At 40.6% G+C, this 71,436-nt stretch overlaps 2 protein-coding genes across 5 annotated transcripts in view; one reads left to right on the forward strand and one right to left on the reverse strand.

Annotated features, from left to right (window-relative positions):
• The first annotated feature begins 8,157 nt into the window (after positions 1–8,157).
• On the forward strand, positions 8,158–55,226 carry POU2F1 (POU class 2 homeobox 1). Of its 4 annotated transcripts, none has more exons than XM_042868161.1 (15): positions 8,158–8,221; positions 15,093–15,193; positions 18,095–18,148; positions 19,750–19,869; positions 21,522–21,701; positions 29,116–29,242; positions 38,522–38,616; positions 40,904–41,077; positions 45,031–45,172; positions 47,352–47,497; positions 48,292–48,471; positions 51,109–51,214; positions 52,046–52,391; positions 53,213–53,301; positions 54,565–55,226. In XM_042868161.1, exons 1-15 carry the CDS (start codon positions 8,164–8,166, stop codon positions 54,873–54,875), a joined length of 2,229 nt encoding a protein of 742 aa, XP_042724095.1. In that variant the 5' UTR covers positions 8,158–8,163; the 3' UTR covers positions 54,876–55,226. The 4 variants fall into 4 exon arrangements, with proteins under 4 accessions (XP_042724095.1, XP_042724096.1, XP_042724097.1 ...); XM_042868162.1 differs by having other exon boundaries at positions 29,125–29,242; XM_042868163.1 differs by lacking the exons at positions 18,095–18,148; positions 19,750–19,869; positions 21,522–21,701.
• Positions 55,227–67,454: 12,228 nt separating this feature from the next.
• The window catches only part of CD247 (CD247 molecule), a 47,215-nt gene continuing 43,233 nt past the window's right edge, over positions 67,455–71,436 (reverse strand). Inside the window, 4 exon segments of the mRNA XM_042868562.1 lie at positions 67,455–68,561; positions 69,000–69,041; positions 70,667–70,723; positions 71,372–71,407. Of these exon segments, the coding sequence (XP_042724496.1) occupies positions 68,496–68,561; positions 69,000–69,041; positions 70,667–70,723; positions 71,372–71,407 (201 nt within the window). The 3' untranslated portion in view covers positions 67,455–68,495.

Consider the following 71,436-nt stretch of genomic DNA (forward strand, 5'->3'; position numbering starts at 1 on the left):
TGGCGTGTTATGGTTACCATGTATTGTTCCACGTACACCAATACAAAAGTGAAATGTGGTGTTGGTTTATTGAGCAGTCTTCCATGTTGTGTCAGAAATCGTGTCAGGAGTTTTGCAAAGGTCACACTTGTCACAGAGCTGCCTAGTGGCAGAAATCTCCTAGCTGTCACTGAGGACATGTAATCAATGACGTCTTACTAATATATGGAAGTATGCCTGTATAAAAGTTAAGGTGTTTTGTCCTCTTGAAGTGTTTCAGTGAAAGAATGCTGCTAATAACTTTGTTTTATCTCATTAATTCTACATTGTCTATGTAGTTCCCTACCAACTCCCCTCCCCATCCCCCCCTTGAGTGAATTGACAGTCAGTGAATTGGCCGTAATAAATGAAAGATGCAAAAAGAATGAAAGAGAAGGTGCAGAACAAGTCTAACCAAAAGTTGCATAAGCTGCAAAGGGAAATGATATACTCTTTAAAAAAAACCCAAGGTATCGAGTTATAATCACTGGAACTCCATAAATAGCAACAAATTGGAGGGAGAGACAGCAAAGAAACGTTTAAGGATATGTGAAGAGAATAGTGGAGGAGGAGTACTTCTGCAGCACTGGACTGAAGATTCCATGTCATACCTGGCTCCATTTTAGTGGCCTTGATTCCTTCACTTTTGCAGCAAATCATGAACAGAGCTGTGTGGAAGAAAGATTCAACAACATCAGCATTGCAGAATTTCTTGAAGAGAACTTCTGAAATGTCTATAGTTGCGTGGGAAACTGAGAGAGTTTACTTCTTTTTTTCTCGTCCTGAAAATGATCTAAGGTATCTTTGGAGGAAAAATAATGATTTCTGTGAAAAACTCACAGTGGTGTTCTGCTTAAACCACAGGTGTGACTGGTTCAAGGTATTAATTAACTTTTCGTGTGAGAATCCAGAACGAGGAAGATAGCCAATGAGTTGGCAGAACCTGGATAGGAAAATAGCATTGGTTTGGAAGCAAGGCAATCTACTCAGTCACTCCCCAAACCCTTCTATTTCGATCTTCAGGCCTTCTACAGAAGCATACCCCATAAATTGTTGCAGTAGCGTGGCCTAGATGGAATAATGGTTTTTTGGCCAGAACCGTCAGAATTTACATAAAATAGAAGATAATAAAATTATCAAAAAGGGAGTGATCACTTGAAGCGCACTGTGTTTTAGTTTTTTGGGGTTTTTTTTGCTAAACTTAGTTTGAAAAGTCAGCTTAAAGTCAGCTTATTGAAAGTAGCATGTCAGTGGAAGTTCCAGTTGCAATGTATGCTTGTTGGGGGATGGTACTTCTAAGAAAGATTGGTTGGGGTACCGTGAGGAACAGGAAGAAAACTTTTCTGCCTTTTCCTTGTTAGCTGTCAGTGCAGTGTCAATAGAGCAGATGAGCAGCACAGTGGTATTGCAGAACACTTGCTGACACTGCTTCAGGCTTATCCTTCCCTGGCCTTTATTTACTGCTTTATTATTCTGTTCTTGATACAAGTCATCCATCACTACACATGCCTGCTTTAACGGTCACTTCCTGCCTTTGTGTGCTTCTGCTGCTGCACCTGTGTTCAAGCAGTTCAGTGCAAAGAGAATCTACAGGATGGCATTGTGGACCTGGCACTGTGCTGCAGGTTGCCTCAGCTCAGCCACTGTTGGGTGGCTCCTGCTTCATCAAGTGTCGCCGTCTGTCCAGGCTCAGCCAATGAAGCAAAGGGATTATCTTAATGTAGTCCAGAAACATGGGTGGAACAGCAAGGTTTTGGGAAGATCTGGGAACCGTGATGTGCCCCAGAATTCTTCATGGGATGCGTGAATGTCTAAGAAATAAGTCAGAAGCAGAGTGCTAGGAAAAGGTAATTGGTACATGTTGTCTCCGTGCAGTTGGGTGTATATTCTTTTCTTGGCATCTTCTTCAAGTAGATCACTTGTTAAATATATAGTGGGAAACATCTTGTGTTAAGTAGAGATATGAACCTGAACAGAAGAAGAGGTCAAGCGTGGAAACAAATTCCAGTTAGTGACGGACGATCGAGAAGTCCCTTCTCTTGTGCACTCTTCTGTAGAGAGGTGGTGCTTGAGTTCCTTTCAAAAATGAGGAGAAAAGCACAGCTAACTCGAGGAGGAAAAAAAAAAAAGAAAACAATCTTTAAATTCACATTAACATCGGGAAGCGAGTGGCCCAACCCTGCAGTCACTGGTGTTGATCATCACGCATTTTTTCATGATCAGAACACAGTCTAATAAATATTGCAGTGTCCAAATTCCTCTTTAATTTTTTGCATTAACATTCTTGCTGTTTTGATCAATGAGATGTGAGTGGTAATCAAGCAATCTGCAATGGTTTAATCTAGCATTGTAGTTCTTCAGTAAGCGTTGCTCTGTGGAACACGTCTGGAAGAGAGGATTGGCTCCTCCATAAAGCGTAGTGTGTTCCCCAGTCCTTTGACAGGTTACACTTTCAGCCACGACCAGGCTCTGCTTATCATTGGGTGGTTCAAAGCCACAGCCTTGGTGCTCCACAGTGAGCTTTGTTTGACTATATTGTGTGTGCTTGTGGTAGGGATTAATAATAGATTTGGGTTTTTTCCTTGGAAATCGCTGGAAAGCAAAGAAGTGAAATCTATTTTGATTTCACTTGGGATAGATTAGTGGGTGTCAAATATTACACAATACTCAACATACCCACTGCTGTTAATTTGGCTGTTGCAAAGGGATTACCAGATAATGAATCACCGGCCTCTTTAGTCATTTAGAGAGAATCGTGCTGCTTCCTTGCCCTGGTGTTCCTCTTTCTTGCCCAGGACCTTCTTGTGACAGCTCGTCTTACCGTGTGGAAAACACCACACAGATGTGCAGGCACTGGTTTGACAGCTCTGTGTTGGGCTCCTACCTTGCTAATTGTTTTCTTGGGATTATTTGGTTTGTGCAGAAAGCTTTTTCCAAATCCCCTTTATTACTGAAGTTATTGTTGCCAGCAGGAATAAGATTAAAGGTGCTTAAGTCTGTAGAGTTGTTTCTAATTTGTACGTGTCATTTCAGTGGCATTTTAACAAAACTCAGTCTCTCTCCCCTCGCTGCTCCCCTGTGGTACTGTGCTCGAGTTAGGGCTGAGAAGCCAAGCTATTGGAAGAAACTTCATTTTGTTCCCTAATTATTATGCTGGCACTCAGGAGATAATTTTTCCCTTCATGCACTGCCAATTAATATGCAAATGAGCTGATAAATATTTATACCGAGATTTAAATTATGCAGGGAGCGCTTTCGGTGTACTCTGCAAATGAATTGTTCATGGACTTCAAAGTGCTGGCTGCTGTGCTAACGAGGGGAGATTTGCATAAGGCCCTAATCAGGCGCATACTGATTAAGCTTCATTATGGAAACTGCCAGCTGCAATCTTTGTTTCTATTTTATTACAAAAAGGGGAACTTTTCACGCTTCAGTCGCCTTGACAATGTCAGACACTGCTAGTAGGAGAGACTAAAACTCCACAGAGCAACTGAAGTTTCCCTGTTCAGTTGAAGATTGCTATGGTGTAACTGAAGTTGTATTTCTTCCCCCACCTCCCCGCTCCCTTTCTTGTGTCGTTGAGAGCAGTAGTGTAGATTTGATAGAAATTGCCATTCTCCCTTTCCTTGGACTGTCTGAACCTGTAGAGGATACCACAGCAATGCTGGACTGCAGTGACTACGTTCTAGGTGGGTACCAGCTCAGCTCTTTCTTATAAGTGTTTAATATGGAAATAGAGGGTGTGAGGTTGACTATGCATAGAGGCTTAATCACATATGCAGAGGCAGAGAAGGTGCTTGTAAGGCTGAAGCTCACCAGTGCATCGGCAGTGAGGAAATGCCTTATATATATGTATTGTATGTGTCATACCGGGGAAATAAGTTATTTTCTTCTCCCCTTTCCCTCGATCCAAGAGAATTCTTTTCCTCTGCACTGAAGGGGCTTGTTGTTGGGCTTAGGAGATACTGATGCAGACCGTATGCTTTTTGGATTTCAACGTGAGAAGCATTTAGCTTCTAATAAGCATTGAGACTTAAGACTTGACTTGCATATCTGTGTGTTTCAAATTTTAAAACATGAAAATGAGTGAGAGAGTTGCAGTCTCCAAGAATTTACTGGCCGTATTGAGCCATTCCCCAACAGAGTGTATATTATGTCTGTGTATTTCTAATGTAATAGCGAGGTTCTTCGCGCGTAATAGAAAATAAGGTGGAGTCCACAGCGGTTGCCATTGATACCGTTGCAAGCTGTGCCTAAGGTTACTGGGATAATGTATTTGCTGAGCTGAGATTTCATCAGGACTGCAGAACAGGCATGCCATATTTTCTTCTAAATGTAGTTTTAAGTTACTTACAAGAAACTGATAATCTCAATTTTGCGGGAGATTTTATTTATTTTCAAGGCTCTTTCCCTGGAGCTCAATGTATTGATTTTTATTTTTATTTTTTATTTTTAAATGCATTGTATCTCTATATAAAGAACGTTTTTGGATGGTAAATTTTAAAGCAGACACCTGAATATTTGTTTCTGAACATGAAATTGGTTTTCTGAAAATGAATTTCTACTCTAAACCTTCAAGTGAGTTCTTGGTACGTTTTTACTCATGTTGAACTTTGTTTTTTTTTCCCCATATGTGTCACTGAATCATTTTTGCTGGTTCTGTCGGAGCATTAGGTACTTTCACTTTGGGTGAAAGGAAACAATGAGTGATGTACTGGTTAAGGTTTAGCTTTTTACTAGGTCTGCATAGATTCTAATGCTGCAGGCTGGTCCCTTGCCTGCTTCTTCCTTCTGCATGCCTTCTGAGACATGCTGAGGAGCTGTGGGAGCGCGGCACAGTGCTGCCAGCACGGCAGAGTGCTGCCTGGGTTCGCCTCCGAGAGCTGGATCTCAATCACACACCTGCTGCTTTCGATCCTCCTCCTGCTGAGTGTGCTGCTCGATGAGGTTGGCAGAAGTTGTAGCCCAGGGCCTTTATTTAAAACACAGCTAAAGTCTGAAGGGAGGAAAAAGGATGAGGGCGTCAGGCCTTTTTTTTTAGTTCACTTCATTTGTTTATTCCTTTAACTGAAGCAGAAGTCTTATGAGTATGTATAAACTGTGCGTGTGTGTGACATAATGAATCTGTAGGCTTAGTATCCTGCAGATATGTCTGTTTGGCTGGTGGCAGTTTTGTGCTTCAGATGTGTGTGTCATACCATTTGCAATGGAAATAGCGGCATTGTTCGTGATGCTTTACATGCAGAAGGCCCACAGATTGAGCAAGAGTAGTCAGCTGGTGTAATAATGGATGCCATCCTTCGTTCGAATTTGAGCGATGCTAAAACGACGTTTTGGTGTCCAACTTGCTGATTTTTCACAGTAATGACACTTGAGGACTCTCGGGGTCAATCCTTGTGATGAAATATTTGTCAGGTGGACTCACTTTTGCTACTTGAGTCAACTTCATTTATCTGTCTAGTATTAGTTAACACTGAAAACCTTTTTTTTTAAAAAAAAAATATATATATATTTTACAATACTTTAAAACGAAAGAAGACATCTCTTGCCATATGAAAAGAGTTCTGCTTTTGTCCTGTTAACAGTCTGCATGTTGCGCAAGAAGTTGTTGGGTAGCAGTGCTTGCGGTGCTGTGTGCAAGACAGTTGCCGCCCTGCCCCTAGGTGCAGCTTGATGCCAATGTGGGTATCGTGCCTGCTGGCTCTAATACTTCAGTTTGCAACCGAGTAGCCCAGGAGTCCCTGTTTTTTATCTTGGGAAGGGCTTTCTGAAGTCCTTGAGCAAGTGGATCCTGTGTTGTTCAGGGGTGATCTCCTAGACTGTGCATTTCAGTGATCAGTGCTATCATGAGCTCAGGCTATCCTGCTCTGGGCCTAAAAATATATCCTACATCCAAAAGCTCTGTAGATTAGCCTGCTTTCACGGCCAGATGTATGGGGTTTGGAGCCCATCTTGCTCATGGTGCTGCTGGACAAGCACTCTTCATGTTTGTCCAAATGTCCTTCATGTCCAAATAGAAGTCTCCTGCCCAGTGTTCTCAGAAGCCAAGCATATTTCAGTGGCCAGCTGCATGTGAAGGAGCAGATTAGCGATGTTTATCAAACAAACCTTGCCTGTAATTGCTTCAAACAAATGCACTGTTACCACAACAGTGTAGTCATTTAAGGTGCGTGCAACTACTAAATTAAAACAAACACAAATTGTTTTTCATGCAGACCCACCAGCAGTGAGTGGCACATCAAAATAGCCTGTTTCCTGTGTAGTCTGTGGGAGACTCTCTCAGTTAGTAGCGCGTAAATGTTGCTATCCAGATGTGGAAAATGACCAAAAAAAAAAAAAAAACAACAGAAAAAAACCCTGAGAAGTTGTAGGTTCTGTTCCTACAGCCTTAATGAAGCTCTGCTCTAGGCTGTACCTTGAAGCAGAGGTGGTGAAAGGCAGCGCAGAACCTCAGCCTTTTGTTGAAACGTGGGCCAGAAGTGTTCAGCTGGGGTGGTTCTCACTTGTTCCCTGTTTCAAAAGGCAGTTTAACATGTTTGCCTTCACGCTGAAAGGAGTGTTCATAAGGGAGCATGTCTGAAGCCAATTCAGGTATCTTTTATACTCAGCTGACCTTTACAAGGTTTAATCATAGCCATAGGAACTTACTATGAAGAGCCGATACTTTGGAGAGGTTGAAGTAACTTGACGGGCAGATTCATTTATTACCACCCTCTGGGTTTTCTAGGCCCCACTTGCTTCAACTGAAGCACTTGTTTACATGGAAAATTGCATTAGTTTTAAAAACACTGACATGTCTTAAATCGTGTTTCCTAACTGAGCATTGGAGTTTTTCCAAATGTCTTTTACTGATTCTCTCTCATAAGCTGCATTTCTAACTGGTTCCTTCCTCTTTCAACCCAGTACACCCAGACGAGTTCCATTGCAACTCCTGTTTTCTTTCAATCACTGCTCAAGTGCTCGTTCCTTCCATTTGATTCATACTTGTATTCTTCCTCTGCTGTTGCCCCTGGCTCTGTTATCCCAAGGAGCACACTGTTTTCCTCTAGGCAGCAGATGGTAGCACGTGGCAGTAGTCTGTGTTCTCACCTCCAGCGCTTTCCTGGGCTGTCGAGCAATGGAGGGGCTGGACATTCTTGGAAATACCTGGGGAAAGACACAGGAGTTAATACCATTATTGTATTCCTCTTCAGCTTGTTGGTGTTTTGGAGATCACTGCTTTGACGAAACAAGTAACCTTTTAAGCACCTTGCAAGAGAATATCCTGAAGTTTATATTCATTTCAAGCTGGTTGAGTTTGTGTTTAACTGGTTATGGGAATGAAAGAATGTACTTAAGGATTTGTTTATGCTTCGCTTTATGAGCTGGTCTATCTTGAGATTCCTTTTGTAATTTTCATTTGCATTAATGTGGCACATCAATGTGGCTGGTTGCTAGGAATGAGGAGGTAATAAGTTGTAGAGCTGATGCTGTACACACAACATCTGTATAGCTTCCTATATAAGGAAGCTATATTCTGTGTCTGCCATCTGGAAAGGCTCTGTGTTGCACAGCATTTAGCTGACACCTTTCAGATCCAGAGCAGGCTTTTCAATAGGTTCATCTATTGGGAGAAGGAGGAGGAATGTATTTCATATTTGTAAGGTTTTGCATGAATGTATAGGAAATATTAAATTTAATATTGGTGGCATTTCTGTAAAATAAAAATGTAGTTTTAGATAAATGGCATCTATTCAAACATAATGGCTGAATGTAGTCCTTGGTGGTCAGACTTAGTGTTTTTGAATCTTTTCGTAGTTGTTCCTTTTTGGTTTTTTTTCTTTGTTTCTCTATTTCAGTGTACTGAAAACTAAGTTCTGCCTATCCTTGCCTTCCAACGTGCTCTTTTTATTCCTCAGCACTATGCTTTTACAAGTCAACAATGACATACAAAATGTTGAAATTGTATTTATCTGGAAAACTCAATATTATGCTCTGCTTCTGATGATTCTTTGTGTTATAAAATAAGCTGAATTAGAGTAAATTACATATTGAATTCAAGATGTTCTGTGTATCTCTTGGACAAAAAGATATGATTAGGTTTGTGTAGCATTTTTTTTTTGTGTTCATCACTATATCTTTTTCTGTTTTAATGCAGACTCAAGAATGAACAATCCGTCAGAAACCAGTAAACCATCAATGGAGAGTGGAGATGGGAACACAGGTGAGAAATGATTAATTGATACACAGGGATTTCTATCATCAAATTAAATGAATATGAAAAGTTAATCTTATTTTTTTATTTTTTGCCAGTGTACAGGAACAACAACAATATTGTAGAAGAGGACCCCAAAAAACACATGTAGAATTTCAGGGACAGGGAGAGTTCCTACACCTGGTGTTTTTAGAGACCTGAGAACACCACATGTCTGTACGAAAAACAAGTCATTAGCCATGCTGTATGTAGGGCACTACTCGTGCACTTATCAATATGTTTATAAGATTCTCTATTCCTCCTTCTTGTTTGTAATGCTTCTGATATCATGAAAAATCTTGTGGCTCTAGCTCTCCATAAAGTCATCTCATTCTTCCCTGTCAGAATGCATCGTTGACGTACCTAACTCCGTTATTTATTTTGAGGCTGTTATTTTCCCTGGCAGATGTGGGCCATTGGCTGATATTGTTTCCATTTCAGACTTCAGTCAAGGTTACAACTGTTCTTAAGAACAAGGCAAAGGAAGAAAGCATCATCATTTCTCAATATTTAAAAACAAAAAACTGCTTGCAGACTTCACTGAAGTGTCTTCATGTGTTAGGATAGACTTGAAGTTTGACTGGGACAGATAGGCTTTGTGTCACAGCTATTGTATTGAGATGAGACCAATTTATAACCCATTGAAGTTTAAGTCACTAGAACTCAGTCATGCTATCTCATGCCTTAATTCTTTTCTGCAGATAACTTAAGGTTCGTTTTGGAAACAAGAATTAACTATTCTGAATAGGCAGTAAATACTTTAACTGAACTCGGAATGTTCTCTGAGCTCAGTGTAACATTTGGAGAGAAAAAATAAGAAAGAACTGTGTGTGTTGAGAGGAGTTTTAGTTGCCTTGGGTAAGGAAAATGGTTTTCTTCATCTTTATTCAGTAATAAGACTTTCAACTTTGGAATTGTGCTGGAATTATTACTTTACTTTATTCTACTGTTTCCTTATTCTTTGAGCAAGGCTGTAGCAGAGCTAACAGTGGCTGAATGTTCCCAATACTGACCTGAGAGTCTGAATGTTTTCTGTCATAGATTGTGTCAGTCTGAAGGAAATCTGTTCACTGAAGTGTATTTCTGGTTACTGGCATCTTTGCTTCTGTACTTTCAGTGGTATCTGTAATGGGGGAGGTATCAATAACTTCCATGTATAAAAAAATTATCTATTTAAGGCTTCTTAGCATAGCTTATAGCTTTATTTCAAAAAATGTACAAGCTGGAGAAATAATCATAGACAACATCAAGAAAATACTTTTAAATATCCTTTGTCAGTTGACTCATTGTGTCTGGAGCATGTGTGTAAACATCTGAGAAAATTCAAACTTGCTGTTTTGTATGACTGCAGTTCAGTGTACAGTTTCTCAAGTCATCCCCCAGTGCACTGCCTTAAATGCATCTTTAGCTGGCAGCTTTTACCTCAACTGAGGTCTTTCAGAGAAGGGCATAATTCATCTGGAGAGAGTCCGTTATCATAAAAGTGTAACATCTGCTTTAACAGAACTCTGCTTTTGCTGCCCTGCCATACTTCATCAGTGTGAAGATGATGGTCGTGGTATGAAGAAGGGATGGATTGTAAAGCTCCGTGTAGATGCTTTCATCACAAATGAGACTACAGCGTTTATTTTTTATATTATAATGCTGACATTACTTTATAAGAAAAGCTTGACTCTTACTGGTATTTGGACCTTTTACAAGTACCACTTCTGTAACTTAAGTGTTCGTGGTCATTCATTTCAAATTTACTTCCTGGTTTTTTCATTTTTGTATTTGTTCAGACTGAAACAATCTAGAAATTTTGAGGGCTCTTTGTTCTGTAGTCATTGGTCTGCTTTCAGACAGAGCGCTTAGAGGTAGCGACTGACACGGCGCTCATAAACTGCTGGAGGTAGCGACTGACACTTGTGACTTTCTTTGGGGGCTCAAGCATCAATTACATTAGTCAACAGACAAATGTTAAAGGAATAGTCATGGAATGTAATTTAGACTTCTGATCAGTCTGTTTAGATTGTGGTTCTGGGCTCTACATATAGTTAGTGAAAAGAAGTCGTGATGGTAAGGGACTGGAAGTGCCACTGATTGATTGTCTAGAGAGCATAGGCTCCAATATTAAATGCAAAAAGATTTTTATAGATGCTGATTCTCGTAACTTTTCATTAATTGTCTTCTTCCCAGTAACGTTTGTAAATCACTGGAGTCTCCTGTGTAAGCACTGCTTGTCTGTCTTCTGATCGAGAGTAGATGTTTGGGTCATTCCTGCTTTCAGTGCAGTAAGCTGATGCAGTTTGAAAACTTTGAGAGTAATTACTGTTGGGCATAGAGTTTGTTTGGCAGAGCAAATGTTTTCAGGAAAAGAAGCAGTTACCATTGGTAAAGATGGCTGAACGTCAGAAGTTCTGAATTAATAATTTAAGTTCCATGGAAGTTAAACTAGATTTAGCGCTTTTAACGCTATTTAAGGAACAAAGTAAAGTTTCCCTGAAACTGGTCACAAGAAAATGCCTTAAACAGATTTTAACTCTTGTGTACTAATTTGACTCCTCTTTTAAGTACCTTAAAAATTAAATCGTATTTCAGATAAGTAAAAAACAACAACAAAAGTTTCAATAAGTGCAGGAGTGGTTGGCCGGCTGTTCAAACAAGAGGATGAATTGATGAACTGTTCTTCAGTATTGTAGAATTGCACAACTCTTTTCCAGCCTTCAGTAGGGGGATGAACTGGTCGTTTAGTATCTACTGGAAAGAAGAGAGAGAAGGGTAAAATTCTACCATGTAGAAATGCCGATAGCCTTCTCTGTTTCCTTTCTGTATGTTACAGCATACAACTTTTCAGAAGAGGTTTTTTTTTCCTTGTTTAATGAGTGTTCTTAGAAGCTGTTAATGCAATAGTACGAAAGCCAAGATTAATGTCTATGAAAGCTGTAGTTTTAGGACATGCACCGATATAACAGCAAAATAGCTAGGAATTTGAAAGAAGGATTCTAAATATTCTTGTTTGCTTTGCTTCATTTTCCAAGATTGAATTTCCAATTTCCAGAAGAGAATCTATGGGAAAAGGACCATGAAATGTTTTTGATTTTAACTGCTAGAATTCTGGGCAAATATAACTGCTAAACTTTTTATTGATAACATAGACAAGGAAACACCAATTCCTGGGTATTGGCATCTGCCACAGGATAGATGGGGGGAATGTCAGTGCTGAAAGATGTTTTCTAGAGCACATTGTAGATGCGTGCTCAAGTTAGTTTTGAAATATTCCTTTTCACTGCATGTCTTCCTTTCATAAGTACTTTCTCACACCCTATTCTGCATCTCTCTAGAACTGTAGTTCTTCACTCATCTTGCTTTCTTGAACAGTTTGCAAGGCCCAGACTACGTTCTGATAATTGTGGTCTTAATATTTTGAAGCATGTTCTCCTGACTGCTGGTGCAGTATTACCTTCCTGCTCCATTTGGCTCTGTGTTTATCCTCAGGAAGTGTAATTGGAAGACAGTAAACACTAATCCGAGCTCAGGCTGATGTGGTACTTCATGTTCTGTTCCCTGGAGTGGCCCTAAATGAGACGGTTCAGAGATCTGATTTGGCTGAAAAGAGATTGCACTCATTATTAGTCTTCATCTAAACCAGTTCTCTGAAGTAACTAACCACGCTGCTGAGTTTATGCCAGAATTTGGAGATGCTTAAGTTGCACTGGATTTGGGTTATAAGGGTGAAACTACATCCTAGTGCTTGATGTGATTTAACAACTTGCTGGAAGGGGGGAGGCTTGTTTCCTTGCTGCCACCTCTCTGCCCTCCCGTGCTTTCCATCTGCTGCTTGTCAGACCCTAAGTTAGGTTTTCTGTCGGTTCAGTGGGATGAATTAACTTGGAATTCTTACAGGAAAGGGAACAGTTAATGTAAAGGGTTTTCTACTCCATTAGCAACATGAATTCACTTGCTTCTGTGTCTGTGAACTGTCAGGAGGAACAGAACGGTGATAACATGCCTGTATGTAAGAACATAGGAGAGATGGAAAACTGAGATTTCCCACTCCCACTGTTTTGATGTTGGTGAGCTATCAGAATCATTACAACAGTAAGGAAGGAGGTGTGATGGAGATGGGAATGACATGAATATCTGTGTTAAAATCTGTTATTTTGTTGTTGTTTTTATTTTTTTCCATTTAGCTCTTACTTTGAGCAAAAGCGGCACTCCGATCCTTTCACCTTCTTACTAATTTCACCTTCTTACTTCTAATTGGTGACCTCCTAATTCTGACAACCCCATTTTCCAGTCTCTGTACCAGATTTCTTGGATTCAGCAGAAGTGCTGTTGCATCCTTCTGAGCTCCTTAGGAGCAAAACTTGTGAAACCCTCAACTCAAAGTTCATTTTCCCTGCTGTTCTTCAAAAGATGTAGGCATCCTGTGATAAATGTGAGAAACATTGGCAGCATTCTTTCCAAAACTGCACCCAAAGGGGAAAGGGACTTCCAGATACCAAAGAAAGCTTAAGATGCAAGTAGAACTGAGTAAACAGGTGGACTTTAAGGGTTTTTTTTGTTTTCTTTTTGCTTGAAGTTGAGATTTGGATGGAGTGGGGAGAAGGAGTTGTAGACCTTTAAGAATTGATTTAAGGAAAATGTTATATTCACTTGATACCATTTTAAATTGCTGCTGTGAGGGTTATGAATATTTGGAATCAATGAAGATTTTAGGCTCAATCTTAAAACTTGCTTAGCTCAGTATTGTCAACTGTAGGAGGCTTGTTTCAAATCTCCGTATCAGAGTTAGCAGAAGCACTAACCAGTGTGTCTTTATACATACGCATAGCAGTGCTTTTTTAATATAGCATCATGATTTGAGGCTCTTTTTGGAAAACAGCCAACAAGAACTATTTTAGCTGTTTAAGGTGAGGTTAACAGCTAGTCCTCTCTGAGAAGGATAATTTTTTGTGACCCTTGGAAGTTTCTAATTGGAGGGAGGGATACCTGCCTTACAGTAGGTTTTTTTCTTTTTCCCTTTCTACTTGGAGGTTCCTCAGCGAGGTTGAAAATACCTGATGAAAAGCATTTGCTTGAATAAGGAGGGTTGTAGAGCTTCTTTGGACTCAGTATTTGTTTGTCAGGGTTTAATTTTATATGTTTACCCAGTCATCTTCCCACTCCCTTTAGACTTCTGTAGTGAGAGGATTCTGCATTTTACTCAAAAGAACGGGAACAGATAAGACTCCTGTAGTTCTTTCCAGCAGGTCATCTTACCAACTTCTATTTGGTGAAATGCGACCAAGTCACATTCATTCAGGATTAGTTCAGACCCATGATAGTCCTTCCATGCACTTTGTATTGGAACTTTGGACTCATTGAGCAAAATTATTCTACACAGTTTAAAATTTAAATACGTAAAGTGTCTGTGGATCTTTGGCTGCAGTAATGTCTGTAAGTATGTAAACCCTGGCTCAAACCATAGAAGTAAAAATAGAGTTGACCATTTCTTCTCTCATACCAGCTCCAGCAAAAAAAAACAACCCACATCACATGGCCACCTTCAGGTATGACTTACCTTGGTGCTGGAAAGCTTGCATCTGCGTCTAGTTGAACAGTGGCATAGTTTTTGGTAATCTTATCTATGTAAGCTTTTTTGTAGGTCAGAGCAGCAGTATAAAATTATATTAGATATTGGGTAGTGTATTTTTAATCAAATTTTTTGCCTTCTTGCTTTTGCTGATGTTTCTAAGGAATAGCATCCCCCATGATTTAACAACTGATTATTTCTTATTAGATAATGTAGATTTTTGTTGAGAAAAATAACGTAGATGATGGAAGGAGTTCAGAATTATGAATTAAACACCTGTTCATAAGCATCAACAAAATCTGTTGTGAAGATGTGAATTTGCAAGTCTAAAGCCATTTGTACTTCACTGTAGACACAACTTTTAAGATGGCGTAATCTATTCAAGACATTTCTTGCAGCCTGACAAACTCAGTGTCTTCCTTATTGTCCCTAGCCACAGTAGGTAGGTAATACGCCAGATACAGACTGGTCATCCCTAACGCTTTATCTATGCATGGAATAATTTTTCAAAGTTTATAGTTAGTTCCTCTTGGCAATAGGAAATTAGTTGACAGTTCAAGGGAAAGACAGTTGAGTTCTTTACCTCACATTCAGGTTATTTGCACATGTCCTGTGGATTTTTGTGTCTCCTAAGCTCTTTAGGAGGATGACAGCAAGGATGGAGGAAAACAATCAGGTTTTATTTGTATGAAAGTGGATGAGAGCAGCAGCAAACACAGTCAGTCATGTTGTGTCACGGAAACTCTGCAGATGTAGTCATTTAGTAGAAAATTTGGAGGGAGCACTTCTGGACTACGGTTTTAATACTCTTTTGATTAAAAACTACGTATACAGTACTTTTGTTTTCTTCAACTACTACTTTTCCCACCATTAATGAGAGACGAGTACATACAAACTTTGTTCTTGTCACTTCCTGAACTTCAAGGTTGTATTCAGTTACTGAGTGGAGTATACGCGGGGCTGAAATAAGTTTTAACTTCAGCAGCTTGTAGTCATTTGATTCTCTAACATGGTTTGAGAATGATGGGGTAGTAGTGTACGCCTCATAGGTAAGGTGATAGAATTTAACTAAATTAGCTTAGTATTTTCTTTCAGTTGACAGAAGCTAAATCAACAAAGCCCAGAACTGACAGAACCTTTTTTATCCATCTCAGTGAAAAAGAAAAAAATATCGTTACCCTTTGGAGTGTTTTTTCTATTACGTTGTATTGAGTTATGCATATTTAAATCGTCTTTTCTCTGAGTAAAAATCATAGCTAATAGCCATCATCTTTCTTCCTCTAGGCACACAAACAAATGGCCTGGACTTTCAAAAGCAGCCTGTGCCTGTTGGAGGACCAATCTCTACAGCCCAGGCCCAGGCCTTTCTTGGGCACCTTCATCAGGTAAGAGAAGACCCATTTCAGAGCAAGGGTGACTCAAACAGGTACAAACACAGCTTCTCTTGTGTGTTCTCTTTCTGTGAATGAGTAGTCATGTAAGAGAACATATTGATAAACCATATGCTCAAGGTGCTTAGGTGGGAAAGTTCTTACTGTGTCGATACACACTCCGTGATCTCCAGAGGTCCCTTCTAACACCTGCGATTCTATGATTCTTATTGTGGCACACATTTAATTGCACTGTGCTGTAGACTATGTCAGATAGAGTGAGACCTATTGGGAGGAGCTTTAAATGCCTCTTTCCTGGTACTTGTGATTGTCTAAAGTAATTAAAAATAAAGTTATTGGACATAAATGAAATGCAGTGTCAAATTTAATCTTTCTGATAAAGAACAGTGTTAGCCTAGCAGTTGCCAAGATCTTAAACCTGCCAGTATGTCGTGATGAAAAAAGAAATGATGTTGAAGGATACTCAGCACTGGGCTCTGATCTCTTGAGCTCTTACATATTGACTAGAAATATAAAATCATGGTACTTATTAAGCACATATGCTTCTGTCAGATGTGGTGGTTTTTTGTTTTTTTGTTTGTATTTTTTTCTTACAAAAAGTTGTTTCAGGTACCTGTGTGTGGGATGATATTCAGCTTTCTGCTATGATCCCTCTGTTCTGCTGCTTCTGTATTTAGGGAATCAAAGCTGATCTTCAGATGTAGTCTAAAGTAAAATGGAACATCCCTAGGAGAAGAGAAGCTTGTGCAGTATTTTTGGTAGCTTTTTTTATCTGCTAGCAGTTGAAGTGTGAAAACAAATGTCCTAATTTCTTTCACTTCCTCGGCACCGTGTTTAAACTTTAAAATTCTGTAGCTAATTGGCTGACCTTGAGTGCTTGAGGTCTGCTGTAGCACAGTTGTTGTGGTATAATTGACCTACTGAAACTTTTATACCCTATTAAAAGAGATCAGAATTGCCATTTTATTGTATGGAACATTCAACACTTGTCACGTAAATTACAATTTTCCTAGTAGACTAGCTATATGGGACCTAGGGAGGAATGCCAACATCTGGATTTGCTGAACCTGTAGGCTTCTGTAGGCTGCCTTTTTGTGTAGAGAAGCTGACTAATTTTCATCGGTTATCAGTATGTGGAGACAGATACAGCTGTCCTGAAGAATCTTGTGGGAGCTTTTTAATTTTAAATTGTTTTTTTTTTTTGTTGCTGTTGTTTGTGGGATTTAGTCTTTGCTTTGTTATATTGGTTGATCCAGGATTGCAGTTTTATTTAGCAGAGTGCCTTATCTTGCTTGGAAAATGTATTTATTTAAACAGTTCTCGGGATTGTTGTGACTTCACATTTGATAAAACAATTGATTTCTGGAAACTCTAGTTCAAAGACAGATCTCAACTATTCTTCTATGCACTTATTGGCTATGTGGGCCTCTACTTTTAAATTTCAAGCATGGCTGTTCTTTGTGGGATGTTATTCAGTCTTAGAGTGCTTTCCTCTAGATGAATGCAAAACATTGAATGCTATCAGGAGCAGTTGAATTCCTACTTAGAAAATGACTGGTAGAAGGGGAGTCCAGATTGCATTCAAAGGCATGTTCAGTTATGTTCTGGCTGTGCCTGAGTGAGATGCATTCAGTCTTCATTATATAGTTGATAAAATGATTTGAGTCTATTCTTTTTGATGGTAGGATATTATTGTGTAGTTTTTCTCTGCTTTTACTTAAGAGCTCATCAACTGTCAAACTATGCTTTCCTTATGGTAAGGATGAGTTTTCTTTAGAACGTTTGCTTACATAGAGAAAATGCTTAGTAAGTCTACTAGGACTTCATCCTGGGTGGCAGAAAATACTTCTAAAGTGACTCGTAAGGCTTGCCTGTTCAAATACTCAGTTAATAGTTTAACATACTTCAGTTTAAATTAAAACTCTTCTTCCTATGTTTACAGGTATCTTTACGCTTTTATACAGTATTTTACGTTGGCACATCTTTTTATAGAGGCCAGTACTGCATTTTGATTTGGTTTTGGTTTTTTATTCATCTGTTGCCTCGTTTTCAAATGAGCTGTGACTTTCGAACATAGTCAAAGATGGACTTTGTTACAGGCTGTTACTCTGACCTTTGAAAGTGTTGGTGATTAAGTGCATAGTGTTCCTTCTGTATAATAGGAGCAGTGGTAGAAACAAGGAGAGATTGATTAAAAGAGCCTTTATTAAACAAAAACTTAGCATTTGTTATATAGAAAAAAAGCATTATTGTAGATAAATGACACTATTTAGTGAGGTTTCTGAAACATCAGTTACTTTTCACTGGTAACACACGAGCTTATTTGGACTAGGCTGTTTATCGCTGGATCCGCACTGGATCCAAATTTTGAGCATACCTGAATCAGTACCACCATTGTAAAGTATTTCCAGTCCTCTATATTAATGTTTTTTTTTCAGTGGCTGAGGACTGCAAGCAGTTGAATGTTTAGATCTATGGAAGTGTTCTATGCTGTGGGTTTTGTGCTATGTAGGTGATCTTTTTCTGTTTTTACGGGGATGCAAGTGAGTGCAATGTGCATATTTGTGTAAGACCCATTCTGAAATATTAGCATGATGATGAGTAGGACGTAGCTCCCTCCCCTGAGGTGTGGATATTTGTACAGTAATAGGAGCAGTTAGACTGTCAACCCCAAAGTGCTCTCTTTTACCCAGTTTCGCTTTAACATTTGGATCCTGTGGCAGGAATACTTTTCCCAAGAGGTGGACAAATAAGACTGAAAGAGTTTTAGTGAGTGAAGCATTAGAATGAGAGATGTTGTTCTTGGGGTAATATTTTGTTGCAATGGGGTAGTTCCCTCTTACACTTAGTTTCCTGTAGATTCAACATCACTTCTGTTTTTGCACTGTGTTGTAGGTCCAGCTCGCTGGAACAAGTTTACAGGCTGCTGCTCAGTCCTTAAATGTACAGGTAAAAACTGTTTCCATCTGCTGCTTGCCCTCCTCTTATTCTGCTTTCCAGACAGCGTTTTGGTCCTGTTAGAGATGGTCTTGAACCTATGAGGTGTTGCTTTGTTTCCTCATTTTGATTGGTCTTGCAGGTGATAGGTATAGATGGATATAGTTCCACAAGTGTAAATGAGGATCAGCATTTGTAAGCATTCAGAAACTGAGATGGTTAAAACATCCAGCGATCATCGTTTTATTCTGACTTTCAGGTGTTGTAATTTATCATGAAGACCATTCAAATCCTAGGAATGTTTCGTGTTCTTCCACCTAACTTATTTTCAACATAGCAAATATTACTTTGCCTTTATTTCTAGTGTCTGGATATAGAGGTATAATATAAGATTGGCTATGTAATGTGGCTAGTATAGATTGCTTGTATAAATAACACATAGTAAATCTACTATAAGTCAGAGTAATTGTTCAATAATGTATGTGAAACAGCAAAGCTTACAAACTTACAATGCTAAACGCTTCAGTGTATCAGTTAATGTGCCACTTCCTCTCAGTACTATATTAAAGGGCAAGGGACATAGCATTATTGAAAACTGGTTTCAGCATTGCTTGTTATTAAAGAACGTAGGTAGTGCATTACATGAAATGCAATAGAATGTGGACCCACTTATACGTAATAACAATGTGGAAAGAAGAGGAGGTATAGTGACCTTCCTTTCTAAGAGGAAGGAGGCAGAAAATTGCCTCGGTTGCCATGGTAAACTTCCATCCCTGAGAGAGATGTTGGCAAACAGGCTGTATCTCCAGTGCAGAATGTTTACAGTCCTGCGCTGTAATTATCGCTCAATGACTGGCAGAATTAATCAGAGCCTTTATGTTAATTAGCCTGCTCTGCAGTCCCCAAAACAGGTGGTGGAAAATATGCAAATCTATGCAGAATTTTAATGTTCTGCATAACCAGCTTTAATTATCATAAAACTCTCTTCCCCCTCTTCATGCACTTGCATTTCCTCCCTCGTGTCTTTGCAATTTCTTCTGTTTAAAAAACAACAAACCATTTAAAATAAAGCAGCGTTTAATTAAATAAACACTAAACTTTGATTATTTAGAAGCATTGTATGCACTGTGCATTTTTTTTTAATCAGTGGATAAACCTATGAGGATTTTTCAAACTAGTTCTCTATCAGCCAACAATATGATGACTTTGAGGTCCAGTATGCAGGTACAGAAAATACAAACAATCTCCTTTCTCTCTTTCTATTGTTGAGGATTTTAGGCAATGAATAATTTTAACAACCTTTTCTTTATGGTGCAAAGTAGCGTCAGCTTCAGTTGCATTGCATAAAGTGAAATGAGATCTGAAAATAATGTCAGAGTCACGAATGACTCGCGAGTCTCTTTCTGTTTAAACCGCATTACCTACAGACTTGTTTGAGCAATCGTAGCTGAGATGGTGGGCACATAAAGCCATTGCTTAAACCCACTCTTAAAATAAACCCAAGGGCTTTTTGTATGCAGATGAAAGATTTTTATTGTGCAGTGTTCACATAGCAGTGTTAGACATTAACATCTGTTTTACACTATAAAGAGTTGTATTTTTTTCTGTCCTAGTCTAAATCTAATGAAGAATCTGGGGACTCTCAGCAGCCAAGCCAGCCTTCCCAGCAGCCTTCAGTGCAGGCGGCCATACCCCAGACCCAGCTCATGCTGGCCGGAGGACAGATCACTGGGGTAAGATTTACCTAAGCATACTGTAGCAAGCCTCCTGTCTGGCAGGTGATGGCAGTACTGCTGTCCCTGTAGAATTATCAGAGAAGGTTACTGTCATTTCCTTTCACATAGGAGGAAGTTTGTGTAAAGGAAGGACCAAGAGGGAGAATATTTTCTTACGGAGAGGCACCCTTTGGTCTGGTTTTGTTACAGAGTATTTGCATTAAAAAACCCATCTACAGTGGAACTTAAAGCTGGTGTGCCCAAATGAATTGCTGAGGATGTTACTGCAAGAGTGAAATGAGACATGCAAGCATGAGATTAAATTGTATTGGATACTTGAGTTATGAGGAACAAGAACGATGGAACTGCTGACATCAATTTTCTCTTCTCATACAGATTTCTTTTTAAGTAACTGTGGTGATCTGTGCCTTGAGCTTATTCAACTCCTCTGTTCTAGCCTACCAATTCTGAGTTGTTAATTGCAAGGTTTTCTGTGGAATTGTGGAAAAGCTGTTGCTTAAGGATTACTGATGTTTCTAAATTGTTCTAAACGCCTTTAGTCAAAACAGAAAAGAAAGTTCTGTGAATGGGCTGGTTAGGTTAGACATCTTGCTTCTGTGTTATCAACTTTCCATCTTTAACAGTGTAGATGTTAATAAGGAATGTAAGACAGTTGTTCTAGTGAAGTATTTAGGATTTGAATTGTTAGGTTAGGTCATCTCTGCAGATGGATGAAATTGTCTTAATTTCATGTTCAATTGTTAAATCTTGTAAGCTAGTTTGCAGCCAATGTCCTATTTAGTTCTGGTTAATTTAATTGAAGGTTTTAAAAGTAAGACTGTTTTAATAATAAGCTGGGTTTTAATAACTTATTTTTGTCGTTTTAAAAACATATCAGTTTCTTTTATTTTGAGTATTTGCAGTAGTGAAACATAGGACTCCAGGTCTATGCAGATATGGATTGTAGTAAATGTGAGCGTCAAGATTCATTTACATGTAAAGGAGAGACTGCTGCCACCTGTTTCACAGAGATAATGTGTGTTTGGAAAAGGAAAGGGATGTAAACTTGCCAATTCTATTCAATTAAAAAAAAAAAAAAAAAGCAGATGGGGAGACTTGGAGAAAAACAAATGGAGCTCATGTTCTTTACTTATATCTTAGGGCATAATGGAAATGATGGAATATGGCAGGGATTCATGCTAATGTGAAGCAGCTGGGGTGTTATCAGTTTGTTCAGTAGCCACAGCCAACATTCCTGCTTCTCATTCATCTGGCTAATCACTTGCTGTTCTTCTGGGTGTAAATTTTCTTTCAAGGCTTGGCAATACAATTCTTTTATTTTGCTTGCTACTTAATTACCTTTTTCCTGAATCTCCTGGTAGAGTTGAGGAGAAAACTTAGTAAAATTAGATTCTGTGGATTCCAGTAAGTGCAAATGTTTCCATTCATGTAGTTCGGTTTATATCAGTTCTGTGGTAGGTTGATTCATGCAATGTGTTGAGTAGCCAGCTGACCTTATTTAAGGCCAAAGTCATTGACTAGTTCATGGCTAAGCTGTATTAATAGTTCTAGGAACGTCTGGTTAATATAACTAGTAATGGGCTAGCTAATGACTTTGTAGCTAAAGTGGCTCTTTCCATTATTAATGGCTGTTTTCTAATTATTTATAGCTCACGTTGACGCCAGCCCAGCAACAGTTATTGCTACAACAGGCGCAGGCACAGTTGCTGGCAGCTGCAGTGCAGCATTCAGCCAGTCAGCAGCACAGCGCTGCTGGTGCCACCATCTCGGCCTCTGCTGCAACGCCGATGACGCAGATCCCTCTATCTCAGCCAATACAGATTGCACAGGTGAGGCTTGAGAGGGTGGAAAATGAGGTTTAACAACTTGCATCGTTGAAGTAATATTTTTATTCCTTATTCAGTTGAGTGTCCAGAGTCTTTGAGGTACTGTTAGTATTTCCTTGTTCATCCTTAGCTCTGAGATTGATAGGTGTAGCTAAGAATGTAAGCCAGCTGCTTATCAGTTCCATTGAGCTCCTGAGTTAGTTTGAGAATCTGTCCAGATGGGATATTTTCTTTATTTCCTTCCTTGTAGTTAGCTTGAAAGGGAGAAAAATGAGTGTAGAAAGATGCCCATAGAAAATACCATTGTTGAGACCTATGTATAGGGTAGAATGCTTACAGTATCACAAAAGATATTGCTTGGATCCAAACAACAGTAATTAGAGAGCTGAATAAAGGCAACCGGACAGGTTTGTTTGCTATTTTGACTTGGTGCTTAATACTGAGAGTAGAGTGACAAAGAATTAGCACTCCTGTTTTTCCAGAGAAAATCTTGCCAGAAGGAGTCTACTGTTGGAATCTGTCCAATTTTATGGACTGCTGCTAACGACCTGTTAATTCTTGGCTCTGAAGAACTGCTTGCCAAGGAAATTTTGTTTACTTTAATCTTTCAGTATTGTCTTAGTTTTGAGAATGCAACGCCAGTGACTCAAAACTTAGCATGTGTGGTGTTGAAACTCTGTAGACTTTTGGACAAAGGTAACCAAGTGTAGATCACAAACATCATGAGTACTGCCTGTAGGTGATTGTATTGCCAACATTGGAGTCCATCTCTTCGTAGGCTAAGGTTCTTGGTATGTAATACTGTAGTTTGATTGGTCTAGCTGTGCGAAGTATGTTGGGTATGTAATCTCCACAGTTACTTACAGTGAGCAGCCTTTTAAGACTGGCTGACCTCAGAATATTTTGTCTTGTATTCAACTGGGGTGAAGTGTCTAAGAAGTGAAGATGAGAGCTGATTAAGTAAAACAATGGAAACGTCACAATTATTTGTGAGGTCCACTGTTGAAATGTGCTGTTCCTTTATTGCAGTAGTCCACCAGAGGAGTAAGAGCCTGGTTCTATCATCAGTTTTGCATTGGCTGAAATGGACAGGCTCTTTGACGCTGTTCTGAAAGTTCTGACCTCTGTGGCTGTCCTTTTAGAGGCCACTGTGATGCCAAACCAAAAGCCCACTAAGCCTCTTTGTGCACTGTGACACTTGAGTCACGTGAACAAATGACTGCATTTAGCAAAGGATCCCAATTCAATGTCATGATTTGGAGGTGAATCAAAAATGTAACTTTCAAGGGAACTTAATACCCGAGACCATCTCTGTTTTATTAAGCCTTTGTTTGTAGGCAATGAAGGAGTGGAAGAGGAAGTTGATGTTTAGCATCCAGCTGCAATCTGTGCATCTGTCAGAGTTCCTATCTGATATTCTACAAATCTTTTAACGTAAACTTAAATGATCCATAGTTGTGCCTCTTGTTCTTCACATGTGCAACCTAAGGTAGTGAGGTCTGCTTTATTGAACCAGTGTTAAAATTTCACATCAAATCTGTACCTTGACATTTCTGGCTTTACACTTGTTGCAAATATGCCAGCAATGTGGTTGATACTTCTAGAGGCAGTTTTGTGTGTGTGTGAGGTGTTGCTATCCTATTCTTCCATTGTGTTGAGATGCTGTGAAAATATGTGAAGCATTTACAATTACTAGTTCAGCATTGTGGGTTTTCTTCTCCAGAATTTCAAAGTCTTCAGAGAAGGATTTGAGTAGAGTTGAAACAATCAAGCACGTGCCATCAAATAGACAACTCACTTCAGAAGATCTGATTTTGTGTGCTTGAATGAGCTAAAGGTTCTCTGGAAACAAATAGCAAGTGATCATGCAGTCGTCACCATATAAAGTGTATTTGTAGTGCAAGTGGAACAAATTAAAAGTTTCACTTACATACTGAGAGATTCCTAATTTCTTAAACATTAGGTTTAACAGTTCATTTCAGGATAGATTGTACCAGTTTATGCATAGCTTGGTTGATTATTTTGCTTCCTCTTATCATAAAAGCGCAGAGTGTAATTTGTGCAGCTGTTGGACATAATTTGTGATGTTTTATGGAAAACTTACACAGTCTAGCTTTGTAGTTGGATACCACTTTGCTTTTTGACCCATCTCAACACCTTTCTGTGAACGGTGCTCAGCTTTGTGTTGCTATTGTAAACACACAGCTGATTACACAAATAGCTGAGTGTTTATTTTATTTTATGGTTTTTGAATAATTGATTAACTGGCAGGTCTCTGCAGCAGGGGGATTACCATATTTATTTTAATTAGCTAATTGCACAAGCATGACTTCTTTAATGTGCGCTGCGGTTAATGTTAGGTATCTGCTGCAGAAATCTGGTAAGGTGTCAGTACTGCTGCTGTGAGCTGATGCTAAATCGTCACTAAGCAATTGTACCAAGTTTTGAGTTCTTTGGAAACTTCTTTGCTTGTTTTCAGAGTGCATCATCAGAGTTTATATGATGTAAACTTCAAAATGGCAGAGATACTTAAGTTTGTGGTGAAGTTCTTACTTAAGATAATGGTGTTGAATTTAGAACTTTGGATTTAAAAAAAAAAAGTCCTCATGTCAAAATATTCCACTCCTCTTGGCAGAGATAGGAATTGGATTGCTTTGATCTTTCTAACTTCATGGGAAACACCAGAAAATTTTGTTTCCTCAAAAGTCTGTCCCTCTCCTTCTACATACTTGCGAAATTACACAGATTACGATTTGGAAAACAAGGAATGGCCTAGGAAAACTGTGTCAGAAGTTGTTCACATGGTTGATGTCAGGAGACTTTTTTGTAGTGCTACAAGAAAATAATAAATTTTCCAGAAGTAGAAATAAAGTTGGATTTCAAATGAATTTGAAAGATTGGTAGGGCTATTTGAGTGAATTGCCTTGAAGGTGGTGTTTCTATTCTAAGTTACATAATTTTATTTCTATATTTAAACAAGACTCAGTCAAGATACCATTTACCTAAGCAGATTTAGAGAAAAAGATTACTTATACCAGTTCTCTTGACACTTCAGTTTTAAAAGTTTTCTCATATTGAAGTGAGATTAGAGTCTGACAATAAGAGCTACTATGTTTTGACTGGATACCCTTAAACAAAAAGTTCTTCTATTTGATCTCACAAATATTCTGTGGTGTGGTTGCCCAACCTTTTGGCTTGCCTGGTCCACACTGTGTGAAGAGTAATTGTCTTGGCCTGTATATATGTACATTGCTCCGAAAGTAATGCCTCCTACTTACTTCCATGGAAATGACAACAGATACAAAGAGCACAATGATACTGTTTGACCAAGTTATTAGCGACAACACTCTGTTTTTTCATAGTCACCACCCTTATCTCTGCATTTTTTTGCCAGTTGAACAGGAGGCTGCAAGCTACACTTGTAAAAATCTGTACTGGTGGAGGTGACTCACTGTCACTGTTGTCACTGCTGGAATGCACCTCTCACCACCTCACTGTGCTGCCATCCACTGTTTGGTCTTCACAGCCATTCTTCGGGCGTTGATGAATTTGATTGGGTGCCATTTTTCCTACATGGAAGAATTCAGTTCCATACCTTTGCTGCTTATGTGCTTCCATGTCAGACACCGTTTTGCCAGACTACCCCTTCGTCAGCCAGCTGTCATACAGCAAAAACACAGGAAGGTTCAACTCTACTGCCGTACCACACCAGCATCTGCCTCTGACATTGTGGGCCAACATAATAGTAAAATAGGAGGCATTACTTTTGGATAGCCATCATAAAATATAATGCAGTCAATGTCTATAAATTACAAAACTTGTTTTGATTTTTAATGGTTGTTATTAAAACATACAAAAAAAGAGGAACAAAGCCAAAAAAAAAAAAAAAAAAAGCCACAAAACCTATCAGTGGAATATGTGACCTACTCTCGAATTCCTTTATCAACATGGAAAGCATGGCTGCGTAATTCTTCTCTGTTCACAGGACTGTGTTTAGCTAGTGTATCAAAATGCGTAAGATGATTTGCCATCACTTGAGCTGGCACCATGCTGTGCCCCGTGCCCTGGCTTCAGCCCAGCTGGGGTTAGCAGCACACTCATGTTCTGTTGGTGCTGAGGCCCAGCTGGGCTGCTCAGTGGGAAGAGCCACTGCCATGAGGGCCTGGTGTAGCATGGGGTGGCTCACGCTGTGGGCTGTGCTGGGCTGCATGTGGGCTGTAGGCTGGACATGCCTGCACTACCATATACCCCATCCTGGTTTTTAGTACTCTTGGTGTGTTAGGATTTTTTCCATACGTACTTCTTTCTCTTGTGGTTTTTCAAATCATTTGAGATATACTGTGTTGTTTGGGAATTTCTAATTAGCTTGCTTTAGGGGAGGAGGCCCACTATCTCTGTCCATACTTTTTTCCTCAAAACTTTCTTCTTAGCTCTGCTTTTTGGATTTATATTTTTTTTGTTGTTCTTTTCATCTTTTAGCCTCTCTTAGACATAAGGAAGAACTTATTCTCTCAGAGAGCGGTCAGGCACTGGGATGGCCTGCCCAGAGAGGCGGTGGAGTCGCCGTCCCTGGCAGTGTTCAAGAGGCGTCTGGAAATGATGTGCTGTGTGATATGGTTCACTACTAGTGGTGGCAGTGGTGGTGAGGAGACTGTTGGACTAGATGATCTTGTGGTCGTTTCCAACCTTGTGATTTTATGATTCTTCATTTCTGTTTTTTTTCCCCCAAGGTTCTCAGCCATAGTCACCTTGCACCTTGTTCTGTTTCTTCTTCTACATTTAGTCCTCGCATCCAGGTCTGTGTGAGACCCACTGTTCTGGAGGGTTTGCTCAGTCTGGAAAGGTGACCAGTGGAGAGTAATGAGTATCAATAAATGAGGTTTGTGTCGCATTGGGCTCAATGTAGGAGATTTTAATAACATTTCTAGCCAGTATAGCTTTTAACATGAAGCCAGAAGAAACTTGGAACATTCCTGGAAAAAAAAGGAAGAAGCCTATCTTTTAAGGAAGGAAATTAGCCTCAGTTCTGTAGGAATGGTTGCAGTACCCAAATTTTCCAAAAGCAAACAGTACTATCAACTTAAAAACACCCTGTGCCATGAGGCCTTTTTTGTTATTTTGCCATTTTCTTCTAAAACAGAACTTTCCATTGTTTGGTCAGTGCCATCTGGTGTCTGTCTGCCATATTATTATTCAGCGTACTTTTGACTTAACTTGATGAAGTGGCTGATGGCCAGTGCCTTTATAAATGCAGGTTAAGTAGTCATTTTCTTGTAATGCGTGTCTTGAGGTCTCATGAGTCAGTGGATTCTTTAACTCCTTAAGCTGCCTTTCTGACATTCCCATCTCACCTCCTCAGAAGATTGTTGGAGCTTTTAAGTCTTAGTTTAACATCTTAAAAATAACATAAGGACCCAGACAGATATATATTGCAAATGGTTGTTTTGTTTGTTATAAAAAGTCATCCTTGACACTGTCTTGACTTTTCAACCCTGTCTCTGCTGCTTAGCAGTTAATGACCTTTCATATCTGCTGGCAGAGCAGCTTGTGCGAGTGCTTAGTAACCTGCATCAGTCAAAAATGCATGGTAGTTTACAAACCTTAAGAAGCAGGTCTTTGTTAGTCTCACTTGCTTTCATTTCGCTTTAGAGGTACGTTAACATGAGCAGCTCTGTTCATGCAGTCATACTTGAGTGCTGGTTTAGGAGTGGCCTGATGTTGTTAGCCTTTGGACACTGGTAGACCTGGCTAAGGCTTTCTGTCAACAAGCAGATACTTGAGTATCTAAGCAGCTTACCTGAAAGAAAGTTTTGGACAGCTTTTTGATTTTGTTTTAATTGGAACTTGTAAATGTGGGAGATATTTCTGACTTCATATACCTGCTTGGCAAGCAGCACACTCCTTGAAATAGCTTCTTCTGGGAAAGATTCTGTGTGTGTATGGATAATTTATGCAGATCGCTGCTGTTCTGTTGGCTAACTTTATACTGTGCTTCAGCTTTCAAATTTCAGTTACTCTTGTTATCTCCTTCTCTGAAGAAGTTTTAAAAGGCTATTTTGCTGTGATTTTTATTTTATAACTTTGCTTTTTTATTCTCCAGCTAAACAAGTGTAGCTGGAGAATTTTTCTTCATCAATCAGTTTTTCTTGATGATTCAGTTTCTCAGAGATCAACATTTATGTCAAAACCAGTTATAAAAAAATATATATAAACAGGTCTGAATGGCTTAAATACATAAAAGTAGAGTTCTACGATAGTGCAGTGTTTGGTTAGCTGTGTCTACTACACTTATTGTAATTTGATTGAAAATTAATCAGATGTATTTGTTTACTATTTGGGTTAGCTGCTTCTCAAAATTTGACTTGAACAACTAGAGTGCAAACAAGGAATCTATATAATTTTTTGCTTTCCTATTACTATTAAAATGGTACTTGCAGACCGTTGTTATAAACAAAAAGTACATAGGCTGCTCTGAAAGCAATGCCTCCTATTTATTTCTATGGAGAATGTAACAGATACAAAGAGCAGAGTAAAGCTATTTGATAGGGCAAATTCTCAGCAACAAAACGTTATTTTCAACAGTCACCACCATTTGCTGTGCGTTTTTGTCAGTGATAAACAAGAACCTGTATGCCATGCTCATAAAAATCTGCACCAGTGGAAGTAATCCACTGCCTCTGTCACGGCTACTGAAGCACCACCTCACTGGCTCACTGTGCTCACATCCACTGTTTGGTCTCCATAAACATTCAACAAGCATCAGTGGATGTCAGTGGGTGCCATTTTTCCACATAGAGAAATTCAGCGGCACCCCTTTGCTTCATATGTGTTCTCATATCAGACTGCCCATCTGCTGCTATCTGTCACATGGCAACATGTAATGGGATATTGATGGGAGGGTTCAATCTCTACTGCCATACCACCAACATCCGCCTCTGGCATTGTGGACCAACGTAATAAAATAGGAGACGTTACCTTCAGAGCAGCCCTTGTAGCTCCTAGCGAAAATGTGCTGGATTTGTTAACAAATACAACAAATGTTGTAGCAGAAGTTGCATCATTAAACATAAATCCGAAAAATGAAAGTGCTGACAAGTATTTGGAAACTCAGACACTTTGGTTGAGGGGGCGGGGAACTGATATTTTTTAAATTGAAGCAGAACAATGTTAGAATTCTTTTGCTGTGTTGTTTGGCAAGCAGTTTTTGTTCGTTTTGTGGTTTTTTTTGTAGGGCAGTGAAATTCACAGTACCAGTCTAAAAGATGTTTTAGTAGCAGGACTGCTATATTTAACATATAGTTTAATTAGGAATCATGGCTGACATAAATGTGTAACAACAGCTCTTTTTCCTTTTCCTTTTTTTTTCCTCTTTTTTTTTTTCTTTTTTTTTTTTTTCCCCTTCCCCTGTTTCCTTAAGGATTTGCAGCACTTGCAGCAGCTTCAGCAGCAGAATCTCAACCTGCAACAGTTTGTGTTGGTGCATCCAACAACCAACTTGCAGCCAGCACAGTTCATCATCTCACAAACACCGCAGGGGCAGCAGGGTAAGTGCTCCTTGCCAGAAAAGAAAATCCTACATAGCTTTTTTGAGGAAAAAGTGGAACCAGGAAGGTTTATACACCTTCATTATCTCTTGATATTCCCTGGGAAAAGTAACAGTATTGCAATTAGGATTCCTATCTAACAGGTTGGCCCTTTTTGGGTATTAGATCTCAGCCTCATCAAAGTTTGTGTAGCTGACTTCTCAAGGAGAAACAATCCAGAGATCATGTTATGGGGACATTTAGTAACAAAGGCTCTTGGGAAATACTGCATCATGAATTTCTGGATGGGTTCTCAAGAAGGAAGGAGTGATATCAAATTTTTACACTGGTAGATAGTGATAAGACAAGGGGAAACAGTTTTAAACTAAAAGATGGGAGATTTAGATCAGATGACAGGAAAAATTTTCTCTGAGAGAGTGGTGAGGCATTGGCACAGGATGCCCAGAGAAGCAGTGGATGCCCTGTCCTTGGAGATGTTCAAGGCCAGTTTGGATGGGGCCCTAGGCAACCTGACCTAGTGCCTGATTTAGTGGATGGCTGCCCTGCATGGAGCAAGGTAGGTGGAGCTAGATGATCCTTGAGATCCCTTCTGACCCAAGATGCAAGCCTATGGAATTCTATGATTCCATGGATTCTCTGATTCTAAGGATGCCTACTGGGAAGACAACACTCCAGAATTCATAGGCAGAATCCTAAGAGGTGAAAGCCTGGAGATGTGTTATAGATTGCATTTTAAAGCCAAATCAAGATAATGGTAGAAAGTAGTGCCATATTAAGATATTGCATAAGATCTTCACTCTAAGAACTAATGTTGCAGTACATTACAGTACTGATTGCACTCTTTGTTGATGCCCTCAGGCAGCTGTGTTTGGTCACGGATAATAGACTCCAGTGCTGATAGAATCAAATGGTCTTTTCTTCCCTTATTTTCTACATGAACCTTCAGTAGTTCAGGCCCTGGAATCCAAAGGTTCAGAATGCATATCCTTCCTGGCTGAAGAGTCCTATAAAACAGCTCTTTGCACCTTATTTTCTTCTGTACCTTTTAGGTTGTTGGGTTTTTGTGTGTGTGTGTGTGTGCGTGTGTGCATGCATCATTTCTTCTTACGTAGTGTGACTGGAGAACTGGCTTTTCATTATGCTGAAACTGAATGCGCTAACATTTGAATAAAAGACTAGCCAAAATTAACCTTTTTTTTTAACAATACTAGATTTAGGAGACTTTATGTCAGCAGTGGTAGAAAACAGCTATGTGAGGCATTCAGTGATACGCTACTTTCTTGAAATGAGGCAGAATTTAAAAGCTTTACATACAGTTTTTAGGAGACATCAAACTTCACCAAAGTTTTGTTCAAGAATCTTCATGATATGTTTAAACTTTAAAATACTCCTTTAAGGAAATAACAAGCAAAAAAACCAATTGTTTTGAAAAATTTAGCAATCATTATTCATATCTGCCTACAGTTTTCAGAGTATTTCTCCTGGGTTTTCTAAAATACTTCTGAAGATGCTTCTCAAAGCAAGGTGGAAGTATCAGAAGCATATTTCATTCATCTCTCAACATGAGTTTTGTATTACAGAATAGAAGGGAAGGTTTTTGTTTTAAATCTTCTGAAGTAAAATAGCTACCAGAAGATGTTTGCAGTTTATTTTGCAGGGAACTGCCCTGAAAGTGATTTCTTTACTGCAGTTGAGGCCTGCGTATTGCTGTCATCACTGACGCAGTGTGTGTAGAAACACCATGTTTTACTGATAATGTGCAGTCTGGACAACTGAATAGTTCAAAAATATAGCAAGATTTATATTCTGTATTCTGACCATCAGCCTCTAGTGTGTGACAGCTTTCCAAACTGAAATGCTTGAATGGATCTAATTTTCTTCATGAGCACTCAATGATAAAGCAAGATGTATGTCATAATAGTCCTTATCTCACTTTCTAGGTATGACATTCTGCAGTATTTCATAGTTATTGTTAGACAGTCTTGAACAGTATGTTATCATTTATAAGAAAGACTGAGAAAATATGTATTTTTATTTTATCATTTCTGTTGAGCAGACTTCACTATTTTGTTCTTGTCCTATTGCTCCATTAGTCGACTTCATAAAACAAGCAAAAAAAAATCACAGAAACTAACACAGATGTTTCTTTAAGACATTAAACTTTTTTTTGGATGCCTTATAGGTACCGTGTGCAGCTATATATATGCATCCACTAAGTAACTAAAATAAAAGTTCATGTTTATAGATTATCTATTCCGGATATTCTGCATTGCATGTTTTGTACATGTCGTGTGCTTATGTGCATGAGAAACTTTATTTTTAATACATAAGATTAGTATTGAGGGAAATGGATGAAGAATAGCATCACTAAGCAGGGTCATAGAAGAAATGTAAACATTAGGTGGAGAGAAGCATCTCCTGCTTGAAGAGATGGTGGAGGTAGAATGACGCAGTCATCAGCAAACTTTTATACGTTCTTAGAAGGGACTGAATTTGGTGGCTTAAATCTTCTTAAGAGACTAACTTGCAAAGTTTTCCAGAGAATTAAAAATCCGAGTATTAATTAAAAAAAGCAGTTTGTCATTCTGCTTTCTTCAATGCATAAATCACAGTAGCAGATGTGAAATTCTCCCTTAAGTCTGCTGCTCTATCTGTAGTGCAATTGTCTTCCTTTTACACGTGATTTCTAGTTATACAGGAGTTTATACTAAAAAAAAAATTGTAAAGCTTTGTTTATCATAGCTTGTAATAGATGGCTTCATGCCCAAAGGTACCGTTTTAAGCCTCAGCAGATAAGTAGAAGACTAAGTGGAAGTAGAACTTTAGAATAATTTCTTACTTAGAACAATTATTATCTCCATATTTTGTCACAATTACAGGCAGGGATGCAGTACCTAATACTCTTTGTACCTCATGTATCTTGTATTCTGTGAAGTAATAGATTTGCCTCTAGAATCACCAGTTCAGTGTCCTTTCCTGTAATTGTAGCTGCTTCTCAAAAATACTGCACTTGAATGACCGTTTGCCTTTTTACTTGGAAGATACTGCCAATAAAAATTATATTAGTAAAAATCTGAATGGAGAGGGGAAATGGTGCTGAATTTCATTTAAATTCATCCTGCATACAGAAGATAAGACGTGAGGAAAGATTGCATCATTGTCAAGAAGAGAGAACTGGTTTAGAAACATGAGATACTTGTAAGGAAATTCTCCAGAAAAGCAAATGTGGAAGAAGGGTTCCTGTTTAGCTTTAAACATTGAATCTGAGCCTACCTGTTCTCAGGTTATTGCTGTTTATTATTGAAGACCTCCTTTGATTTTTTTTCTTATTGTAAAAATACCTGATATGATGGCAGCAGGCCAAATTCGTTCCTGTTCTCAGATACTTTCTAGTTGTATTTTGGAATTTAAAAAAAAAAAAAAAAAAATCACCTCTGTTTTTTCTTAGATACGTCACATTTTAACAGGCAACTGTTTGTCTCTCCTGAGTCTGCGTACCTGCAGTGTGCTTGTAGGACTTGAATAAAATGTAACTAACTCATATTCATTCACCAAACAAGAGGGAAAAGCTTAAATTGGAAGCAGGAATAATTTGACAGCAGTGATTTTAAAGGGTGATTTTTTTTTTTTCCCCCCTGGGCTACAGGTATTCATTACCAAGATATGAATTATGTCCTTAATATTTACTATCTGCTTTGAAATTAAGACTTAGAGCTAGCAATCCAAATAGCATCAGTAGGTAAAAATGTAGATTTTCATAGTAGTAGGGTGCCAGCACCTTTGCATAGATCAATGAAGTGATATTTCTTCAACACTGCAGTTTACCAGCTTTAGCATGTATGCATCCGTATTCTTGAACTGATCCTAAAAGTTAAGTGGATCCTGCAAAAGGTACAGCAGCGTGCGGTGGAATAGTATCTGTGCAACGTGCTTGTAGGAATCTGTAGGTTAGTACTTTCTCTACTGTGTTGATTTTCCAGTATGATTCCAGCTCTAAGTCCCCACTTGAGAAGATCAGGATTAGATAAAATGAGGTACGCTGAAGTGACCAGGAGGAGTTTCTTTGCATTTAGAATGATCGGTGAAGTTGGTCAAATAACACTGTATGTAATGTGTAGTCTGATACTTCTCTTTTCGTTGTTTTTTGTTTTTTTTTTTTTTCCCCATTTAATCAAATTATGATCATATAATGGTTTTGCTTTGTACATGCCAACTTCCAGGGTACATCTGTGAGAAAATGAACAGCTTTGGCAGAGAAAAAGCAGTCAAGTTTTTCATCAGTGAAAAAAATCACTCTTTTAGGGAGCTTGGAGATAAATTATGTATTATGAGGATGGGCCAACTTTTCAAAGATTATGCTGAAAAAATTTGCACTTCAATATTTGCTTAGTTTTAGACAATAGCAACTAAACCCCAGATCAGTCCTTAGGGACTGTTGGTTGGCAGGAAGTCTTTGGCTTGAGCTGTCATTTACATTCCTTGTAGATATTAGAGGAAAAGTTCTGGGTGATTGTAGATGCCTTTACTTTAAATATTTAAAACAAAATTAGATACCTCCAAAACAGCAGACTTTTCTTGCATGTAACCTTCTGTACACCCATACAATTATCCATACAATCAGTTTCATGTAATTGATTTATTTTCCATTATTAGTGCAGTAAAACTGCTGGACTCTTACTATTTCTGACCCTCTATACTGGATTCTATCTCTGCAAGGTTAGATATCAGTATCCAGAGGATGTGGATAGTACAGTATTTCTTATGGATTAAAAAAAAAATAAAATCACATAGGTTGAAAGGGACTGTATAGAGATTTTGTAGCGTTCTTATCCGTCTGTTCTATTAACAGTAATGGTCTCTGGCTGTTCTAGGTGATTTTTGAACATCTTCAAGGCTAGAAATTCTTCAGGCACTTCTCTCAATTTAAAAAAGCATAATGAAAAAAGTCCACACACAGAAAAGTGCCTAGAAAAACAACTCTCTTTTTATCTAGTTGGAGTTTTCTATGTTCTTGCTTCTATCTGTTGCTGCTTGCTATTGTGCACACCCTCAAGAATAGTCCATTTCTATACTTGAAGACAGCAGTAGCTGAGCAAAACAGGTCTATTGGCACATTCCTTGTGTGACTGTTAGACTTGTTAGCCATTTCGATAGGCCTTGAATGTATGAATCTGGGATGTCATTGTGTCTTGTACTCTGGAGATGTATTGGGCAGCCCAGCACAGGCTGGACATATATTTTTTATACGGTTTTACTTAGGTAGAATCAGTGGCCTACCTACTGACTATGCTCTTACTAATTAATATAACCTTAGATGTGATTGCTAAGAAGGCATAGAGCTGATTTGTTGCCCACCCCCAGGTGTTTTTCTGCAAAACTATTCTCTAGACTGTAAGTGTGCAGCCTGTACTGCTGTACTGGGTTATTCTAGCCCATACCCAGGACTTTGTATTTTCTTCCATTGATCTTCATGAGGTTCCATTTGTCCAGCTAGCCTGGACCCCTGCTTATAGTCAATTGACTGTTCTCCTATTTGATGTCCACAAACTTGCTGAGAGTATATTCTGCTCTATTGTACATTTTAGTAATAAAGACAATAAACAGCATTGGCGCCAGTATCAGTCCACAAAGAAGCAAACCAGTCTGAAACACCAATGCCACTGCAGTTGCCCAAAGGGTGCCATTTTGTACTTAAACTGTTTTTAAAGGCTATGCTAAGGGCTCTGTACTGTCACTGAAGTTTTATTAGACCAAAGCATGGGGAGTAATATTTTTGGGGAAAAAAAGCCAAGTACAAATCTCATCTGAAAAGATGGCAACTGTTTGAAAAGTAAATGAGAGAGATGCATACTTTACTAAAACAGTTCAGCTGCTTTCTCTGATTCCTAATTATTACTCTGGTCATCTAGAAGTTTAACTTTTTCTTTCTCCAGTTTCTTTCTGAGGGACTTAGCATCAGTATTTAAGAAGGGTAAAATAACATAAAAACTACATGTGTGAAACACGTTCAGGATATTTTATTCTGTCCTTCAGTGATAATTACTTCAGAATATACGAGCAAGAATAAAATGAGGCAAAGCATAGTCAGCGTGTGCTCTTTAGCAGAAGTGTTACTGCCAGAAAAATATCCTGTGTGATTTCTTTGAGGTCATTCATTTACAGAGCCACCTGATATCACAGAATGGCCTGGGTAGGAAGGGACCTCAAGGATCATGAATCTCCACATGCAAGGCCACCAACCTCCCTATTTAATACTAGATCAGGCTGCCCAGGGCCCCATCCAACCTGGCCTTGAACACCTCCAGGGACGGGGCATCCACAACCTCCCTGGTGCTGTTCCAGCACCTCACCACTCTCTCCGTAAAGAACTTCCCCTGATATCCAACCTAAATCTTCCTTCCTTCTACTTAAAACCATTTCCCCTTGTCCTGCTGTTATCTACCCTTTCAGAGAGTTGATTCCCCTCCTGTTTGTAGGCTCCCTTTAGGTACTGAAAGGCTGCAATGAGGTCACCCCGCAGCCGCCTTTTCTCCAGGCTGAACAAGCCCAGCTCCTTCAGCTTGTCTTCATAGGGAAGGTGCTGCAGCACCTTCATCTTTGTGTCTCTCCTCTGGACCCTCTCCAACAGCTCTCAGTCTTTTGTGTACTGGGAGCTCCAGACCTGGACACAGTACTGCAGATGGGGCCTCACAAGAGCATAGTAGAGAGGGACAGTCTGCTCCCCTGTCCCTGCTGGCCACCTCTCTTCTGATGGAGCCCAGGATACCATTTGCTTTCCGAGCTGCAGGAGCACACTGCCAGCTCGTGTTAAGTTTTTCATCCATCAGAACCCCCAGGTCCTTCTCTGCAGGGCTGCTTTCAAGGACTGCTCCTCCTAGTCTGTGTACACACCTGGGATTCCTCCAGCCCAAATGCAAAACCTTGCACTTTGCTGTGTTGAACCTCATCATGTTCACGCGGGCCCACCTTTCAAGCCTGTTGAGGTCCCTCTGAATGTCACCCCTTCCTTCCACCGTGTCAACCGCACCACTCAGCTTGGTGCCATCAGCAAACTTGCTGAGGGTGCACTCGTTTCCGTCATCGATGTCACTGATAAAGATGTTAAAGAGCACCGGTCCCAAGACAGACCCCTGGGGGATGCCGCTCGTTACTGGCCTCCACCTGGGCATAGAGCCATTGATCATCACCCTCTGTCTGCGGCCTTTCAACCAGTTTCTTATCCATCGAGTGGTCCACCCATCCGATTCCCATCCCTCCAATTTGGAGATAAGGATGTGGTGGGGGAGCATGTCGAAGGCCTTGCTCAAGTCCAGGCAAATGACATCGGTAATCTTCCCTTTGTCCACCAATGCCATTGCTCCATCATGGAAGGCCACCAGATTGGTTAGGCATGACTGACAGGACAAAGCATAGCAAAAGGGTAATCCTAAGTACTCTTGATTACAATTGTGAGTCAATAACGTGTGATCTGTGGTGTTAGCAGGTAGATTGAAGATCACATGTGGTCACAGATGCCATTTTTTGTCTCACTGTTGGTCAGCCACTTTATAGCATCACTGTGATGCTTTGGCCCTTTCTGTTTCAAATTCTCAGTTGAAATCAAAAGTTCTTCAGTTAGAGGTGATTGTTCTCTAATTAGTAATTAGATTCAAGTAGCTCGAATAATCTTTCAAGTAGACAAACATTTGCCTTGGAATAAGCACTGTATGTGTGCTAGTAGTTAGCAGTCTTGGAATTTCTCAAACTGACCCATTCCCTCACCGTGATTTTTCAGAACTGCAGCCACAACATTCATCATGTGATACAAAGCAAATTTGCAAAGTTGTCTGTGCTGTACTGTTACTTAGCGTAAGGAAAATTCTCTTACAATTTTATTACGTTAAAATCAGTGTCAGAAGACAATTGTTCTGTAGTTTAGCAAAACTGCATCACAAAAGACGCATTTTCTCCTGTCTACCTAGATAGTCCCAGGATAATTTTTGTGTCTCCTATGATCTTATCCTCTCAAGCTTCTAGTTTCCCACTTGCTAGTTATCAAGTCCTAGTTCATGTCTCCCTTGTCTGTATTTTGCTAAAAGACAGCTGGTTGTGAGTGGTGTGCCCTGCCAGCTTATGAGCCTGGGCACACTATGTCAGATGGACAGACTCAAATTGTGCAGTTTTCTTTGTGTTCTACTTGATATTCTGTCCTCTGAGTGGTCACTAGCATCTGTCTGCTGTTGCTGTGTCACCTCTCATTCACTCCCGATTTTTAGGAACTTTATTTAAAATGCTTGCTAAATGAAGATTTAATTAGTCAGAGCCTAAAATTGTTATAGGGATAGTTCATGGGCATAGTCGGGAGTTACGCAGAATATCTGTAGTATTATTTGCAGTAAGATCAAGGGAACTGATTAACTGTAGATCTATCTTTGTCTAGTTTATTACTCTTTAAAAATATAGTTAGTAACGCAGAAAATTTCAGATAATTTCTGGTTAAATTACATAGATGCAAAGGTATTTCTCAATTTCTGGAAATACTTGATAAGCCATACAGACTGTAAGAGAATTTATTTTTTGAGTGACAGAGTATTGTGTACATTGGTTGCATCAATCTCAATTTTTCTTTAATGTTTTCATTTCATAATAGTGGGAGGCTTCATATACTCTGTGTAATGCTTATTCTGTTTGTTCAATGTAAACAGCGTTTAGCCTCTTGTTATTTTTGCAAAAGATTTCTTCTATATTTTGGCCAAGAGAAGGTTGTCACCTGGGCTTGTTTTGTCTTCTGGTGTGATTTGCATAAGTTTGCCAGAGAAACTTGCCTTCTTGTTAGGCAGCTGGCATGGGGTAGCTTGCAGAGAAAGAGGAATGGTCAAGGAGCCCGTTTGATATGTTTGGTTAGTGTTCAATCCTTTTTACTTCTACATGGCTCCTTGACTCTCAATCAGCTATTGGTTGCAGGAAGTTTGCATGTGATGTCTGTAAGCTGAAAGGGGCAATAAATGCTTCCTGCACACAAAACTTGGAGAACCTCAGTCATTACAATTGTTTTTACAGAGGAGAGTAGCGCAGACTTCTTTGTTTCACCTTTATGTCAGCGTGTGCTGACTTCAGAAAAATACAAGATTTTGGCCTGCGAATTCCAAAGTCTGGAGGCATCTCTGCAGGGATAAAATAACGGCTTGCATCTCGGATTTCTTGTAACGTTGATTATTTGGCAAGAACTGTGTTTCACCTCGTTCCATGTTGTAGTCATTGTTCTGTAGGTAACTCCAAACTACCATTTTCTCTTTCCAGGTCTCCTGCAAGCGCAGAATCTCTTAACGCAACTACCTCAGCAAAGCCAAGCCAACCTCCTGCAGTCTCAGCCAAGCATCACCCTTGCCTCGCAGGTCAGCCTTATTTCTAGAGTTCATGAGTTTCTGAGGGATTTGAATCATTGCAAGAGAATAAGCCCTTTGTATCTTAGTTACAGTAGCAAATACAGCTCTACTACAGGTATAAATATGGTGATAGTATTGAATTTGTCTTTCTGGATAAATTCAGTATAGAACAGAATAACCTGTAACTTCAGTTTTGTAACTTTCTACTTGAATGTGCTATATATATATATGTTTTTTTTTTTTTTTTTTTTCCCATGGACTTTGTTTTTATTTTTAGCTGAAAGTTTTCATGTTTAGCATTTTGATTTAATGGGACTGGAGGAGCATTTGATTTCTTGTAGGGTTTTCTTGGAAACTTTATACTTTTGTGAAATTCGGACGAGCAAGGTGTGGGCTGCTCAAAGAGAGGATTACAGACTAGTATCTTTTTAGAGATTGCAGTGGTAATCTGTCACTATTCTAGCTGAGTTGTTTCACTATTATTGTCAAGTCACTGCCAGTCTTATTAGTTACCTTCTGTGAAAGTGAAGATATTGTCAGAAATGCATTAAAGTATTCTGTTAGATATATGTTAAAATATTAAAGCTCTATGATTAAGCTCTCAGACAGTAAGAAAACCAATTATAAGATTGCACGTGCCTGCAAATTTAATTTTGCTTCTCTCTGTGTTTTACTATGCAGTTTAGTTACATGATTGCATGCTGTTTCTAAAATACTATGTAACATCATACTGTATTTTCCTGCCTTGGTTACATGTAAGAAATGTTTAGTCTGTAATAAGATGCCCGTGTCTATCAGAGTCTTAGAAAACTGCATTTTCTATTATACCACCTATAGTACTCTTCATGCGCCGTGCAGAAAATGAAATTTGTCTCACCTCCATAGTATAAACTATAGAGGTTAGCAGCATGACTCCACTAAAGATTGTACTTGGATTTTTAAAAAAGTATCAAAGCCACTAAGACAAAGTAAATTCTATAAAGGAGATGAAGTCAATAAAAACAGTGAAGTAATTATTCACTGTGTTTAGCATCAATTTAAAAATAATGGGGCACATACGTCTGCAGTCCTAGGAAGATCATACATGGTCGTATTATTTCTCAAGTAATGCAGTTATCGATACTGACCTTCCTCTACCATCTGCTATGCATTGCACGATGCTACTGCACTAAGCCAGGAAAAAAACAACTATTATGTAAAGACTCAGCTATGTATGGAGTATTTATTTTAGAACAGCCATTTCTGGATCTTTGCAAGCTACTGTGGTGTTGCATAGACTTGAGAATGAATTGCGCTGAAGGAGCCTGTTGTTTCGGAGTTGGATGTAGGATATAAAAGCTAATCAGCTGAACAGAATATAATTTAAGTAAAAGATTTGTCTGTGTATCTCAGGTTATCTATTGCATGTCAGAAGTTAGAGGTTTGTACCTAAAACATGTTTTCAGTGTTTCTGCAGCACATAAAACCTGAACTGTGCAATATCACATTTTAATGTATTTTGTTCACCTGTTGAGATTATGCTTTTTCTTTTTTTAAACAAATTCTTACTGCTGTATCTTGTATGTTGATGTTCAGGAAGAGTGAGCCTTGTGCTGACTTTCTGGAAGATTTGCCTTTTATGCAGAAGTAAAATAAGATCTAAAAGGAATTAATTTTTTTGCAGGTTGCCTTTACTTAGTTTCTTATATAATCAGTGCTGTCATCCTTATTGTTGGAAGTATAAACAGAAGGGTTAGAGAGTGATGTATTTTTTTCTTTACTCAAATTGTTGGGTCACTCATGAGAGGTGGCATTAGAGGAAATTTGCTAGGTGTGCTGCCCCTTTAGGTGCTCACTGTTCCAAGATTATACAGGAGAGTTCATACTTTTGGGCTGATGACAATCTGCGACTTCATACAAGTAGTAAATTCAGTTTTTAAATGATTAAAATGGTATGAATACCTAGCTGTCTATAGCCAATAAAACTATATCAAGTAGGAGTGTTCAGCCCTTCTTTGAGCGGCTTCTGTAGCAAATTAAAGTTGTTTGTTATCTGCTGCACTGAACATCTCGTAGGTTTCTTTAATGGGTTCTGTCAGAGCCTTTAAAAGACTGCCATATTGATACAGTTTTCTGAGTTGCGTTTGCTTGTTCTTGAGAAGAATGTAGATAAATTTAAAGAACTTTCAGATTGATGGAAATGTCAAATTCATGGATCTTTCTCACAGAAACCTCTCGTACTTTTTCTAAGGTTATTTTTTGCTGGTAATTCTTCTAAGTCTGATTTTCATGTTTTCCTTGCCCTCTATCCTAATAGCCAGCAACCCCAACACGCACAATAGCAGCGACCCCCATTCAGCCACTTCCACAGAGCCAGTCAACACCAAAGCGAATAGACACTCCCAGCTTGGAGGAGCCCAGTGACCTTGAGGAGCTTGAGCAGTTTGCCAAGACTTTCAAACAAAGACGGATCAAACTTGGATTCACTCAGGTGAGACTGCGTACCTTAGTGCCTACCAGTGTGGAATCTGAGGTCTCATCTTTCAAGTCTGGAGGGGGACTACAATTCCACCTTTTCTTAGGAGTACCTTCTTAAATAGGGTTATGCTCTGGCCTTTATGTAGGGGATTTCTAAGAAATAACAGAAAAAGCCATACATCCATCTTACATCCCTGTTGGTTTTAAAGCATAGCCATTTTCCCAGCAGGTACATGCATTTACCAGCTCCAGATGTCATTGCATGTGCACTATCCATTCTGTAGGATTTAAAATGAATGGGACAAAGCACTTTAAAGCTGCCTTCAGAAGTACAAAGTTCCAAAAAAATCCTACAGCACAATTAACTGCTCTGTGTGTTTAAAAAAAAAAAAAGTATGTCACAACTGTGGAGTTGCTTTGGTTGTCAAAGGGTTTTTATCTCTCAAGTGTATTTTGCTATTAAACATCAATGATTCCTGTATTTAATGCTTCTGCTAAGGTTCCTAAACAAAACCTGAAAGGACTGTCACCTTTGAAGTTCTCTCCTTGCAGAGATGAACTGGAATTGTGGTTTATTTATTTATTTATTTTTTGTTTAAAAGCTCAGAAATAGCAAAGAGCTGAAGAAAAGTAATCTTGAATGTAGTGAAAATGGTTGAATGAGGAGTACAATTAGAAGTACAATACAATTCATTATTCTGTTGAAGGGAAATACCACTTGGATGCAAGAGCTCTTTTGTATCAATATAAAAATGAAATATTTCACTACAGAATTAAAATACCTGTCCAGGTAAACAATTCATTCTGTCAGGAGCCTATGTTAAGCACAGAAGTGTTTTGCCAGGAGAAATAGCAAACAAAAATCCAAGTAGGTATTTAAAAGTCTGACTTCAGAGCAGACAGTCCAGAATATTTGATTTGTCCACCCTTGGAATAAGGAAACCTATTCTAGCTGAAAGTATGTGCTGAAGTCAGATTTATTTTTCTGGCAGAGTTTTAAATGTTTGAAAAACCAGGGTTCATAATGAAAGTTCCTGGCAGCGACTTAATTATAACTGAAGAACAGAATGTTCCTAGTAAAATTAAGTGCATTTTGCTGGCATGTGTGCCTCCTTGTCTTCCTTCTTTCCACTAGAGGGAGGTACAGAAAGGTAACAGTAATAGACACACATAAAAACTGGAATAAAGCAGAACAGAATAGAGTAAAACACAATAGCTTCCCTACAGCCTGATTGAGGAGGTTTATGTAGATCTTTAGCTATTACGTATAGTCTGTCCTACTGTGAAATGATTATAAAGGCTCAGCTAAGACTTTTTAAGCTGTGGATTAACCCTTCTTTTTTGACCCTGTTACGAATTTTTGTGGTCAGGACAAACGATCACAGCTATTCAAGCTTGCATTTTAGTATTTGCTTTTTAGCTTAAAGATAGCAAACAGAACAAGCAATAACATTGCATTTGATCATTCCTGTCCTACATTAAGTGTGTATGTATGTATTTAGGCAATTCTAATGAGTTTTGTTTGCTTGTGTAATTGGATAACTAGAGATCCCTATTACTTCAGTTTCCTGTAGTTGGATAAGCAGACTGCCTTTCAGAGGATAAAATAAATTTATTTCCAGTAGCACTGTAAGTTTTTTCAAACCCAGCCCACCGCTGTTTTTCAGAGATTGTTTGCACAGCAAACTGATCACTTACCATATTCTACCTTCTGAGTAATATAAAAGATACCGAATTTCAGCAGTGTCTTCCTCCAGAAGTGTCCATAGTAGACGTATTTATGGCCTGTTGTTTAACTGTTTTTCTTAAAAGTGTCTCTGTCTCTGACATGCAGAGTTACAGTGGAAGGATTGTGTTTTGGTGTTATTGCAGTTATGGGACTAATTGCTCAGGACAGCTTGAAGCTATGTGAACAAATATTTTAGACAATGTTATTTTTACTCTCTACAAGATATTACCTCCTCTAATCCATCTGAACTTCATAGAATCATAGAATGGCTTGGGTTGGAAGGGACTTCAAGGATCATAAAGTTTCAACTCCCCTGCCACAGGCAGAGTTGCCAGCTACTAGGTCAGATTGCCCAGGGCCCCATTCAGTCTGGCCTTAAATGCCTCCGGGGTCGGGGCATCCACAGCTTCTTTGGGCAACCTGTTCCAGCACCTCACCACTCTCTCAGTCCCCTGACAAATAGTCTAAATTTCGCCTGTAATTTAAAACCATTCCCCTTTGTCCTATCAGTGTCTACAGACAAGCACACACAATGGTGATGTACCTTATAATCCATCTCATTTCATTTCTAGAGCGTCATTCAGTCTACAGCATAGATCAGACATCTTGTTCATCCTCTGTTCCGTACTTTCAGTAGCCCACTCCAGAATATGAAATTCTCATTCCTATTCGCAGATTTCTTTGCCTACATCTGCAATGCTACCCTGCCACCTTTTGGTATTGAAAACTACTGACAAAGAAATGGTTAACTATTCATTTTAAATCATACAATAAACGTTAGTAAGAACAACATAGGTATCAGAATTAAATTTGGTTGGGAACTGGAGCAAATTTCATAAATCTCTCTTCCAAGACATAGTACAGCTTATGTCTAAAATAGTTTACATAGCCAGGTTTTATTCATAAACTCAATACAGCATCCAGCTTACTTCTCATGGAATGATTTGTGAGTTTTGAAATGCACAGAATCATGGGATACGAGTAGAGATTTCCTCAATTTTTCTTTTCTGTTTGAAGGGCTTACAAACCAATTGTTCTGGTTCCTCTTCGAAGAAGGAGTTTGTTTTCTTCATGCAGCCTGCACAATTTACTTACCAAAGGCTTACCTTGCTTGTGTGTGGCCACTCTGCATGCTGTTACTTTATTTGTGTCAAGCTGTGGTTGTGGATCTGACCTAAAGGAAGATGAGCAAGCTTTATGCACCATCCAACTAACTCAGTCGCAATTAAACTCCACTAACTGTGCTCAAGCTCTTAAGTCTTTTCTTCTAGGCTTTTGTGTATCACCTTTTGTGTAAAAACAAACAAACAAACAAACAAACAAAAACTAAATTAAACTAATTTATAGCACATAGTAAGAAATGACTAAATTTTCTGAAAAGACAAGACCTTCATGCTGTAAAACAGAACTTGAAAGCATGCTGTTTACAATGACCATGATCAGGAATAGGTCTTTATTAAATGAGACTTTCAAAGCATGCAATACATGGAGGCAATATAACTACAGTTGAGCAGAATATCTGAAAGCTAGCTGAAACTAAGTTTTGAAAAACAATAACATGTAAAGAGGTGATCATCTGTCTGTTAATTTCATGGATCGCTTTTGGCAGATGGGTATTGGTAGTGAAGACTACCTTTAATCATTATTTGAAATGATTGAACTTTTTGCCTGCTTTGAAATGCATACCTATGAGGAGGAATTTGATTTGAGCCTCGGAAGATACTAAAAGTTCAGCTATGAGTATTTTTCCATTTATTTAAATGTGACTTAAGTTTGTAGACAAGCTTCATTCATCTCTTCAAGAGTGTTTTTCTGCTAATTTGAGGACATAAATTCACTGTATTTCTGCTTATTTGAACTTTCCTTTGTTGATGTGGATTACATCGAGCCTTAAATCTGCTGCTCCCAAAGAGAGTTTGGCCTTTCCAAAGAAACTAAGAAAAAAATTGCAAGTTAATATTCAGTGGAATGTTCTGATCAGTGGTAATGCTAAGAAGAAAAAGCAAGAGGGATTTCCTGGAAAGAGTTACATAGTTAATCTGACCGAGTGAAGTTTGAAAATATGACATTTCTTTATCTTTATTCGCTTTAGCATGAATCTTTAATGCTGAGCAAGTTTCTGTGAAACTGAATTCCATGCAGTAGAGGAGTCACTAAATACTCAAGGATGTTGACAGGATTCCTTGCTTTGGAAGTACCTTTGTTAGTGAATCCCTTTTTTCTCTTTCTTTGTCCAGGGTGATGTTGGGCTCGCTATGGGCAAACTCTATGGAAATGACTTCAGCCAAACTACCATCTCTCGCTTTGAAGCCTTGAACCTCAGCTTTAAGAACATGTGCAAGTTAAAGCCACTTCTGGAAAAGTGGCTCAATGATGCAGGTGAATGAGTCTGTGTATTTCTTCACCAGCCTATCAAAATCAGTAGGATTCTGAAAAACTCTGGGAAAAATGCTTCGTTGGTGCCCTTATGGTTTTATGAAGCCACTGACCTATGTTCATGGGACAAAAAAGGGTGCAGAAATAAGTGTCCATTCTTCCCTGTTTGTGTGCCCACATATGTCTGAAATAGTTCCATTGTGAACTTCTAGAATTGTGTTCTACAGTCAGCTGAATAATTGCATGGGGTGAGATGTAATGTGTGTCATGGTTTTCCTCCTTCATGTATGTTAATGCATATAACTTCTAATCTTCCTCTAGCTTTCTTTTTCAGATGTGTAATAAGAGAGAGTTGCATGCTTTGTTGTTTCAGTAAGCAGAGCTTATTGCATTCATCTCCTCCCACATCCCCTGTGTGCATTCTTTTCATCTCACTCCAAGAGTCCTTATGAGCACTCTCTTTCTCTCCACAAGAAGAGTTGTTAGTTTTTTTTTTCTTCACAGAATGATTTTTTTTCGTAGGAGAAAGTTACTCATGATGTTAGTGTTACAGTGAAAAAAGGAAAAAGGAAAAAAAAAAAACAAAAAACACCAGAAAAATGAAGCTTGGATGATGGTGCTAGGTGTTAGGATAGATAATGTTAGTGCTGTCAGCTTTTTTTTCTTTTGAGTGTACAGTTGTGCATAGTATAAAACTGATAGATCTGCTAAACAGGTGGCGTAGACAATTTGTGCCTTCCTATTTTTATCAAGATGAAGAGAGCTTTATGCTATTACCTACAGTATTCCCTGAAATTCTGTAATTAACTGGATGCAGTGTTGAAATTTTATTTCTGCAATGGAACAAGGAAGTGTCGTTCTGTTGTGCTTGACAGGTGCAACTTTGGATAATGTGGATCTATGATAGGAAACATAAAGAACTTCACACTGACAGCTCTAGGCCACAGGACAACGGTCCCCAAACAGCTGACATGAGGGAATGTCATATTTTGCATTTCCTGCTAACCTGAGGAAATACTTGGATCTGTAAAGTGAAGTTAAAGACTTAACAGTGCTGGGCTCATTTGCAGCCTGGAAGTTAGGAGCCATAGTCTTTGGCTCTCATTTAATTTCTTGAAAATCTTTGAAAGAAAGATTCAGGTGACTGTAAAGATCATTCAGCTATTTTTGGGTAAAAGCAGGTGGCAGAAGCATACCAACGATCCCTTCCATTATGTTACGTTGGAGTGTTAGAATTCACTGTTACAGAACTTGGTTTGTTCTGTGGGATTTTCAGGGTGGAGAAGGGATCCAGCAGGTTTATGGGTACTGTTACTGAAAAAAATATAATGTAGAAAATAATGTGATGAATGTACTTGCCCATTGGAGCCTATGAGAGTGATGTTAAGCATTATGAACCACTTTGTCTACTTACCAGGCACAAACCCTAGTGCAGCAAGGGGTCTTCAGTGTTACTCAACCATAATTGGTCATTTTGACTGAGCTTCCTTTTGGAACCTGTCAGTTGGTTGTTTTGCACTTTCTTATGCAGAGTGGGATAAAAGTGCATATTCTCTTTGCTATTCTGTGGAGCCAGAAAGAATAGGATTAGCAGTTGACAACTGGAGACCTTCTAAAGCTAAGGAGGGGGAAACTGCTGGATATGTAGGCTTTCTAGCAAAGCTACATAGCACAGAGACTATCTGCTAAGATCTTCAGAGAAAAGAGGTTTAATGCTGTGAAGCTGTCTGGGAGATCCTTCTTCCTCTACTGTATTGCAGAGTAGGTAAAAGAAATTTCAGATTGCTCACATTTTTTTTTTTTTGGCCTATTGCTGTGGCTTGTGAATATCAACTGCTGCATTTTTTCCTTGAACTGTAGTTGCAGTGTGAGAGTGTGGGTTGAAATGAAATAAGGGAGAAAGAAACTTTGTGTAGGTAAAATAAAAAGGGCACTCTGGTAGAATACAGGAGCAAAGACAGCACCCTCCCGGGCTTAACTTGTAGATTTTAAGTTTCAAGTACAGCAGTTAATGCACGTGATCTTCGGAAATCTCTGTATATCTGGAATAGATACAGAGTGGATTTTAGCGTCCCATGCACAGGTGAAGAACACTTACATTATAAGTTGCACTGCATTCAGATAAAATCTCTTAATTTGTATTATTATTATTATTTATTATTATTATTATTATTTTTTTCAGAAAACCTCTCATCTGATTCAACTCTCTCCAGCCCAAGTGCCCTGAATTCTCCAGGGCAAGGAATCGAAGGCGTGAACCGTAGGAGGAAGAAACGCACCAGCATAGAGACCAACATACGTGTGGCCTTAGAGAAGAGTTTCCTGGAGGTCAGTGATGCTGTTGTTCAGGTCAACCTATAAAGAAACGAAGAAGCTTTTGTTTGATGTTGCACGTGCTAGAATGAAGCCATTACCATACTGTTTAGGAAAATGCTTGTACTAAAGGAGGTAAATTCAAAGACTGTTCCAAGGAGCACGCGATCAGTGTCTATTTTAATTTGAAAAATCAACAACAAACATACATACCACCAAAACCACCCCACCAAAATCTCATTGGTTCTTACAGTTCATTGACTCAGTGATTTTTTTGCAATCCAGGGTGCCGAACAATAGCTCAAAGCTTGATATTGTGCACATCAAAAAGAATAAAACAGAATTATTTTTTCTGAGGGTGGGTGAGTGGGTAACATACATACATAACAAAGTTGAGACTTTGAGCGTATATAACATTCAGTTCTAAACTACCTTTGTGCAGCTGTATGTGCAGATGTATGTTCTGTTTGTTTATGAGAGATGCTAAAAGAAAGCTTTCCAGTCAATACCTGGAGTTCCTAGAAGGATAAACTTACAAGTCAGATCCTTTCTCTCATTAAGACAAATGTGAGCTTTGTCTTCATCTCCCATCTTTGAGGAATGTAGCTTACCATTGGTACAAATTTTCCTGTTACTTGGAAAGTGTAGGGCAAAAGTATCTATTATGATTTCTCTCTAGAGAATGTACCACTGAGCAGATTTTGCATATAAATAGCCTGTCCAGATTTCTGTCTAGTGAAGGAGAAGCTATAATGTAAAGCATACGGAGGTAACTTCTCACCTTTCAAGTACTTGTTGCCTTTCCTTAGAACCAAAAGCCTACCTCGGAGGAGATCACCATGATAGCTGACCAGCTAAACATGGAGAAGGAGGTGATCCGCGTTTGGTTCTGTAACCGGCGCCAGAAGGAGAAAAGGATCAACCCACCCAGCAGTGGTGGAACCAGCAGCTCGCCCATCAAAGCAATTTTCCCTTGCCCGACCTCACTGGTAAGAATCAAGAATCTGTGTTGACAAAGATCACTGGAAAAGAAAGTTCTGCTCTGCGCTCTGTGACAATTGCACGTGCTACACCTTCTTTGTACAGCAGATTGGTTCTCACAAGTGTATCTTTTACTGGCATTTTAAATATCCTTCTTGCATACTACGAAAGCGAGAGAATGCTTAAATATTAGGTACTAATCAGGTCTTCACTTCAGGCATTTTATTTAGCCAATTCATGACTGAGTATTCTGGCTAGGAAATTTGCATTTAGGTTGTTGCTTTGGAAATATGTGAGACATAGCCCATGCTTATATCTGGATCTTCTCTTGACAAAACTGTTTTTATATAATATAATAGTAATAAAAAATGCTTAGCAGTTCTATCCTTCCTGCCTTATTTCGGCTGCAGTGGTAAGCAGGTGAGCAGCAGTAAATCGTATCATTTGGAGACTTGAGTCATAAAAGTCCAGTGTTACTGTTGTCACTTTTATTCAGGAGTTGTTGTATCAAGAAGGCATGGAACAAAGGAAAAAAATAGCTAATACTCATGTAATTAATTTCCCAAACTTGTATTTACCTCAGGTAAACACAAACTTCATGAAAATATGAGTAACAAAACACTTGCATCACGGTTCCTTCAGCTCCTTTGCTACCAATGTCCATGGAGGTCTGTTTTCATAAATAGAAACAGTAGCTATTAGATTTCATAGTAGCTATGCTAATAGGACTGTGGTGGAATTTATGTAGCCTGTAGTTGTCTTTTTGTAGTATTTATTCCACCTTCATCATTGTAGTAGCTAATATCTTCCAGTACTTCATTAAATCATTAATTTTGGTGATGTGTCATTCTTTCCCTTCATCCTTGTCTCAGGATGTGTGCATGCAACTTCTCATTTCAGGGGAAGGGATATGTTAACTGTACTTAGTCCTTTTATTTTTCTTTTTTTCCAGTTGGAAAGCAAGGCTACATGCCTTGCTACCAAAGCAGAACATAGTGAGATTGGTTAAAGTGTGCAAGCATTCTTGGACTGCAACTTCAGAAATTTATGTAGGAAAATTTTCTTTTTAATTACCAATGGCCATTGTGTATGAGAAATTGAAATCTTAACAGCAGTGTCCATTTTATTAGTGATATTGCACTAAAGCATATTCACTCATTGTAAGCTTCTCTTAAGACTGTATTACCACTCAGATGGACATTCCTCCTCCCCCATCCCCTAGTCTTCACTGGCTATATGCTCTGTTGATTTCTTTTGTCAGCTCTGGAGGCTGTGTACGTAGGATGATTGGACTCTGCTATTTTGGCTACAAGTTAACCACGTGAAGAATAATAATTTTTAGTAGTATGTCTGAATAACCAATCTAGTTTCCACCCTGACTACATAAGTGCTAGAGCTCTGTGGCAGGATTGGAGGGGAATGCTGGTTTTGATGGTAGCCTCCTTTTGCATTGGCTTAAGTCAGTCACTGTAACCACAAGGGTTAGCTGTATTAATTTTAGGTCATTCACTGCCCTGAAATATTGATTGTGACTTTGGCCTTAACTGTTCAGTGGACGGTTGACAGATGTGGTGCGTAGGCTGTGTTAGTGGGAGGTGTACTGTATGTCTAGTTCTTTATTTCATAGACTATTTGAGATGGATGGAAAGCTCTTAGACCTGTCCCAGTTGCCCCAGCCTTGTTTAAAATGCGTAAAGCATTTGACTTCCTATAAGAGGATATGCAGCATGAGAGAGATTTCTCTGATAATGGACTTCGGTAAGAGATGGGAAAAGAGGAAGGTTTTAGCCTGTATTCTTAGCTGGGTTCTCTTGGGCAATTTTGAAGTATTAATTTCTCTCATTGGTGTAAAGCAGCCTTCAAATATTTCTCTTAGAAGCTATTTCTTGTCCATAAAAAGTCCTTTTTTTTTTTTTTTCTTAAATTTGCTGTTGCTTATAAGTGTACTTCTGCAACCTTAGTTCTTACGGTGTATTCTCTCCACGGTATCTGCAGTTTATTTTATAGCTTGCTTGTACTAAGCTGTCCATATGTTAAATAAGCTAATGTCATTTGGATGTTTTAAAATTTAGAGAACATTCCTCTGACATAAGGGAACTTAGCAAAATAGAGCTCATAGGTTGCTTGAATAAATGTGAAACGTTATGCTGTTTATCCATGTAAACAGACTAAAGACCTTTGTTAACGCTGTGGCCTCTCAATCATTTTATCAGAGAACGAGATGTGTAGCTGAAAAGATGTTTAAACAAAGGAAACACCTTAATAGGAACTTAAAAAACACATTGATAGTATCTTTTGTAACTCTGGCAGAGTGGCTCTATTAAGCAAGGTTCTGTCTTTGGCAGGAAGGGATAGGTGGAGGGCCAACTTGCAGTCCTGAGACAGTATGGATATATACGGATAAACCTCCCTTCAAATGCTGAGTTATTAAGGGTGAAGATACTGCTGGTAATAAGAGTTGGTAATATGGCTAGCCCACTGAATGCTGAAGTAATGGATTTAGAAGATCCTTTACTAGTTAGTTTATGTGCAGTATTTTCCCTGGTAATATCCTCAGCCGAGGATGAGAAGAAAGAAATGCAAGTCTAGTAGCTACCTGCTTTTGTCTTAACAGTTGAGCAGTTGTATTCTTTTTTGACCTCCAGGTGGCAACCACGCCAAGCCTTGTGACTAGCAGTGCAGCTACTACCCTGACTGTCAATCCTGTGCTCCCTCTGACCAGTCCTGCTGTAACTAGTTTGTCAGTCACAGGTAAGATGCATGCCGTGACAGTTTCTCCACAGTTCATTTATTTTTCGTTGTCAGGTAAATCATGATGTCAGACAAGTAATTAAGGTTTTATAGAGATAAAGATTTTGTTGGATTTCTAGTATCCTTCATTGTAGTTATCTGGAAGAAATTTAAAACTCTCTGGGATCTACTGCCTGAGTTTTTGTATAAAGTAGCTATTGGATTTTGATGTATGCAGTGCATAATAGGATGTGAAGATGTTTCAGACAAATATCTATAAGCTGCTGGGCTGGAATTGGAAAGCAGGGAAGAAAAATGATAGATATGATATCTTTATGATAGATAAAGAATCTTTGAGATGTTGTGAACTCATCTTTTGTATGTTGGTTCCAAGCATTCCTTTTCTCTCAACTTTAAACAAAGTTCCTATGTAGATTTGCCTTGCCCCCATGTTAACCTCTACCGTTTTCCCCTTTCAAATTATTCAGAAGGTCTTTCTTTATCTCGCTAGCAATCACACAGGTCTCTCGGGGCATCTTGTCATTGTTCCTCATTACTCCTCTCTGAAACTTCAGTCTTTGTGACCATTTGGTTAACTTTCCTGGTGAAACAAACACGGGTAATAGTGAAGTGAAAGGTGCTACCTCCTATTGCTAGTTTTCTAGTGTTCTTCTGCCCCTTCTTGAAGTGTCATTCTGTTGTAGACTGAGACCTAAACTCAGCACCACCAGACTTTGTTCTAGAAGAATGTGTGTTTACCTCCCTTTCCGTTGGATGTGCAGTTCAGTTCAAGTGGTTTCTGCTCAGTTATATCTGGCTTTTGTACTGATATAACCAGACTCAATCTTTTAGGCACAACAGAAACCACCTCCAACAACACAGCAACAGTGATTTCAACGGCACCTCCAGCTTCTTCAGCAGTGACATCACCCTCCCTGAGTCCTTCCCCTTCTGCCTCAGCCTCCATTTCAGAGGCATCCAGTGCCAGCGAGACCAGCACAACACAGACAACCTCCACTCCCTTGTCCCCCCCTCTTGGGACCAGCCAGGTGATGGTAACAGCATCAGGGTTGCAAACAGCAGCAGCAGCCGCATTACAAGGAGCTGCACAGTTGCCTGCAAATGCAAGTCTCGCTGCCATGGCTGCTGCAGCAGGATTAAACCCAGGCTTGATGGCATCCTCACAGTTTGCAGCTGGGTAAGGATGAATTTTTCACACCCCTTGCAGGTTAAGTGGCAGGAGAGGGAAGGAGAATTCTTGGAATAATTCGTGAGGTCTTTTATATATTGCAGTTTTCTAGTAGCTCGTTTGGCAGTTTTAGTGTCTATTACCTGAAATTCTGAAGGTTTGCTTGTAGATGGTCGAGATACCGTTCCCATCAGAGTACACAAACATGGTTTTCATTTTACAGATGAAAAAGCTGTGTTGCAGAGTTATAATTTGCCAGGTCATCAATCCTACTGCTCAGTTTGACTTAAGAGCTGCAACTTACCAGAAGTCATCAAATCATCTCAAATGGAGAGTTGACCTAGGCCTACCTGTCACCTCTGTATTTTTCCACCACAATCAAGAAGCTGTAAAAATGCATAATACGTGTTGACGTTTTTGCTTTAAAAAACATTGCTCTGAGAGGTGGCTCTTTGTTTCTTCAATTCCTCTTGAGTGACATCTGTCTTATCTGAATCTAGGGGGTGATGATAGCTGTTTAACAAGTTACGGTTTCCCAAAAATACATTACAGGAATATTTTACATCTATGATCAATGCAACTTGTAGTTGCAGTGCCTGTACTTCAGACATATTGCTAACCACAGAGCTGAAAGGCAATATCTACTCAAGATATTGTCAAAGAAAAAAATGAAATAAACTAAAAACTAGATTGAGGCCTTAATCTTCTGTGTTCCCCCCTGCCATTATTTAAAAAGTGGGATCATGTAGTTCTAAACAGTGGTCACCTTTTCCTAAAAGTAACACTCTTTCCCTTTGTCTTTGTTTCTTCCATGATCTTGGTTCCTGCAGAGGTGCCTTACTCAGTCTCAATCCAGGGACATTAGGTGGTGCTCTCAGCCCAGCCCTGATGAGCAACAGTACACTGGCAACTATTCAAGGTCAGTAAAGTTCTTCTTAATGCATCTCTGTTGTACTTCCTTAGCTTTGTTGTTCTCTACCAAAAAAAAGAATGCTGACCCTTCAGAACTGCACATAAGTGTTGTCAGACTAGAGGTTTTTCAAAATTCAAATGCCCAAACTCATTGTATGTATCATGGATTCAGGTACAACTTCAGAAAGTAGATTAGAACCATGTATAATCTCCATAGAGGTTCACAGAAGGCCTTTAAGATACTGCGTGTGATCTGAAATTGATTTTCTTGTCTTCCCCCCATAGTTTTAGAGGCACGTGTGTCTCCAGCAGGTTGGAGAGATGCATTTTATAGCTCTTCTGACATAAGCTTGAGCAGAGTTGCACTGTTTTGAGATCTGTAGGAGAGCACTTCTGAGAAAGACTTGATCCTGGCTTCTTCTCAAACGTCTTTTAAATGTACAAGTGAAAAAAATTCTACCCCTAAAACTGCTTACGTTTAACTTTAAATTAATAAATCCATATCTGGAGGAGTAAAGCTTTGTTTTGCAACTGCCATGCAGTCAAAAATTTCCAGTGACTTTAAAAAGTAAGATCTGTTCTCAGTTCATAGTTTGTCATCTATGGGGGGAAAAAGAAAGTTGGTGCAGGTGCCTTAACATCTAGCTAACCTTGTGTATTCAAACATCTTGGGGACTATCTGATCTGCCTTACAACCCCTACAATTCTGTGATTGATTCTGTGATCTTCTAAAGCAGCTTAACAAATCTTGTTTGCAGGGTCCAAGAAAGAACCGTTTCACAAAGGGTCACAGATAAATATATGAGATCATAATCTAAGGCAGACTGAACCCTATAGCCTTGTGAGAGTAAGTTGTAACTGCATTTATGTTGTAATTTTAAAAGTTACTCTCAAGGTTACATGACCTTCACCTTGTGATAACTGTTGTTTCAAGTGAACACGCATCTCAACCCTTTCCAAGTTACCTGAGTGCACAGATTTTTCTTTGACAGAAAACACAGCAGTGTTGCAGTGAAAGAGCTGAAGAAAAGCTTGATGGAATTAGGAGCAGGCGGCAGAAGCGTTTTAATATTTGCAAGGTCTTATCCACCCTTCATAAGGATTTGTCATTTAAAAAAAGAAAAGTTACATATGATGACTGTCATTAGTTGTGTAGGGAGCATTCACATCAGAGAAAGAAAGTGCAGAGCCCTGTTGCTGTTAGGCACATTCTGCATTGTTGCTTACTACTGATGCTATCTCCTCCCTGCTTAATTTTCCATTTTTTTAGCTCTTGCATCTAGTGGCTCTCTTCCAATAACATCACTGGATGCATCTGGAAACTTGGTGTTTGCCAATGCTGGAGGTACTCCTAACATCGTAACTGCCCCTCTGTTCCTGAACCCTCAGAACCTTTCTCTGCTCACCAGCAACCCAGTTAGCTTGGTCTCTGCAGCTGCAGCCTCCGCAGGGGCCTCTGGACCAGTCGCCAGCCTTCATGCCACCTCCACCTCAGCTGAGTCCATCCAGAACTCTCTCCTCACGGTGGCCTCTGCGAGCGGGGCCACGTCCACCACCACTACTGCCTCCAAGGCACAGTGAGCTGGGCTGAGCTGTGCTGCCAGCAGCCTTTTTCACTGTGCAGTGGGATTGGCTGCCAGTAGGGTTTATGAACTGAAAAATGTGATGGTCATCCTCTCACCGTGTTGCTGGGGACAAGGGAGAGAAGGAGAAATATTAAAAAAAAAAAAACAAAAACAACACAAAAACAAAACAAAAAAAAACAAAAGCAAAACAGGAAGGATTTAAAGCTGGGACAGACATTTGCCTAATTTTATAATAAACACTGTCTTTTCAGGATCGCTTCATGGATCGGAGAACTTTCTAACCAAAAATGTAAAAAAAAAAAAACAAAAACAAACAAAAAAAAAACAACAAAAAAAAAAACACAAAACAAAACAAAAACAACAAAAAAAAAACCAACACAAAAAAAGTGAAAGGACTACTTATCATTTCCAGCAGTCACAATGACAAGTTAAGGTGGGTTATCAGTTCAAACATAGGACGGGGATTTCTTGTTCCTTTTTGGTCTAAATATCTTTCTTTTTTAATTATCATTTTATTGGTCTGTTGTACAGGCCATTATGTCATACAAGGTGTTTATAATCGTATCAATCTTATTGGGGGTTCCTTTCTTAACTGGTACAATTTAGGCAGGCCTGTATTACTGGTGTATCTCTATTATTATTATTATGATTATTATTATTATTATTTTTATATATATAGTTTGGACGCATTTGTCTATTGCTCCTGGATTATTTTCAGCGAGCTCCCACACCGTGGGGGGAGGGTGGGAGGGTGGAGAGGAAGAATGAGCACAAAGAGACTTTCTGTCCTAATCTCCTGGGAACGTTTTGAACAGTTTCCTCATCCTTAAATTTGTCTGACGTCTACTTAGAGGGGTCAGAAGGATTAATTTCCATCGCTTGTGCAGGAAGCTCAGTGTAGCAGTAGAGATGGTTGTGTGCAAAGATCCAGGCTGGTCTCTGCTCTTTGAGCAGAGGTAGCAATTAGTTGTGAACCACAGTTCTCCTTCTCTTAATTATTTAGACAAAACGGCCAAACTTTACACTTAGCTTCGTGTGCATGGTTCCTCTTTACTTCAGAGAGTGGAATTTAACCTCCTGAGTCTAGATTGTGTGGCATACTGATGGCTCTTTTGTCCTGTTGAGTTGATTTTGCTCTTAAGAATATTTTAAAGTCACTCAAGCTAATTGGAAGTATATGAAGCAGCATTTACCGTCCTGGATTTCTACCAGATGAATTGGTACAGGATTTCAAAAGGCCTGGCACTCTCTAATCGTAGAAGTAAATGAAGGAAAATGCTTCTAATGTTTCCAACATCGTATTTGGGAGAATTTTCTAAGGGGGGGGGGGCGGCAAATAAAAAAATTTAAAAAAAGCTTCTGGCTGCAAAACACCAAAACCAAAACTGTAAGAACAGAAGCTGCCATCTTTGATGCCAACACAAGAGAGTTGTCTCTGTTTTTGCACATACCTTGGTGATGTCGTGTGGTCTCTGAGCTGTGATGCTGCTAGCTATGTAGAAATGGCAGTAAGCATCTCTGAGCGGAGCGTCGGGACTTACCTGCCACTGTAACTGTCTGATTGATTCTGATCCATACAGCAAAGAGTATTTATGTGGATGAGGAAGAGTAATGGACTGTACAGAAGTTAGATCTGTATATTCTCAAATATACAATCTAGTATCTGAACCAAATAGACTTTTGAAAAGAGAAGACTGGATCACTGCAATGCAGTTCACTTTGAACTTCCATTCTGGATGGATTTAACGGTTTCTGCCATGTGTTTAAAACTAGATTTCTTTAAGCTTAGCAAGAGTATTAGAGAGTTCCTTCCCCCTACCCCCTTTCCTGTTGTCACCAGAGTGTTCTGAAATAATGAGCTAATGCAGCTATGTTCATTTTGTTGATGATTCAGGGGGATCTTGGAGTTTCTCATCCAAGATCCAGATGGCAGCAACTTTAAACTCTACATGTGCTCTGGTTGGTGACCTAAGCACGTGGGATTTGCGTTTGCACTCAAGTGGCAGAATCCCTTATCTCTCCCCCCACTGCCTTGGTTTTGCTCTGTTCATCTCTAACTCTCCACCTTCCTGTTTTACTGAATATTTAAACCAATTATCCCCGTAACTTCGAAACTAGTGAACTGCAAGCAGGGAAACTAACAAATGTCCGTCCACCGTTTCTAATGTGTTTTTGATTTTTTTATGTTTTATTTTTTTAAAACTAAGCTTGAACCAAAGTCAATTTCTAGCAAGCTGCTGTACTAATGGACTAGTTTGTATAAGTGCAGTTCAGATGCAGAGAGGCGATAGATGCTACTGACAATTTCTTTTTCATTTGTCTTTTGTTTTTATTAATTTTATATAAAAATTGCTGCTTGTTTTTAATCTTTTTTTTTTTTTTTTTTTTTTTTTTGGTTGGTTGGTTGGTAATTTGTATTATCCTTGGGGCAGACTCTTAACTTGACTTTGTTTTCTTTTGTTTGACGTGTAAATAGAATGGCAATGTCAGGGGTTTGTTAATCCAACAGGTCCCACCCTCATCCCACCAGTATGGCTAAAATTACATATTTTTGGGGTGTCTGATGTCTCTCTGACTTCAGGCTGCACAGAAGACTTTTAGGGCTATGAATAGTACTGCAAAAATGTAAATTTCCCACAGTAATAGCTTCGGAGCAGTAAAAGATACAGCTGGGTGAGCTTCAGGGAGGTAGGGAAGAAGTGGAAGAGGAGATGCTGGTACCCACTGTGTTGGTCTGGAGGCCACAGTGTGGACCACAGTTTCTACCAAAGGAGCACGAGCCCCATGGGACTTGTGTTCAGTGAAGTAAGAGGATGGGGAAAACTGCAGCTATTGTGTTCGTTCCTGAGTCTGAAAGTTCCTACTTACTTTCACGCCTGTGCAAAAATACAATTAATCAGGAAGCTTTTTCACTAAAGAAGGGATACGTCGGTCTTTGCTCCGATGGATCTTCTGTTCCCTAAAGATGTGGCAGGGTGGCATGGCTGTTGCATATATATAAGAAACACAAAGAAGGGTGGGCCTTAATCAGCATATCCTCTCTCCACAATTTAAAGAGACTGTGCCATTAGCTGTCTGAATGAGTTTTCATGTCCCATTCTTGCTGGTTTGTGACTGGGAGAGGGTCTTGTTGAGTACATATCTGGAACACTAATGCAGCTTGGATGGTTTATTTATTATAAAAAAATCTGCTTTTTTTCCTGACTACCTTTGCATTGGTCACATGGCTTTGGTGTGAGCACCTTAATACCCCCTTTCCCTCCTCCTCTCTACCCCATCACCCTCTCTGGGGCCCAGATTCCAGGGAATTTCTTAGCAAGCCTTTTTTTGAGAGAAACTGGAAACTCAGAATAGCCACATATCTGGAAAGGGCTTGATGTAGCTTCTGGAAGATGGCACAATACTCAAGCAGCACATATCCCATGGCTTTACTCACCAGCGTGCTTTGGTTAAACCCCAAATCGATTTGCTCAGATGTATTTTCCTGTGTCATCCCAATGACTGAGCATTGATCTCAGTGCCTGCTTTTCATCCCTTGCAGTGCTTTGTCTCATGGCTTCTGGCAACCTCCAGTCTTTGGGTGAAAGACAGAAATCAGGTGCGTGACTTCAGGGTGTGAAAGGAATGGGAGTGAGATCAAGTACAGGAATTGAGTAGAAGTTTATTTTTTAAATAATCATCTTGCTGACAGTAAAAGTTGTTGCATCTGAAGAGACTAACAATTGTATAGAGACTCAGTCAATGGGATCTTTGAAGTTCACCAGTGTTTGAAATGGAGAATTACTGTCTCTGGAAGCACTGGGACTTGCGTTGTTGCAGACTGGCAGACAGGCACAGAGCATACGTGTTGCAAACAAAATGATTTTTTTTTCCTCTAGTTAGGCAAAGTAGTGCCTCTGATTCCAGTATAAAGTGGATTTACATGTTGAATGGAGGTATTTTCTATGACATACTCACAGTCTTAAGTTCTTGCTTTCTTTTTAGGGGCAGATTTTCTCTAAGATTGTTCGTTTCTAGGATAGTTTCTAGCAGCGTGCTGGTATTTTGCTACTGTATTGACTTCTCAGCCAGGATCAGAAGAAATGTCAGTGTGTTAGAATATGTCTGATCGCATCTTTCTTTCTGAGCTCGTGGCTCTGTATTTACAGATCTGTGGGTTGCTTTTCACATTTGCAAGCATGCCAAAGGACATGTGCAAGAAAAGAGAATGAAAAACTCTCATATAGCCAAGGACAAAAACCACAAGATTTGCGGAGCCACAAATATAGATATGCCCTGAAGGTCTAGAAGAAGTATTTAGGAAATGGTTTCAGGGTGAGCTGTTGTAAGCTGGTGATGAATTTTTTTTCCGTTAGAAAAATTTATTCCTGTTTGGCTTTAGAACAGCTGAACTCCTCAGAATCTGCTTGCTGCAGTGAGAGTAGAATTATTCTTCGTGAACAGATCACAGAAAGTACACAGAAGTATTGCTGCTTACAAAAGTCACGTCTGTCTAAATCTCCTTAAGAGGATTTCTTTAGTTTCTGAGTTACTACTGTGTTTCTGTCGCAGTACATTTTATGATTTCCCTGTGTAGCTTTAAGATGGTATGTATGTGTATGCTCTCATAGAGTTGTTGGGGAGATAGCATGCTCATTACATGCAGGACCACCTAGTTTGTTTTTATGAGATTCTGTTTTTGTCCATCCTGTTGGCTAATGTCATTTGAACTCACTGTTTAGTTTTTCTTTGGGAAATTGTGGCATTGCACCACTGCCTTTGAAGATCTTCTGCTTCAATAAGGAGTTGTCGAAAGTACAAATTAAATTGGATTGCAAAAGTCATTTTGCCATGAATGAGAAATCTGTGCTCTGATGAACCTTCAAGGAGAACATGCTTGAGAGTTAGAAGGATTGTCATGTAGAAATGTGCAGCTGCTGTTGCTCAGTGGTTCTGTTTGAGGGCTAGTGAGGTTACTTTGCAAGAGGAAACTAAAGTGCAAGAACATTAGGAGGAAGGCATACTTCGATGGCTTGAATTATAGACCTTTTAGAACACGAGAGGCTTCAAGTTTGCATTTTATCTTGAAATGAACAGGCTGACAGATTTTCAGTGAAAACAGTGTAGGCCCTGAAGTACTTGGAGTTGCAGCTTGTGATTTCTTGCACCTTTTAGAGTTAATAAGGAGGATGCCAGTGTTAACCACAGTAGCTGTCTACTGGTCCTAAAACCTAAGAACAAATGCTGTCTTGTAGCGTGTTGGTTTTTCATTTGGTGAAGAGCAATGTGTTGCTTCTATTTTGCTCCTTCTCTTGTTTTACTTTAAATTCACGGTGAGCATCAGATCTAGACAAAAAATGTATACTTCTGATCATCTGAAATTCTTTTAGGATGATTAATTCCTTAAACAAAAAAAGAACCTCAGAAATAAACCTTTTTTGCTCAGGATGGCTGTTACTAAAATGTGTTGGAGAAAATTCTCTGTATGCATCCTCTGCAACAGTTTAAAATATAACCATATTTACTTCTCTCGCTACTGTATCCTAGTGCTTTGAGATGGTTTGAGATGATGGTCAGGTGTCACCTTTGTGAGCTTTGCAGTGCGCTTTGGCTCTTTGCACATTTCTCCAGCCATGTTACTGAAGGTGATAGCACTGTTAGTTCTGTTACTCTGTGCACATTGCTATGGAGCAACATTCTTTAAAACAGAAGTTTCCACTTTATTATAAATGGAGCACAGAATCTCCTACAGCTAGAACCATACCACAGACACTCTACAAAAGTATCTGATTCACCTTAAGTATCAACTGATAATTTCTTAAGTAAAAATTAACTTTATGAAATTCTTACAGTGACAGGTAGCTTCTCTTGGCCATTGGGTTGTCTTGGACTATACAAAATGGAGTGTCTGGCCCAACTGTCCAGTGGTTTTAAACCAGAAGTGTAAGTCAGTGTATTACCAGGTTAACTGTATTAAGGGTCCTAGTCCCGTTCTGCCCCAAACAGTTATGTGATGTCTGTACACAGAGCATGAGTACATCTCATGGATATGCACCATGGATTGTGCTACCAAAGCTAACCTGCTGCTCCCCACTGCATTTCAGGTTGCCAATTCTCACACAGCCAACTTAAATTGTTTTGTATTTTTGTAAGAATACCTCTTTTTATATCTCCCTCCCTTTCCAAAATATTAGAGCAATACAGGATTCAAGGTACAGAATGACAGAGGTTCTGCTCTTTTCAGTCATTAAATCTGAGTCTTGTTGTTGCTCGTGAGCCTTTCTCTTTTTATGGCCAAGAGACCCTTTGAGTATTTAAAAGTTTTTTGACAGAGACTTTGTCTTAGAGGGTGCTGCAGCCCACGCCTTTTTTTATGTGAGTGGAGCTTATGTAGAGAGATGTTTGAGGGCTGTAGACTCATAAAGCGATGCAGAACTGATATCAGACTGACTCATGGTTTGCAGTTCCTTAAAATATTCATATCGTTTGCTCCATGTCCAAACTGGGCATGGATCCCTTTATGACAAAAGAGGTTGTTCCAATGCTATTGGAACAACGAAAAGCGATTCCTGACCTTGCATATCTTTATGGTCAAACACGCACCAACAGATGAGAAAGTATTCTATCTTTTTTGGTGTTTATGTCTTCTTCATTCAGCCTTCGTTTCTCCCACTTCAAATACACTCGTAGCGGGTACCTTCACTGAGCTGTTACCCCCATGGGATGCTGTTAGAAGGGCGTTAGGATGATTGCACTGGAATTACAAATGGTTTTACCTTGGGAGAAGGGCAGAGACACCTTTTAGCTGAGTAGACAGACACGGTCAGGTTGTATCAGGTACTTCTTTTCTGACCAAATTCCAAACAACGAAGCAACCTCCTGGACTGCTTTCGTTTGCTTTGCACTGCACAGCTAAGCACTGTCCTTCATTGGAATAATCTGGGCCCCCTCCCATCCTCTCCCTCCCTCCTTGTTCCCTTCCCCGTCTTTCCTCTGTGGAAGGTAGCACCATACAGCTCTGAGAACAATACGTGTGGGTAGCAGCTGGCTTCTGGCACCTTCATAAAATACCTCAGCATAGCTTAGCATTGTCGCAGAACTGGTTTTAAACTGAAAAAATCAGAAGAGAAAAGCAAACTTTATAAATAGTTGAGATAATTCTAGCTGTAGAGTTTAGTTGAACTGATGTTTATTATGATTGATAAACATGATTATGCTGTATGTATTTGAGATCCTGTTTATAGCTTACAACTTTATAGGGTCGGGTGGGGGTGGGTGGATGTTGGGGGGCAGAGAAGGGGGTTGACTGTGTTAGAAGGAAAATGTTTGCTCATGAATTTTTTTCCTTGTATCTGTCTTGCCAAAGGAAACATTTTGTCGCTCCTGGGTTTGGGATTGTTGTTTGGTTGGTTTATCTGTGGTCTGATCTGCAGCACGGCACGTGGTGGCATGCAGGTTACTGGTTGGGTTGCTGTTCAGGGTCCTTTCAAGTGTGCGCACACTTCCCTCCCTCTTGGCCCATCCTTACCCTTCGCTGGAATCTAAAGATAAGGCAGTGTGTACGCAGGAGGCTTGGGGGAAAGAAGGTGGCTATGTACTGGGTTAGACTCAACCGAGACGTAAATCCGTTCCAGTTAGTTGAGTTGCACCAGAGCTGAATTGGGTCCATTGTGTTTGACTTCGGGGAGGGCGAAGAATGGTTGTCACATCTTAATCTGTCTGGGAGAGCAAAAATGAAACAGGTTCCTTTTATCCCCCTTGTCTTGTTACTGAATGTAGGGCTTGTAGTGCTTGATAATAGATGGAAAACTTTTTAAACACTTCCTTTTCTAATAGCAATGCTAATCTGTCTAGACCAAAAAACTATGAAAGAAAAACCAAACTGAGAAGTGAAAGCTAACCTACTCCTAACACCTGGCTGGTGTGCCTGAACGGGTTGAAATACTGTGAGACTGTGGTGGGAGGGGGGCTTTGAGGGTGGCTGGGAGAGTGTGGGTCGTTCTGCTGGCGTCTCGGCGTTGCGGTGAGTGGTGTTACCTTGGGAGGGATGTGTGGCCCTGCCATCCGCACCCCAAGGCTCCCTTCTCGTTTCCCTTCAAGGCCTATGGCACGGGGGAAGAGGGGCGCGTGTGTGTGTGTGAGAGAGTGTGCATGCGTGCGTGCGTGCGGTGATGCGGAGAGGAGCTCGACTCCACTGGGGTGGGAGAATTCCCAGTGGCCTCGTGGGGAACCAAAGGCACTGATACGTCGTCAGCTCTGCTGTTTTCAGAGCGGGTAAGAGAGAAAGCTGGGTGGGTTTTTTTTGTAGTTGGGGTCACTGTCCCTTTCTGAAAGGACCTGATCTCTCATGGGTACTCCCGCCTTTTCTGCATAGAGTTGCTTTGGCTCTGTGAAGACGAACTGCGTGTGGGGCTTGCCCAGTGCTTCAGGTCTTAGGCTGATGCTGGGATACAGTCAGGGAAAACTGTTTCTGTCCTTCGAGTGAGGAAGCAGTGTAGTCTAAGGTCAGAGTCTGTTCAACAGCTTTTGTGTACGGCCCTCCTCTTAGGGGGGCCACGAAGTCTCCTTTCTTTGCTCCCCAAAGTAGCCTTGTACATGTCCATGTCTCGTGCTATTGGGCTGAGTTGTTTTACCGGTGAGCTTGGTGAGCTCTTGTGAAGAAAGGGAGGGAGGAAGGGGGCGAGGCGGGTTGTCCAGCCGCTCTTCCTCCAGACGCCAATCGGGTTGCAGAACTTCACTGAAAGCTTTACTAATAGAATTGTTGTTCTGACATTATGTAAAAGTGGTATTAATATTGTGTGACTTTTCAAAGAGCTAGTTAGATTTATAGGTAGGTAATAGGGATATTGAAGAAATGACTTCTCAAAGAAAAGAACACTTGGAACAAAAGAAGTGGAAAACAAGGTGTGCTTTAAGGAAAACAAATCTGAGGAAGGAAATGAAACAGCTTGTGGGAGGCGAGGGAAGACGATGCCCTTTGGCGTTCCTTTAGTGCTGCTGAGGCTCAGCCCCAGAACTGGAACACACCCCCTCTGCCTTATCTCATCTCTCTACCAAACAGGACATTGTCAAGTAGCTCAAACCAAAATGCGCTGATCTGTCTTAAGAACGGTTCGGTCTGCTGGTGGATGTCCTCCTGCAGAGCTTTACGTAAAACCATCAAATGCTTAACTTATCAAGGTAGCTTCCCCTGTCCTCACAAAATTCTCTTACCTACGATAGGCCCCACTTCAGGATTCATATTGCCTTTGCTGAATTTTGTCGCAGCAGCTACTTAAGCCCTATTCCCTGAATGTGATAACGTTGTGTGCGGACGAAGCTGGCGTGTTGTGGTGCTACAGCAATCTGAAATTACCGAGCAGACGGAATCCAGTGACATTGGAAGCCGCATGCCAAGGGGCAAACGATGGACATCACGCAGCCCCCTCGAGAAATAACCGAGAATGCGAGGGCGCCGGTCACAGTGTCCTGAGAACGAGGCAGTTGAGACAAAACCGTCAGTTCTTCCCCCGTCCACCCTCCACACGTTGGCCGCTGTTGGCCCTGGTGCTGCCTGCCCTGAGGGAGTGCGAGGGCAGAGCGCCATGCGGAAGAGGTGGAGCCGCCCCGAGAAGTGCTGGGCAGCTGGGCAGGCCTCCCTTTGGCGTGGGGAAGGGATGGCTGCCGAGCTGCCGCGGCTGTTGGCAGGGGTGCAGCGGGCGGGGGGCAGCCAGGCAGTACCTCTTTGTCCCGCCAGTGCCGTTGTTCCATTTCCTTCCTCTGTGGTAGTGTCTAAGGCTAGGTGTGAGTAGGTGTGGGGTGTTTATCCGCCACAGGTACAGGAGCTGTCGTATACCTCATTTCTAACTCGTAACCGAGTAACTTGCTTTAACTTTCTCCAAACCCTACAGAGTTGCCAAGTCTGCCCTCCCTCCTCTGACGAACACTGAACTCTGGCCTATAGCACCCCGTGACCTGCAGCCCGGGGAGCGACCCCCTTACGCCTCTGAATGTCGCTGCTTAAAGCTACTGCAAAGTGAGGGCAAATTGCAATTGTATCTTCTTTCCTTTGGTTACAAGGGGTCCTCTTGATTAGTCTGTGTATCTCCGCCCCTCCCTCCACTCTTCCCGCCCGGGGCTGCACGAGGCCCGCAGGCCTCCGGCCCCGCTGCAGACACGCTACTCGCTTTTCGACATGACCAAAAAACCCCAAACCCAAGAAAAGTCTCCAAATGTTTGATTTTCTTCTTTATTATTTGACAATCCTGGGTCCCCGCCCCCCCACCCCGCTGCCCGACTGGCCAGCAGCTGCCTCCCGATCCCGTTCCATCTTTATTTGAATGTAGTTCCCCTGCCCCCCGGGACAGAGAACCTTCATCAGGTCACGGTGGGCGCTATAAGCCGGGAGGGGGCGGTTTCTTTGTTTTGTTTTGTTCTTTTAAAATTTCCAGCCAAAACCAAAGATTTCCTAATGATTGTATAAACTCAAAACAAACAAACAAACCAAAGACAAAGGGCGTCTTCAGCGCTCAGCCCACCTGCGAGGCGCCCGGCGCCGGGGAAGGGGCTCGCCGGGAGGGGGCCTCGCCGGTGGGTTGGGGGCTGAAGGCTTGGGCGCAGGATTGGCTGCTCTGCTGGGTGCTCGAACCCTCTGGGGGCTGGGTGACGTCGATTAATACACGCTGAGGTGCACTTCCGAGCTTTCCCCCCTCCCCTCACCCCCCCGGTCACTGCTTGGAAGAGGCTGTCCTGTTGTGAGAAATCCCTGAAAGAAGAAGAAGAAGCTTTTCATTTCTCCTCTAGCTCCTTTTTTCTATATTTCTTTTATTTTTGCAGCACCACTGTGCAACTATGCATTGTATTTCTCAACCTTTTATGCTAGGTAGATGCCTGTGACTTTTTAACTTTTTTGGGGGGGTTGCAAACGGAGGAACTTTTTACATGGATCTTTTTAATCTCAGTTGATTGGGGGGTGTTTGGTTCTAGGGTCATACAAGCTCTATCCCAAAGCAAAATCCAAATGTTAATATTATTAGCCTGATGCAGATACCAAAGATAATTTCTTTCCTGCAGAACCTTAGACTTGTGTATTAAGTACGATTACCCAGCACTTGCATTAGTCTAACCTCAGTAATTCCAAAGCTTAGATGTATATTTTGGTATATTTCTGGGATATTAAAAAATTGTCGTTTAAATTCTTGTTTGTTTCAGTGTAATGCTCTTAAAGTCATAGCATGGAGATAACTGAACTTGTCCTATTCTTAGTAGTTTGAAATAATAGTATTTTTGTATGTTTTGGGTGTGTCTATGTATGTATTAACATAACGGTTTTCACTGCCTAGGTGTTCATAAATAAATTAAAAAAAAAAAAAAAAACAAAAAAAACCCAAAAAAACAAAAACGAAGGGTTTTTAAAGTGTACATAATGCTCCATGAAGAATTTCCACAGACCGCCAATTCGGATTGCATTTCACTGACGGCCGCTCCCAACTGGGATCCTTGCTTTCTTTTTAAAGAGACAGCATCTTCCTCTCGCCGCGCACCCGTTGACCCGGGGCTCTTCCTCAGAGCAAAGGCTTTTTCACTGCTCTTAAGGGATGGGCCGAGGAGGAAGGAGCTCAAATGTTGTTTTCTAAAAGCTGTTCAATGCGTTAGTTCGAAAACCGACCCTTTGCGTGAAGAAGGGCCCGTCCTTTGGAACCCAACGATAGTTCTCGGTGGTCAGAGAACGGCTGCAACGTCAGAGCAGCCACTTCTGCTTCTCTTCCAAAACAGAAGAGAAGTTCAGTCTTAACCACCTGGCGCTTCCTCCTGCCCTCCCTCGAGTGCTGCGCCGGGACCTTTGGGTCAGCAGAGCTCGGGAAGGGCCCCCTGGAGTGCCCGTAGCCACTGCGCCCCTCGCCCGAGCCTGAGGGGTTGGGTCCCACACATTTCAAACCTTGCTGGTTGCACGGAGGGTGAGGAGGAAGGCGAAGTGCTGTCTCTTTAAAGATGCCCTTTATTATTATTATTATAATTATAATTATTATTATTATTATTATTATTTTCCCAGTGGTTGCCTACAGATAGCTGTAGGCGGTGAGAGATTGTGTAGATTACGGTAAATCAGAATGAAAAGGTAGATTTTGTGTAGATGCATTTGTCTGCTGTAATTTTTTATATATATTAAACTTACTGTAATTGTACAGTTCATTTCTGTTGTAAACATCATTAAACCATTTTCCAAGTGTTTTAACATGTATGTGCTTGTTTGTGTTCTGTCAGTGTGTCGGGGCAGGCAGCCCCCTTCTCCTGGTGCACCTGCCCTGGCCCACTGTAGGCAGCCCAGGCTGCTGAGAGCTTGTCTGCTTCAGCTCTGCTCCCTGCCTCTGCACCGTGCTGCAATAATCTTCATTCTGCAGGGCAACTGCCCCGGCTGCACTGCTGACAGGCACTCACAGCACAGCCTTCTAAACCCTGCCTGGGGCTGCAGCAAGAGGAGAACAACGCATCCATCGATGCTGGGGCTTGAGGTGCTGTCCCAGCATCGCTTCCCGCATCCTCCCAGCTCATGCTGGGGAAACACCGACCCCAGCAGCTGGCCAAGGAGACCACATTACCACCATGCAGCAGTGCACCGTGCACACGTGGGTCTTTGACACTCACTTTATTAATTCATCAAAAATGCATTATGTTATGGACTTAACTACCATTTTGGAATAATACCTGCATCTTTTAAGAGGAACCAGATGAATTCAGCTGGTTTGGAACTGCATTTATGTATTGGCTTTTATACGAAGAATCCGTTGCCCAGAAGTGATAGTTTTATTTTTTCCTGACACAGCCATCGTTCCATGAGCTCTTACAAAGGGAGGTGGCTGCAGCGGTGGTGGTTGTAGGTGTTGTGAACAATGTGACGGGGCAGAAGCTCAGCAGGTGCAGCCCTCTGCCACATGGGAGGGGTGAGGTTCCCGGCCTTCCCAGCATTTCTCTCATACTCGGAGTCCATTCTCATTGTCACTGCAGCCCTGCTGGCTTCTGCCTTCCCAGGCATCTCTTGGCCGTTGCCTGGCTCTTAGCACCTTGTGCTGTCCGCATGGCACTTTGTCTTTTGTTGGAGTTCAGGTCTTGTTTGATGTCAAAGAGCTGGCACCCTTCACTGCACTGACACCACATCACTTTTCACAGTTAGAGAAATAAAAGTTGTCCTCTGCTGCAGCAGTTTTTAAAAGGTAAATTTAAAGCAGGAGGCTGATTGTCAAATGGCGTGAAGATAAACACTGCAGGAAATGACAGCCCTATCGCTAACGAGAGTCCTTAAATGCTACGAGCCAGCAGCTGTGTGTCCCGGTGCCCCCAAAAGGTGAGGAGGAGCTACAGAAACAGCTGTGTCAGGAGGTGGGGACTGCTCACGAATCTTGCAAAAACAACCTAATAACTACTGGTGGGAAATAACTTTACAGGTATGTACACTTCAGAAGCTAAAGCTTGCGGTTACATTGTTCCACAGGAGGAGAGAAGGAACCTCGGTGCACCAACCCAAGTAGATTGTTGCACTGAGGAAGTACACAGTGCTTGTTTTGTTTGGGATGAAAAAAGCTTTCCCCTTCACCCCCTCTCCCTCCCCCCAAGCGTGTGGGCATCCCTCACCGCTGCCCATCCCCACTGTGACTCCCGTTTAGCGGGGGGGCAGGGGCTGCATTTGGAGAGCATCGTACGTGTCCTTGGTCGCTGCGCTGAGCCCCTGAGAAAGAGAGAAACAGGTGAGGAGAGGGCTTGGTTCTCCAGAGGTGGCTGTCAGCTCAGGAAGAAGATGCTGGGGGTGGCAGAGCATCGTTGTGGTTTTTGCTTCTTACAGAGGTTATTTTTTAACTCATGAGCATTTCCTTGGTCTCTCTGTGGTGTCACTCACCTGGAGGCAGGATGCAGCCTGAGGAACTAAGCAGCGCACGGCTGCAGCAACTCATTCTGACCGATTTTGCCAATCTTTAGAGTATATTTTAACTGCATTATTGACTGTTAAGAGCCAGCAAACTGTGAGCTCTGCTGACTAAGACGTGAAACCCTGAACAGTATTCTCAGGACTTCTCCATAATAACTTGGACAGGAAGGCAGATGCAATGGAGGCTGCAGTTCAACTGCACAGATAGATGAAGGGGGCAGCTGTGGATGTGTTGCCTACCTGGTAAACAGCCTCGTTCCCTTTTCCTCGCCGCCGCTGCTGCTTTGGGGAAGCAAAACGAGCAGAGATCAGTGCTTTTCCCATTTCACCAAAAGAAAGAGAAGGCTGAGTGCTCCCATCCTGAACTGCGGATACATTGAGGGAGAGCCTACTGGTGAGTGCCACCTGGGCTGTGCCACCCCAGCCTGCTGCAAGGGCCATGGAAGGAGAGAATTAGCAAAGGAAGTTATTTTGATGTGATTTTCCTGTCATACTGCTGTGATGCTGCTATTTCCTGATTCACTGCAGGCCAGGAGGTGTGGCAGCATTCCTGCTACTTTGTGGGCTGAGAGCACACCCGAATAAATAAGTCCAGGTGATTTGAGTTGCTGCTACACATCAGCTGGCGCCTGAGTGACTCTGCCCACTCCTGAGGCGGGGGCCGTAAGTTCCTATCTCTAACTCATGCTTTGCAGCTTCAAGGTGGGAACCCAGGATGGCCGAGCTTGCAGACCTGGAATGGAGGCTGTGTGCTAGGCCCATGGCTGGCCATAAGCAGCCTGCAGCCATGGCCCCAGGAGCATTTCCTGCGTGATACAGATGGCAGAGAGCAGTGCCCACCCCAGTTAACGTTGCAGCAGGCTGTTGAAGGGTCATGTGTGTAGAACGAGGGAAGGCTTTGTTTCCCTCCTCACTCTGCTGGTAATAGAAACATTCGTACGTAAAACCAGGGTGAAACTGCATAAATTCACAGCTCACAAACTGAGCCTGAATATAAACGATAAAAAAAAATGTTTTAGAACAATTAAAAAAAAAAAAAACCAAAAACAGGAGATGTTAAATATTGGTGTTGTTTCATCATTTTTCAATGCTAAGCTTTCTCTTGAAATCCCCTTTTTTCTCTTCTCAGAGGGAAATCAAAGGTTACGTGTAAGACACTTAGACTCAAAATAGAACCTGTGTAGGTCACAGCAATTTTTCATTTTGCCATAAACAGCATACCGAGATGGCCTCTTTACAAGACAGGCATCCCTCCCCCAGCAGCGAGCTCACTGAACTGAAGCTGTCCCCTTGTCACTATCCTTGGACACAACAGAGCTGTTCCCTTATAAATAATAGAGAAAATGTGCAGGGAGGGAAATGTTCCCCCAATTCCCTGTCTGCAGACAAGCGTGCAGTGCCTGCAGGTGCTGACTTGTGGCTATAGGGCAGAGCAGACGCGGAGGCCCACGGAGAGACACTGTGAAATTCCACCTCAGGGCTGCCCTGGAGGAAAGTAAGTAAGTGCTCAACAGTGCTGCGACCTGAGCTTTGCAGCCCTTGAAATCAGGCATTTCCTTCAGGTATTCCTCATTCATCTCGGAGGATGACTGAGGTCACTGCCAGACTTTTTGTGTGGAAAGTTGCAGTGTTTCCCCCTTGACATTACTCAGTCTCCTCAGGAATACAACAGCTGTGTATGGGCCATGTTTCTAATGCCAGTGGCACAAACCTCGTTGTCCAATCCCCAACAGGCTTTATGGCTGCTGTAACTGTAGCTTCATCTCTTTCCGCTGTACCTATCTCACCGGGTACTACAGGAAATAGATAACTGCCCTCAGCTGCAGGCTCTCTCACACAGGGTTGCTGCTCTGCAAGGGAGCAGCAGTGAGCAACACCTACCCCCGCTCCCTTTAGGAGGGACTCACCTCTCCCTTCTTCCCAATCTCACTGTATGCCTCGCCCATCTTGTCCTTCTGCAGGGACTGCAAGAAAGAGGGGGAAGGTGTCAGTGTCAGAGAAAAGCTAACCCAGTCCCCATGTGCCCACGCTCCACTCCTACACGCCTGGGACTGCCGCGAATGACCCAGCCTCAGTGCAGAACTATGACCCCATCCGGAGGAGGGACAGTGGTGGGCTTGGCTGATGTGCAGGAAGCATAAGTGAGGCACCATCAGCTCTGCTCAGCAGCACCACACTGTCTCCAACAATTGAAATGAAGAATGATGACCAAATCATTTAGCTACACTGGCGCCACGTACTGCACTGCACCAAAACTCTCTGAACAAAACCTTCAAGCAGAGTTTGCTCAGGAGACAAAACCCAACACGCTGCTGTAGTCCAGGGACAGGACAGTCTTTAACACAGTAGGGTGAGAGGTAAGAGAGAGCGGCTCTCCCTCCCTCCATTCCACAGGCTCACAACCAGCACTGATCAGAGACTGTGAATCAGCCATGGGAACCAAAGCTCACTTCTCAGCAAGCACTGAGCACCTGGATAGAGCCAGGGTGAGATGTGAACACAAGTGTTCGTGGCTCTGTCCTTCAGAGCGCTGGCCACATCACATTTCACCAGAGTTCAGTCCATCAAGAGGTCCCTAAGCAGCCATCCCCAACCCTTAGTTCTCTACTCACAGAGTAAACGGTGTCGTGGGGGTTCTTTCTTCTCTGCTGTAAGAAAAAGGAAAAAGTTGCCCAAG

The sequence above is a fragment of the Lagopus leucura genome, unplaced genomic scaffold (assembly GCF_019238085.1).
Source record: "Lagopus leucura isolate 7727_CA_CO unplaced genomic scaffold, USGS_WTPT01 Super-Scaffold_100001, whole genome shotgun sequence".
Taxonomy (NCBI): Eukaryota; Metazoa; Chordata; class Aves; order Galliformes; family Phasianidae; genus Lagopus; species Lagopus leucura.

Coding starts and splice junctions, on each gene's coding strand:
- POU2F1 (XM_042868161.1), top strand. CDS start 8,164: ATGAACAATCCGTCAGAAACCAGTAAACCATCAATGGAGAGTGGAGAT. Junction 8,222..15,092: donor GAGTGGAGATGGGAACACAG/GTGAGAAATGAT, acceptor TTCTTCCTCTAG/GCACACAAACAAATGGCCTG. Junction 15,194..18,094: donor TTCTTGGGCACCTTCATCAG/GTAAGAGAAGAC, acceptor ACTGTGTTGTAG/GTCCAGCTCGCTGGAACAAG.